The sequence below is a fragment of the Rissa tridactyla genome, chromosome 5 (assembly GCF_028500815.1).
Source record: "Rissa tridactyla isolate bRisTri1 chromosome 5, bRisTri1.patW.cur.20221130, whole genome shotgun sequence".
Lineage (NCBI taxonomy): Eukaryota > Metazoa > Chordata > Aves > Charadriiformes > Laridae > Rissa > Rissa tridactyla.
The window spans coordinates 58,333,074-58,405,162 of NC_071470.1; the positions used below are offsets into that span (position 1 = coordinate 58,333,074).

Below are 72,089 nucleotides of genomic sequence, written 5' to 3' on the forward strand. Positions count from 1 at the left end.
CCATTTCTAGCATTTCGTAACATACTGGTGAATCCCGACTAAACTATTGCCCTGTTTAACTAGAAGACTAATTGCAGCACTATAGTACGGGAATCCCCTGAAAATGAATACCCAGCTTCCATTTAAGCAACATGCTGCTCTTAGAGCCAACAGCTGTGGCTACCTATACTCAAAATACTGCAAATCTATCAGCACAAGTCTAAAACAGGACAGTACCTTGACATCATTTGTGTAATCAAGCATACTGATTTGGGTTCCCTCACTGCCACCTTCATACAGCTGAAAAAAGTCATCTGTTTTGTACTTCTGGGCATTGAAGATAACAAGAGTGTTAAATCCAGATGTTCTCAGGGCAGCATGCAAGGGAGGGAGCACAGCTCAGCTCTTCCACTCTAGCCTGAGCAGCTGGTCAACAGGGAAGTGGATTATCTTCACAGAGAAGTTAATGTGAAGAAAGGGAAACAATACTAAATCAGGAGGAAATAATTTTACTCTCCACACCTGTTCCTCATTGGTATGTGAGTGAAACATCTGTTCCTATTTATAAATGAGCAATGAAGTTGCCACAGAGTAAGACAATAGAAGCCTGTCCTCATGAGAATAGCAAAAGTGCCTTTTCAAGATAGGCAGCTCAGGAAAGCAGCATGGGTTTCCGCTTGCAAGAACTGGAAAGTAAATCATAATCTGATACGAAAATCCCTCAGAGACGCATTTCCATTGCTGCCAGGTCACTTAGCTCACAACTTTTGGAATTTGATTATCTAAAGCATAGAAATAATCACACAGCTTTGGGGACAGGCATAAACACAGGCCTGGTCCTGGCTGCTCTTTTGTTGATGGGAGATGGATGCGAGAGGCTGCACATTAGCACAAGGGAATTAAATCTGAAGTATTATACATCTGTCATTGAGTCACACAGGTGCCAAATATAAACCAACCAAAACCAACCAGGTTACCTCATTAACTGCCTATCCAGGGAAATGTTTTTACATATATCCATCCTCTGTAGCAGATATACAGAAATCTCAGTCATCAGGCCTCACCTTAGAAAGCAAGTTCTTTTAGCCACCACCTTCTTTGACCACTCTCTTCCCAGCCTTTTTATTCAGAGCAGTTGAGGCCATTTCCTCTGCTCCCTGGTCATTGCCTGGCTTCACCCCTTGCTTTCTGTGTGAGGTCGTAAATCCCAGCTGATCAAGGGATTTGGAACTGTATTTAAGAGACTAGTTCATGCTGTTCCTGGTGGGGGGAGGCGGCTTTAGTGATTTGCTGCATAAAAGCACTTTCTTTCCCTTGTTACAATGATTTCTGACACTTCTAAAGCTGTGAACATGTGCTGGAAAACATCCCAGAAACTGAACTTTAGAATTTTCCCCTGGCAAAAAGCATTGATGGTAAGGGACTTTACTGACCTGAAAAGAGGAATGCAAAGGCTTTGAGGAGACACTCTATTTAGCATTGCAGAAATGAATCAGAGACAGTAGAAATGATGGTCTGTCTGAATTGAGCTAGTTCCCAAGGACTTGATTAGCAGTCAGTATGGACTGACAGTATTCCTTGTTGGGACAGGCAGTGTCCCACTTGGCTACTCAGAGGGGCTGTGATACAGGGCTGACTGTGAGATAAGCAGTGCTGAGGAGAATCGCTCTAATCCCTGCTACGCTGGGTGCTCTGGCCTGGGTGAGGCTGTGGGATTAGTGCTGAATTTTATTTCCTGGTGGAATGACACAGCCAGATATCAGAGTCCTCCTCCGAGCCCTGCATTTACAGTCATCAGATAAAAGGTACTAACAGGCCATAGAGAGAATTTGCTTGGACACTGCTGCTGGTCACATGCATGACGCGAAGCAACTTAACTTTCCTCTCTGTGGGACTTATTCATCGTATTGCAGGAGACAGAAAGTCCTGAGTCTCACCGTACTGCGGGGAAGGGCTGGCACGATGTGAGTGCAGGCACCCAGCTCAGTGTGGTGATGGCAATAATCCAGATCATCAGACAAGCATAACCAGAACTCATCTTTTTGTTAAAATGAGGCTGTATTTCTGCCTGCAAGTCTAGATTTAGTCAGTGGTATAACACTGTTTTTCATAGGATTCCAGGAGCGCAGAGCTGCAGCATATAATACATATAAGCTTTCAGGATAACCATGGAAAGCAGGTGCTGAGTTGTCAGATTTTTTTACTACTTCTTTCTTGCCTTTTCTTCACAAAAATATTAAATTAAACCACAATTTTGGTCATTTTTTAACTTAGTTAATTTTTCTGAAGATTCAGAGTTAAATTGGATCCTTAAGTTCAATAGGAAGCACTTGAAAAACCGGGCCACTTGTTTAAACGCTTCACGTGAATTTGGGAGACTCAGCAAAGTGTGTGCCAAAATATTGCCACAGGACGACAAGGAACAGCTTGTGCAGCACGTTAAACTGTGAGTTTGTCTGAAGGCAAGGCTATGGACTCTGCTTTCTCTACAGCACTAAATGTGCAGCTGCATCTTAGAGGAACGTAAGAGTTAAGAAAACTAAACCCCACTTTGGCAAAGCAGAAAAAGTGCTTTCTATTTCTCTGTCTAGAACATTTAGAGGTTTTTACCCGGTATTGTTAAAACAGCACCATTAAAATGGTCCATGTAGTCAGAAGCATTCCTTTGCAATCTAGGCAAATTATCCCCAGAATATCAGCAATTCAGGTATCTGTTGTGGTCTGGGATAATGGACAATAAGAATATTAAGCAGGAAGGGCTGGGAAGTGGAAATAGGTTTCAGTGTCCTTTTACATTAACAACTTTGTAGTTGACTACAAAGTAGTTTTGAGCCTCTCCGTAACTTGTGATTAGCTGTAGCTCCTTTTGCAATTTTTTCCCTCCTACTGGCGATGTCTGAAGATTTAAACATCTCTGTCAATAATACAAATATTACAGACCAGACTAGATGAAAGCAAAAGGGTGGCAGAGCTTCTAAAAGTAAGCTGCTGACCCTCCAACTGGAGTAGACAGACTCAGATCTTGTACAGAGATGCCCTTGTGTCATAGTCAACTTGATGCACAAATTTTTGTATAAACTTAAGAAAATTATTAAAGTTCTGTCTCCAAGAGAGCTTTTTGTTGCTTTGTATCACTGTAGTAGTGTATCTTCCTCAAAAAAATGTTATATCTGTTCTAAAAATCCCCTGTAACCTAAAGGTGTGAGGGGGAGTTAAATAGATTGCACCTTGCTTTAACCCTAAGTACATGATTCAGAAACAACTTTCTTTTCTTAGATAAAAGTAAGGTGTGATTATTGTAAAACTATTGTAAAACTATGCTGAACAGTTTGTCCTTTGACTTTTTAATCTTTAGACTGACTCCATAGAAAAACACTGTTGATTGCACCATAGATATGAGTTCTGATAATTCAGCTGGAGATTGCTTTGTCTAAGTAAGAGTCCAATAAGTGCTGGATAAGTCCAATAAAATTCTCAGCTGAGCAGATATTTTTATGGAATTATTTAATTTAAAAGAACTTCATTTAGAGTCCTATGTCATTATGAGAAGCAAGCCAACAGAATGAGAACCTGTCATGTAATATGAATTAAATGCAATATTAATGACATATGTTGGATTACAAATAATCAAGATGAATAGCACATGCATACCTACCTGCATGCCTATGCCAATGTAATTGTCCTATCACTTCATTTCATTCTCCCTTTCCAGTTTTCAGTGGCCTTATTTTTTCTTGTGTCTAATACAAGCAGATGTACTCTCTGGGCAAGGACCAAGCCTCTACTCCTTCTAAAACCATTAGGCTGCTTTTGAATGTAAGTATATAAATAGAAAAAAGTTCTGTGAGGAAGAAGCATCAAAAATCCTTTATTTAAACATTCCCCTCAGATGTAGTAGTAAATGTTAGGCCTGCACTTCTCTGCTCTACTTCTTTGTCTCTCTGCAGTGAATGGAAATGTTATTACTCGTTTCAGAAGCAACCAGAAATAGCCTGAAAACAGCATATACAAGTAGTAATAATTGTTTCTAAGAGACATTAGGACAGAGGCTGAAAAGTAGTCTTTTTTATTCATTTTCATTTATTAGGTTTGTTGGTATTTTTTGTGGCTTTGTTGACGGAAGTTCTCAGAAGGAAGTTCTTTTTAGTAAAGGAATTTTCCTACTAAAGGTCTATCATTGGGGTTTGAGGAAAAGCAAAAGAAGAAAGTGAACTAAAGCGAGAAGGGAGAGAAGGCTCTGCAGGAAATACCTGGCTGTACAACAACATCCCATCCTGTAGCTTATCCCATAAAACACCAGTGTTCAAACTTCAAACTTGATCACCTGTAAGATCTGAAATTCCTGCTTTTCTCTGATTTTGCTTGTGCTTCTTTTTCTTCAGTGCAATCTTTACCAAGAGCTTAATTTTGCTGATCTGTTCATTTATGCTCTTTGCAACCTGTACTGCTGCATACAAGCTCAAAATAACATATTATATGCCTCAAGAATAAAGATGTCCTCATCCTTGTGTAGAAACACCTACTCTTTCAGTTACTGCTTCTCGTAATGAAAATTTAGATATGAGGACTTACTGTTGACCAATAATATTGTACTCCCAGATCAGCTTAGGTTTGCTAAAATAGAGCAAAATATTTTATAGTATTATTTCCGTGTGAAAATATTTGTCTGGTTGTTGCTCTGAAGAACGTGACTCCCAAATAACATTGAAATAAACATTACTTGTGTCAGAGACCTCCTCCTAACATGACACTCCCTTTCAGGCAAACTTGCTAATGGGTACTCCAGCACATATACCTCACCAACCCTCACATACACACCTGTTTGTGAAAGTGTGCGCTGTGAGTGATTTAGGAACTCGCCTGGGAATCAGTCAACTGATCTCTGTCTATCTCCTGCTCTACCCAACCACAGCAGCTGCTGTTGGCAGGGCTGTGGGAAGGTAAGGACTGATGAAAATAGAGCCAGTCCTTGCCAGAGAGAGATATTCTATGCAGGACAAAACAGACAAAGCAAATGTGGTTGAAGTCCCAAAGATATAGCTTGTTCTATTTCGATTTTTCAGGCGACTAGATTCAACTGGGGGGCAGGGAAGGAAGATAAATCTATAATTGTCCACTTACTTTCATCCCCCAATCTCTTGATTAATTTTCAAATGCCTTAATATAACTACAATCCTGTTTACAAAGAAAGAAAGAAAAGGATTTTTTTTATATAATAGTAAATGAAACAGTTTATGCTACTGCAATTGCTTTCTCTATTATCAGCTTCATCACCCTGGCCAAGAAAATGAAAACAAGGGCAAATGCAGAGGTAACAGACTTGGAAGTAACCTAAATACATGTTGACAGACAATTCCCCTGAGATTACATGTGCAACTGAGCAAATATGTTTAACTGTTGTCTCCTCTTCCATTAACTTGATTTCATTTATGGGACTTTTATAGTGCTGGAAGTCATGCGAGCAATTATTTTTCGTGACTTGGCATGATTTCTGATGCACCTTCAGCAGCAAAGGACCACATGAATTTATATAGCAGAGCAGATCAGAAATCTCCTCGGTCCACTGTTCTGCTTCTCAATGGCTTGCATTAGGTGCTTCGTAAGCAGCATCTATGGCCTCTCATTATGAATGCCACAGGTGAGATATATGTGAGATTAACATGAAAGGTTTTCTTCTAATCTGTGTCAAATTTATTGCCTTTGAAAGCTCTATGAGTTTCCTTGCTATTACATTAAGGAACAGGTAAACTATCTTAATTAAAGCTACCCAGTATTTTACACTCTTATATCTTATTGCTCTTTTTTCAGATTCTCAAGCACTTTGCTATTGACTGTTACAGAATTGCTCCCAGTGCACACGGTTTTAAGAGAGCAAGATTCAGTGTCTTAATCTCTTTTAGTGATTAAAAGGATGATTGATCCTTCCATTCTGTCTGTCTTGCCAGTTAGTTCAATGCTTTCTTTTATTTCCACTGTATCTTTTTCAGTAAGATGAGAAACTCACAATTTACTGTAAGTGAAAACATGCCTTCAACTGAAAATACTGTTTTCCACAGTAATCTCCATTACCTGCTCAATGAAGTTAGTATCATACTTGAATTTAGTACTATCACTGCATGCTGAGCAGACATCATTACTGGGCTGACTAATGCTTCGTTTTCATTTATTCAGCCTCTGAACTTTCCCCTGCTTCTAAAGGAGAAAGCAGTATAAATAAGCCTGCCCTGAAGGTTAAGAGTTTCAGGCTGGGACCAGTCAAGGTAGGAAGGAAATTTTACACCTCTCCTCCATCAAAATGCTTTTCTTCTCATGCCCTGCTATCTAGACATGGAAATGGATCAATATAACTGCATACCGAATGATACAGCAGTGCTCAAGGGCAGAGGTAGCACCTCAAGGAACTGCAACTCATATCAGATAGATTAAAAATAGTGCCCTGAATTGCAGGTGGAGAGAGGAGGTTTTCTAAGGTATCACCCTCACTCCCAAAAAAAAAAAGTGAAGAGAGTTGAAAGCAAGTTTTTCATTCTAAGAGGATAAAATACCTCCAGAAGCTCATAAAGGAATTTCCCACTGAATTTCTAAACTGCACTATTTGATTTTTCCTGTGGGCCTGCTGGTGTCCCAACGTATCCTAAAGGCTACACTGGAAAAGCTTGTTGCTTTTCTCACTTTTGCTTGGGAAGTTGTTAAACAAGATGTATGTTGAGTGAGCTTGAAAAAATGTCTGTATAAGTTAAATTGTATTGTGTTCTTACAGTAGAACTCTCCTCAGGCATGCTTTTAAAGACAAAAAGGAAACTTCCTATTGGAAACTAGACTTTGAAGTGCAGAGACAAAAACTGTAACTATTTTAATGACCACTTTTGACGAGAAATAGAGTACTAAAATGTAAAAATAATAAAACATGTTAGAATTGGAAAGTTGGAACTGTATTCACCAGGACCCAGGCTATTCTGGTTTTGTAGTAAAAGTTAATGATTAGAATGAAAGAACGCAAGCAAGCTCACCTTGGTAGCAATGCAGTGGAAGATTAAATGGTATAATGTGATATATGATATAGTGAAGCAAATGAATACCGTTTGACTAGCTTTGTTTACACAAATAGTGTAAGAGATGACATTCACATTTTGAGGCACAGAATCTTCATTCAGGAATTTGAAACAGAAAAAAAGAAAGAAAGGAAATAAAGTCTCTACTAAAGGTAACTTTCAGTACTTTCTTGTGAAAAGGCTTTGAGGTAACTCCCTTCAGCCTTGACCCTAGTGATAAATAAAACATCCAGCACTGACCTGCTGGGGAAACACAGCAGAACCCAGAATAGGTGGTGGGACTGCATTGTGCTTTAACCGCTGCATTATATACAGAGCTTGACAGTCTGCAGCAGGAAATAGTGCAGTCCTCCCGAGGCACTGCAGCTGGCAGTACCCCACAGATGGGGTATTTCAAAGACCTAAATGGAGAAACAATTATGACTGAAGAAATCCTGACTGTCTTTCTCAAATCAGTTCAAACCATTTGCATTTCCAAACAACACAAACCCAAAAGGACTTATTTTGTTGTTAAAAACTGTCATAGAAAAGATTGTGAGTGGAACAAGGACTACTCCAAGCCGGTAATTACTAAGACTTGTGAACTCTAGGGGATTCATGATTGCTAGAGGGCGTTCAAAGCCAAAGATGGAGACAAAATCAGTCATGACAGATGCAAGAAAACACTGGACATGGGAATAATATCTAACACAGTTCATTTGTGACCTGATAGAACACCACAACCAGTTTCCTATTTCTCAAATTAAGTCTGCAAGTGCAGCTCTGCCAGAAATCAGTCACTACAGCAGATTGCTTCATGCCTTCTTTTTTTTTGCAATGACGAATCTAACGAGGAGTGTTAGTTTGACATAAAGAGAGCCAAATTCCTCCTGATGGAGGCAGAGAGGCTCCATTTATTATGGTATCCCTAAATCTTGCAGGGGCAGCTCAGAACTCAGAGGTCCTTAGACCCTGCTGCCCTCATGTTACTTTAATTACCCTAGACACAGGAGCCAAAGACCTCCTTAGCGTAGGCCCAGTAAGTGTTTCATGTTATTCCAAGGATGGACTTGTCTCAGAGGAGTTTCATTTGTTGTGAGTTGCAATGGAGGGGTTTCTTTTTTTTTTTTTTTAATATACTTCGCTTATTTCCATGTCTTTCATGCTTTCCAGAGCAGCTGTTTTCTCATTGTTAGCTTCAATTAAGGATTTCCTGGTACTATGTGACTTCTCCCTGAATGCCTACTGCAGGCCTGTGCTAGTGCTGATCCTGGCTGTCACTTGTGGAAATTTTATTCCATTTTCCAAATTTAAAACTGGAAATTATATTGGAAATGAATGGTATACAATTTGGGGATAAAAAAAAGGATTCATTTTTATGCCTGTAGTCGTCTGAAAAGATATCTGGATATTGCTCCTACAGGCACGTACATGTCCCCACCAGCAATGTTATGACAGAGCATGGTGATTTCAAACCCCCCTCCACTTTAGGTGGCCAACGGTCAGGGTTAAGCTAGTGAGGTAACTCTGGTGCAGATTTAGAACTAAATTCTAACTTAAGGTGAAATTGCTTCAATGAAAAATCAACACCAAACAAATGCTATCAGACATTAGCATTGTCCAGGTGATTGATAAGATTGTTTTAACCTCTTTTCAGTTTTCTAGAAATTAAGCTAAAGCAATTTAAACCCCTCCGAGCCTGGACAGCACATGCATGCAGTCATGCTTGTGGTTTATGCCAGAGCAGCTTGGGGTGATCTTTCTTCCACTTTCCATATAGGGATTCATCATCTAATGCCCGTTGGGAGAGGGTAGACAAAGTATCTATACCTTGTTGATGGAGGCCATGGTGCTTTTCTGTCTGGGGAGGCAGATCCTGTTCCTTGCCCCCTTCTACCTAGAGACAGCCAAGCAGGGAGAGCACTGCCGTTGCACTTGAGAGCTCTGCCCTCCTTTATTGCTCCTGTGTAGAGGAATTAATAGTTTGAGTCCTGTCTTATTGTTGGACATGTATATTAGGTCATTGGTTCCTAGCTCTCTTGGTAGCTAGGCAGCTTCTTAGCACTACTAGCTGACCCCAGTGGTGTCAGCTAGGAAGAAAGCATACTTCTGATATGGGAGGGATAAGTCTGTTCATAAGTACCGCTATCAGAAATATATTATACCTATTTTTGGCTGCAACTAGGCTTGAACCCTAGTTTTCATAAAGGAAAGATCAATGCTAGAGCTTTCGTGTAAGTACACTACTGCTCTTGACTGTCAGAAGACACCAATAATCTCTGCTACTTGTTGAGCTAATTCGTTTGTCACTCCTCCTTAGCTTGTAATGGCTTTTACAGCTAGAATTTTTTTTTAAGGCTTAGGATAAGAAATACATATATTTTTGCTGTTTGGGACCAGCTCATCCAGATTTGTTTTCTGTCTCTTCCTGAAGGAGGTAATTGTTATCAGTGAAGAAATCTACAAGTCTCTTAATAATTACAGTAAATAATCTGCTCTGTGGTCTATAAACTCAAACAACATTTTTCATCTCAGATTAAAAATGTAACAGAAAACCTCATGGTTAAGGAGAATGAAAATGGGAGTGACGTAAAAAGCATGCCTGAAATCAAGACACATTTACTATCTCATCATTTATGGCTGCTCTGGCTTAAGATGTTTTATTTAAAATCTATTCTCTCTCTTTTTCCTTGTCCTGTCCAACCTCAGAACAAAAGAAAAGCTGAAATGGTTTTAAATGTTAAGACCATGATCTTCAATGCTGGCTCTGTTGCTAGAAGTTAAATTCTTACCCAATCCATTAAAGGGCACTGGTTTCCCATGTCATATCTAGTTTTGATCACAGTAGAGAAATGGGAAACAATAAAAAACAGACATAATGTGAAACAGATTTTTAACTTTCTGCTTGATTTTTTTTTGCATTGTTTTTTCACTTTTGAAAATATCTGAGTAAGAGTTAATTTGATGCCCTGCAACGAAGACCTTTTCTTTTCTCAATTCCTGTTGGAAAACATTGCCTTTTAAACAAGACGCTGTATAAATAGTAGTGTGCTGTAAGAGTGCTGATGCAGATTGGGTAGCTAAAGTTCCCCGTGGTGGCTGGCGATATTTCAAAGGGAGACTTATAAAGCTTGTGAGGAGATCCATTTCCAAAAGACTGGATGAAGTCTGTCCTGTAAAAGCTCTTCCCCTGATTCAGTGCATCTCACTTGGAACATGTGTTGACTGATTCTAGGGCCTAAGTCAACCCTTCCAGGTGAAACTTCATCCATCTCAAAAAAAAAAAAAAAAAAGGCTTAGTAGTCAGAGTTGTAACTGATATGAAGAGTGATGTTAATCTGTCTCCTAATAAACTAAAACAGAAGGCATAACAGGAGGCATGAAGCCAAACTGATGTCCCTGATTAAAAATCTACTCAAGTGGGCTCCATAGATGGAGAAAAAGGGTTAAGAGATCCAGGGACTAAGGTTTCTTTTCTACGCTGTTTTCCTTTAGTTCAGCATCAAACAAGGTCAAGATTACTGCTGTACTCAGTTTCATACTGCATTAGCAACATTTTGGTTGGAGGCTTAGCGAGGCCTTACTTACAATAAGTTCCCCCAAGCAGAATCAGGCTCTGTTCGATGAATTTGTTTTGATGAAGCCCCACATTGTGTTGACATGCACTAAATGCTAAATTAGAACTTTAGTACGTAAATCATATAACTGCATGTTTAGAAGGGTCCCTTGCAGTAAGGGTTCACCAGCAGCACTGTAATTACTTTGACCAATAAGGCAATGCTATCCCAGGCTACCAGCTTGCATGCATGGTTACGAGCAATCTCCTGGAAAATTGGCCCTATGAGAGGGGGAGAGGAATTAGACGTGTTTTAAAGTTTGAAGTCAGTGATCAAAATTTATCGTTCCACTGTGCATTTTTCTGCCTGTGACTGCCTCGAATTACTCGGCAAAGGTAAATGAGCTTAGAAAAGAGGGGAAACAGTTGAAAAGGCCTTGAAAGACGTATGTGATTTTTGATGGATTTTTGAGACTTTGGAGATGTCATTTCACAAACTATAGGGTGGAAGTTCAAGGAAATCTTTGCTAGCAAGAGGAAAAAGTGAAAAAAAGCCAAACCTCAAAAACCCAAAAAAGATATAGCAGGGGGGAAAAAAGGGAAAAGGTAGTGGCAAAGGTTGAGGATTTGGAGCGGTTACACCTCTATCTGCAAACTCTTTCTGAAAGCTGCTGACATAGCTTTGGCATCTGATCATCTTCTAACTGCTGATTAACATAGCACTGTTTTATATTTAACTCAGGCCAGAGCAGGAGTGGCTGGGGGTGGGGTTGCGCTGCTTATAAGGAGAGCACGGCAGGAACAATGTTCTTCTGTGTCGGTTCCCTCCGTCTCCCAGCCCAGCTGCACTCCTTTTGATCATTCACATTTCCTCCAAATGCATCTTGTCTTTAATTAATTGAGTGTCTCGTGGAAAGCGAGGTGGGGGAGACGGGCAGAGAACAGCTATAGCTGCACATTAAAATACAAACCGAGTCTGCTGAGTTTACTGAATGCAAGTGCTGAAGTGACTAATAAGCTTTTTTTTACGGTTAATGTTTTGCTCTGAAAACGGACCCGGGAGCAGAGATGGAGGGCATGGATTTTGAGGATGAGAAGTCCAAGAGATACTGCATGAAGACAAAGCATGTGGCTGTCATCTGTGGCGTCGTGGTCGTTGTAGGTCTTGCTGTGGGGCTTGGCGTGGGATTAAGCAGACCTAACTGTTACCCTCCAGAGGTAACAACAGATCAGCCAACAGTTCAGACAACAAAGCCTCCCTCAGTGGATTCGAATCCCTGTGCTCCTAAAGAGGATGAGGCCGGAGAGTGGAGACATTTCAGGCTACCCACTTATGTCAAGCCTGTCCACTATGATCTGGAAATGAAGCCTGAAATGGAGAAAGACACTTATACTGGGTCAGTCAATATTTCTATTGCTTTGGAAAAATCTACCAGCTACTTGTGGCTCCACCTGCGAGAGACCAAGATTACAGAAATGCCCACACTCTGGAAATCTTCAGGACAGCAGATTGCTCTGGTCAACTGCTTTGAGTACAAGCCGCACGAGTACATAGTGATGAAGGCAGAAGCAGAGCTCTCTGTCACTAATGAAAGTGATCCCTATATACTCACCCTGAAGTTTGAAGGCTGGCTGAATGGTTCCCTGGTTGGGTTTTACAAGACCACCTACACTGAAGGAGGAGAGATCAAGTAAAGCAGTTTTTCTTTTATTTATTAAACTTTCTTCTCTATTTTTACTTGCTCAGGCCTGCTCTATTCCTGTTTCGGCTTCTCAGTCTGGTCTCTCATCGACTTGCTGACATTTCTGGGCTGTTCTTTAATTTTCTCATTCCCCTAAGGAAGATGCTATATTCAAAACCTTTTGGCTGTTGACAAGTGAATGTGGGCTGGAGAGATGAGGGGTTTGTTATTATTATTCTGAAAAACTTTTTCAAACTCTACTGGTCCCAGGTTACCCTTGAGTTTTACGAATGGCTCCCTCAGACAGCTGGAGGGATCGAGGCTTGTTTTTATCTCTGTAGTACAATAAATGACATACAGCTGTCAACACTCTCTCCTGGCCCTCCCCAAGGTAACAGTTTCAGTGTAAAATCTTCTCATGATAGTTTTCCTAACATCGTACCTCATTGATGTTGTAACCCTGAGGAATATCCAAACCAGAACTTCCCTGTCCCTTGTGCAGCTGGTTTAAATTATGCGTAGGAAAGTCCAAATGATGAAGGTTATCTTTGACTTGTTTTGGTTTGTTGTTTGGTTTTTTTTGTGTGTGTTCCAGCTCTTCCTTTTTAATATATCAGTAGTTATTGAAAGATTACACAGCCTCCGCCAGTTCAGTTAACCCATTCCACTTCCCAGGTTTGCACTACTTCAAGGTGGAAGCTTGAAAAAGCCATTGCCTATTTGCTCATTGCTCAGAGACATTTCTTCACAATTAACATATGAAGAGGACACTAATCCATTTTCCAGTATTTATGTTTCTGAAGTGACTCGTTTCAGCCTTTACAGCTAGAAGATAAACTTGGCTAGACTTTTCCAAGGCCCTGTAGCAGGAACACGGAGACAAGCACTGATGTGTTTTCACAGCCCTTGTTTGCCCTTCTGGGACAATGTTGTCATGAGTGAGTCTTGCATCAGCTCCATTCAGCCGCTGACAGGCAATGCCAGGAGTAGCACCAGTGACAGGCATCAGCAGCAGCAAATCAAAGAGGCAGAGGAAAAAGCAAGCATTGATTTTTCATACTTAAAAATAGTTATCTGATCTGGGAAGAAGCTATGTAGGGAACAGCTCAAACCCCAGCCAGCTCCTTCCCTCTTGTTTTTCTCCATCTACCACCTCAGTATAGCTCTGACTCATAAGGTGCTTTGTTTTTATACTTTGAGCATCTGACATCCCCACAGCAGTTTTAAAGTGTAACCTCTTGACATCATTCTAAGTTGAGGTGTGTTACTTCCTTCTTATTAGTGAAGGATACCTAGACATTAAATTAATTGCCCCAGGTGCACCACAACAGCAGAACAGCAGGACCAGAACACAGGTCTCCTGTGTCACAGAGCAGGAGAGGTGAGTGCCCATCCCTCAGATCCGGACAGTGTAGGAAGACAAGGACCAAGCATCTGATGTCAGGAAGAAAGGACAACTTCATAAGCTAAAGAAAGCATAACATGAGAGCTCAGTTCAAGAGGGTTCCTACTTCTTGATTTGGTTGCTGGAGGCTACAATTGCAAGGATGATCCTAGCCAGCAGTCTGAAAACACTCAATACAGAAAGGAACTTGAGCGTGTGAGTTTGTTTATTAGGCTTGAGAAGGGCTTTAATAAGAATGAATGAATGGTGATTTCTGAAATGCTTTTCATGTGGTTAAGTTTAGGCAGATTGTTTGTAGGGGTGGAAGAGGCAATGTGTACATGTACATGATAAGCACAACTTTGAAATGAAAGCAACCACCAGCCAAGCGGTGCTGCAACCACCAGCCAGGTTGCTGCTGTGCAGCTTGAGGGTAGGTGATAGGTGGGGTCAGGAGAGATGGCGAGAGAAGGGTTTTATTACTTATTAAAACTGCATTTTCCCCTGGCTTTCTACTCAAAACCAATGCTGACCAGAATTACCTTTTTTTATTTCGGCTTTGCCTGCAGCAGACATCACCGTTCCTTTTTTGTCATGTTGTAACTAAATACAAATCAGGTAATAGCAAAAGTCAGGTGAGTCTATTAATATCAGATATTAGAGAGAAGGGGGCTGAGGTGAAAATGAGAGCCAACGTGTAATTAAGCCTACTCCCCCATCCCTTCTGGGCAGTGTTAGAAGCAGCAGGACCTCTTGAAAGAATTAATAATACTGGAAAGTTAGCTCCGAGGGCTGAGCTGCTCCCCATCTGTCTATTTGTGAGGGCAAAGGTTTGCCAAAGCATTGCTATAATGCATCTTGTTTACCAACTGGGAACAAGTCCAGGCTCTGCTGTTGCTTGGATTCAAATATCCCACAACATTTTGTGGAAAACAGGTAGACATGTGCTGAACATGCCTGCAAGTCTGGGATCTTCGGGAGGCTTAGGTAGAAGAACACCTCATTTGGGAATCCTGTTCAGACAGATCACACAATCCCTGTCGGGGCAAGGGTGCTTTTGGACATGCCTAGAAGAGGATCTTGAGATATCTTGGGGACACAACTATTTAAAGGGATGTGCATGTGTGGGTAGCGAGCAGGAAAGCAGAAACTTTAAGAATGCAGATTTTAGACATAGACCTGCCTAGATCCTCCTGTGGGTGCCTGAATCCAGCTCTAAACATGGAAATCCTTTGGTAAAGCTATTCCTGCGCACATTTAATTTCCCATTGATGAAAGAGGAATAACAGTCCTTCCCTACTTTGCATAATGCAGTAAGCATAAATACATTACAATTGTGTTATTTTCAGATATTAGGGAAAGGAGCACAAGAGTCCTTGTCTGGTGTAATGGGTTCCTTTAAGTCACTAGTTTCTCTCAAGGAATGTGCTAAAACCCCCCCTTTTTTTTTCCTTAGTATTACAGATAATACAAACATGTCACAGTGGCTGGTTTTGATTTTGTGTTACTATTAGTGACAAGGTATGACTTCCATTTTAGAAGAATTCTCTCGGTTCTCAGTAAGAGGAGAACAAGAGGCTTATAAAAGATATCCAGCTAGGCACATCTCTAACAGGGAGACTTGCATTTAGAATTTTATTGATTAGAGGAAGATGAAATATTCTTTAGTGTACAGAAGTACACAAGTAGCACTCCTGCATTTCTTCCTCAAGGAGAAAATTTTCTCAGAAGAAGGAAGGAATCTGAATTTAGGGAAAGACTAGGAGAAAAATGCTTTTATTAGCTCAAGGGGAGGTGGTTTTGCACTAACCTCCTGTGCCTTCAAAAAAAAAGGGGGGGGAAATTCATCATGGTTCTAAATGCAGCACTGTTTTATTTTGGGAACAGCTGGATGCAGTCTCAGACAGATCTTCACTTCTTATTACTATGATATTTACAACTCTAGTTCACATTTAAAGGTCTGGACATCAAAAGCCAAGCAGAAGGGCAGAAGCCACCAAGTAGTGAAGAAAATCTTATCTAAAAACTACTTTATACAGTTTGAAAGGAAATTAAAAGGAAATTACAGCGTTTCATGTTTCTAGTGCCACTTCTACGCATGCCATATCCTGGAGTTATCATCATCTACCCCGTAGCTAAGGTTTTGCACTGCTGTCTGTCTGCCTTCACAAATACATGAGGATATAAGGAGTATCACCTTATAAATCAACAGAGATACCATAGTGTTATCAGCCTGTAGGAACAAGATATAAATGTGTCAAAATACGTAGCCAATTTTTAAAGCAATAACTATGAAGCATTGCCCCGGGGACTTGATTGTGAAACTGTGAAATATCTTTCAAATCCTACAAAAAGTAGAGAGTGACATCAAACAATTTACCAAGCAAAAGAAACTCTGTTGAGCCTGGAGTTATGTTACGGTGAATGTTCATTATGCTTTCTGCCCATGAACTTTTGAGTTACTATTCCGATGAACATGAATGGTAAGAAGCCAGACATATTACCTCCATCAGGCTTGAAAATCACCCTTGCTGCTACAAGTTCCTAATGACCAGGTTAGTATTTGACCGTCACAGGGAAATGCCAAGGGCAAAAGAAACATTGAAAAATTCGTTGTCAAGTGAGCTTGTAGGATTGCTGCAGATCTGTAATTTATGATGTACACTTTTAATTAGTTTTTGGAAAGAAAAACTACCTTAATATAGTTGGAGCAGCTGTAGAAGTGCTGTCAGAAAATGCCCAACATTCCAGATTAATTGAAGAAGCATCTGTGATCCCTTCCACCATCAATCACTGGAGACTATGCTCTGCCATTGTATGGTTCATTAATGGGGGACCCTGATGTCACTGTGAGAAGCAAGCACACCGTACGAACGTTCATAACCTTCACCTTATTTTTTTACGTGACTCTTATTGTCTAGCTCCTCCAGTTGTTTTTGCATAACTGAGATGACTTTTTAAACCCCTCAACACAACTAGCATAGCATCAGTTATGTACTAGGATGTTTACATGCTTTCTCCAGCAGTTTCACTAATGGAGTCAGGAAAGCATAACAGCACCAGCAGAAAATTGTACTGGGTAACTGCAGAAAAAGAAAAACACAGGCAGGATGAGATTGCAGGGGCACTTACACAATTCCAAGATGTCTTGTCAGGAGATATTCAAGACTGCAATCCTAAAATGTGCTCCAGTGGGTAAATAACACAGGGAGTGACTTAATTAAACATCCCTATACCAGGGCCTTAATTTCCTTTCAGATGATACCATCAGTAGTTTATTTTAGGCACAAAAATCAATGGGAAACCTCATCAGGAAGGTGAGATAAATTTTTACCTTCCACAAGGGGTTATTTGTATTTCATTGCCTGACTCCTAAAAATATTTGATGAGAAGCAATTGGCTTTAGCTTTTGCCCTGAAACCCAGAGGATGTTACTGACAGACTATTATGTGTGTTACACGTGCCCATACGATGTCAGCTTGTGCATTTCTGATGTCACCTACTTTTATGAATGGACAAGAACACACAAATATTTGTAGCTGACTTTAGTTTGTGAAATTGCTGAAACATGATGCTTAGAAATTGCAGATAAGATTTAAAAGGTATATAATGAAGGCTTGCCAATGTGTTGTTTGTTTAAGGAGCATTGCAGCTACTGATCACGAGCCAACAGATGCACGGAAATCTTTTCCTTGCTTTGATGAGCCCAACAAAAAGGCAACTTACACCATATCTATCATCCATCAAGAAACGTACCAAGCACTTTCAAACATGCCCGTACAGGTATGTATTTCTCAAGTCTGCTGCCTAAGTGGAATGGTTCTGTAAAGCCACTGGGAAGGTAACATGGATTGCAAGGTCCTTGCACATTCACGAACTCCACTGCCCAGACACTGTAAAGCTAATGGTTCATAAATATTCCATAAAATAGGACTGGTTGGTTGGTTAGGACTTCCAGTGGTCCACCAGTATACAATATGGCAATACAGAGACAAATCCAAAGTAGAAATGAAATGTCCCCTCTGTCTTTAGCTAGCTGGCCCTCTATTCACACATTCTAGATGAACATCCCCTACTAACTATAAATTGGTAATGGCATGTTCTTCAGTCAAACCAAGTGGACTCTGAGTAGGAATACTCTGGAAGACAGCTGCTTCCCAGATGGGAAGTCTAAAATAATCACTGAAACTACATAATGCACCAAAGCAAGGGTCTGCTTGATCCTGACAAAGGATCCTGCTAGCAAGAAAGTCTAGGATTATTATTTTTAATAATACAAGATCTGAAATCCCATCTGTCATGGGTGTGGACACTTGTCAGTCCGCTATGACTGTAATTTCCTACATAATCTATTTCTGGACCTGGTGGGTCAAATTCCACGTTTCATACAAAATTCAATGGCATCAGTTATCTACCTCTGGGCCCTCTGGAAGAAGATTGGATGTCTTTCAGCTGAGAGTTTCTAATGAATAGTTTAACTGAATGTGTAGTCCAATGTATAATTTCTAATGAATATGTTCTGAAGTGGGAGATAAAGTGCCAAGTTTAAAAAATAAAAAAAGGGAAAAAATTAAAAAGAGCTTCCAGCCTCAAGGCTATTGACATTTGCATCTTCCCAATCACTCCCCCAGCCAGAAAACAGTCTGCTTTACTGTGTACAGTTTTATTTAGAGTTCCCCGAATCTTAACTATTCCCTAGCAATGCAACTGAGAAAATTATTACCAGTCTGATACAGCTGCCTCCCAGGCCCTTTGCATATTTAAAGCTCTGACCTATTGTTATTAAAAATATTTCTGTGATACCTAAAAGAGCACCAGGCACTTTGACGAACAACATATGAAAGGAGTGTGTTTGCTGTACCTTTGCTCACAGACCTCAGATAAGTGAGGGTACCAGCAAGGAAGGTGAGGGAATGAGACTAGATGTTATCAAGATTTTGAGATTTACTTTACACCTTTAAACATGGACCTTGCCTCTAGTATAGACATACAAAAACAAATTTTCAAAGGGCTAGCTATCGCTTGTTAATTAATTTGCTAAAATCCAAGTACAGGCATGGAAATGTAGATTGTGCTGAGTTCATACTCCGGTTTAACTAACAAATGACAGCAGGGCCCTTTTCATCTGGTGTGCTCACAAGGTCAGTAGCTCTGTTCTTACTAGTGAAAGATCTTTGGGAAATCTTTTCAATGAATGGAAATGTAATCGTTTGTAAAGACAAGGCACGTCGTGTGTTATACGTCCTGTAGTAGTTTTGCTGGTGTGGAGTTTCATAATCAACACGTCAAAATCAGCTCGTCAAAATCAGAAACTTCTACAATTCATTTGCAGTTTTCACTGAAATAATTTTTTTTTTACTTTTTTTTCACTGAAGTTCTGACTTTATTGAAAGAACAAAATATATCAAAATAGAGTCAAAATGAGTCAGATAACGGAGTAGATTGCAAATACCTCTGTGAAAAGAGGTTTGTGAATATATCTGTGAAAAGGGTTTTTTTGCTCATTGAATCATATCACCTGTAACATTCACTATCTGTGCTTAATTTTATATTCTATTTATAGCAAACAAATCTCATGCAGTGTTGTATCTCTAGTAGAAGGTTAGTGTCCTTTATACACTGTTTGCTTTTGTCCTATTTAAGTTAGTCTACCAGTCAGACGCACAAAAAATTATCAGACAGGCAATAGCAGATAATAAATAGCGGAAATAAATATATAGAGGATGAATCACAAACAACAGGTTGCAGGTTTGGTCATATAATTCAGTTGAGAGTTAAGGACATTTGGGAATACCAGGAATGGTTTTTATTAGATTTACAAAATAAAAACTATGATCAGCACTAAACCTTATGTACATTTAATCAACTCACCAATTAGCAGTGCTAATTTGTATCTGAATGAGTTCAGGATAGATTAGTTAGACTGGTCTTTATCCTAAGTAGCATCTCTGCAGCCCCTGACTCCTGCATGATGCATGTATTTAAGAGAGGAGAGAATCCAGTCTCGTCTCTGATCTGTCCAAAGCGATGTTGTTTTATGCAACTATTTCAAGAACAAAACACACTAGCATACACTGGAAAACTCCTGTTGGCAAAATTCCTGCGCATGTGAATAATTTCAAATCCTTGATGCAAAATTAGAACCAGATAAACCTATTTAGTGCAGAAAAACAAAGTCCCGCTTCGTGTGTTGCAGCACTGCAGAAAAAACATTTTGTCTGTTTTCATGCCGTCAGCACTGGTATGCCAGAAGAGGTGAATCTGGAGAGGTGATTTATTGTTCCTATGTAGTTGCAGCCTTCATAGACTTATTGTATCGTCTTCTGCGTGTGTTTGCAATTCCAAAAATCAAATTAATTATATTTCTATTTCTGCAGCAAACTGTACAGCTGGGCAATGGCTGGAATCGGACAACTTTTGAGAAGTCAGTTCCCATGAGCACTTACTTGGTATGCTTTGCAGTGCACCAGTTTCAGTGGATAGAGAGAGTATCCGCTCGTGGAAAACCTGTAAGTCCTGTTGCAGCCTGAACATGGTTCAAACGACAGATGTAATGTGATTTGCATTTTTTAAAAAAATGAAACATCTCTTTTTGTATTACAAACAGGAACATATTTTTCCCTTTCTTATAGCCTATTTTATGCAACCTATTTTATCAGATTAGGTGTTCACAGTGGTCCCTCTGACCTTTACATACAGTGTCCTGTAGTCCTTCCCTGTCTCCCATCTTGGTGAGTTGGGCACCCATATGGGCACACGGGTGAGGCACACTGTTTCTCCAACTTCGTCCCTGACTTGAAGCCCAGAGTCTAAGAGAATGTACAAGTCCAGGGGTACATGACATTTACAGGCCATGGATACAAATACTTTACAATTTTCTGTGCGTTAAAAGGTGTGAATCTATGCACTTGATGTCTTCCTGTTTACAGTCATGGAGACATATGACTACAATGCTATGTGCCGTTATGTATTGGCTCTAATATTTATTTTACAACAGTGGCCAAAGACAACTTCCCAGTGTAAGTTCTTTACAAAAAAAAGTATAGAAATGATAGCGCTTGACTAAACAGCTGGATATTTGGTAGGTGCCCTAATGAAGTGAGTATGTTTGAATCTAAATCCATAAAATTAAAATAGCTTCTTTATTTATCTGCAACAGGCAGTCCAATCCAGTTCTCGCTTAGGTTCAAACCTCCTGAAGGTGCAGCTGATCAGGCATAAGAAGATCACAAGACACTATGTTGAATCACAACCTGAAAGCCTAAATAAAATTTTCCCCTCAACATAAACTCCTCATTTAGCTGAAACCTAGTCTAGGATGCTCATCTCATTGTTAATTATTTATTGGTTTACATCTTTTTTTCATCTAAGACAGAGGATGATCCCAGGGCTGTATGTTCTTGCTGCTTCCCCTTTGTTATGGTTTGAGAAAACCCATAACAATTTATTGTCGTTTGGGCAAATATTCTATCACTCAATGACCCCTCCCTACCCAGAAAGGGGAATCACAGAAAGCAAGGAAACACAGGGTTGAAATATAAATAGATTTATAGGATAAGACTAAATAATTAACAATAATATTAAAGAACCAGTATTAATCCCGATACTAATATTAATATACAAGAATTATACTCAGCCAATTCTATCAGCAGGAAGCTGTGCTCTCCCAGCAGTGGACAGCAAATGTCAGACACTGCGAGCGCTACAGCTTGAGGAGGAAGGGGTCCGGCTCAGGGGTCCGGCACGGGGGCAAGGAGTTCTCTGGACCGTTGCCATCAAGGGAAAGAGAGAAAGACCACGCAGCAAACTTTCTAATTTATACAGAATGTGATGTTCATGGTATGAAATAATCCTGTTGGCCAGCCTGGGTCAAATGCCCAGGCCTTGCTCCTCCTCATCCCTGTGCCTGGCAAGGCTCGAAAACACTGAGACCTTGAATCCCACATAGCCTAGCTGGCTATAAAGTAAATATTTTCACAAATTCAGACACTAGAGTCTTCCAAAAGTGGAGTTTTCCCCAGCATTAGGATAGAAATTAGTCCTGTGTCGCTCAACCCAGGACACCCTTCCTTTCCCCTTAGGGGTGTAACATATGGTCTTGCAGTTCAGCTGAAATGGCAGTGCTCTCCTCTCTTCTGGAGGCTGTGATGCCAATGGACAGGGAATCTAGAGCAAAGCCCCAGCTAGACCACCATTCCCCTCGCAAGTGTGCTCTTCCTGAGTTTCTCTGTCCAAAAAAGCTCTTCCCTGCTTAAGGCTGTCCACTGATGTGAAAATCTGCCTTGTACAAATCTCCAAAGTGCTGATCCAGTTCTTAGCAAAGACTTCCTGGCATAGCACTGTGCTGAGGCCTCCCTCCTCTACGCCATCACCAGCGTCATGCTGTACACTTATATTACTTCCTGACGAATAACTAAGGCTAAATTACACTTAGCCAAGCAAGTGGAGTCTGGTTTGAGATAGCAATGCAATATTCTTAGATCCCCGCTGTTTGGCCGAGTAATTTGCAAAACAGGAGAATGTTTTAGGCCACTTGGACACATGATTTTGTTAACCAGATGCTCTTCAGCACGGCTGCTCTATTCACGATCAGGGACAGGACTTTGGTTATTTGGCCTCAATAGATATTCTCTAGAGTTTAGTTATTTGAAGAATCAGAATTTGTGCAGCTTTTGTAGAACATGGTGCAGTAGGAAAGAAAAAACGTGGTGAAAATGTATGTTTAACTCTTTATTTTCTAGATGCAAAAGTTAACATTCTCTGCTTGTCCATGCCATGCTCCAGAATATGGCTCTGAGGACAATATTTGGGTTTTTTTCCCCAAGCAAAACAGTAAATCCCACAATGTTCCTGACTGTAGCTTTTGTAAATAGAAGGGAGTGTTCACTGAAATGTGGTAATTAAAGTGTGTGTGTGTGTAGAAGCAGGGGTATTCATGTCAGTACAGAGGTTGCCTGAAGAAACGTCTTCTAATTCAGGCCTTGGTTACTACATATTTTATCAATGCTATTCACTAAACAATGTCTGAGGACTTGCCTGCACTAGAAAACTTGGGTTTTAAGTGAGGTTAAAATCATAACCATTTCCTTTCTCTTAGCATGGGCATAGTTTTACCAATATAAAGTATATGTGTAAGATTGTTTTTAATTAAGGGAGCCACATAAACTCCATCACTAAAAATTACCTTTCTCCCAGGAGAACCAGGCTATCTTTGGAGTTTTTAATCAGATATTTAGAAAGTCCTTCTGCTAGCCAAACAGTTCCTTTCCAAAAACTTTGAAGCCCAGCCGAGCAATGAGGTATTTCCATTCACCGACTGATGAAAAGAACATTCCATAGTTTGGTGTTTAAATTGCTAGTAATAAATCCCTCATCCAACAGAAAGTATCCACGTGATCCATATATTGCTTTAATAAACAACAGCAACAGCATACAGCTCATATGACACGGTAAATTACTTAAAAACTGCCGTTCATTCTGAAAGCCTTTGCCCTAACAAAGACATTAATGGAGTCACTGGTGGGAAATGTACCTACAGCTGGAAATGATGATCCTGAGCTGATTACCTGTCAGGTACCAAATGTCTGTTTTGGAAAATCACAGAGGAGATTATAAGAATGAAACCCAAAGTCAGTTCTAGTGCATGCTGAAGGTTTTGGAAACCATTAATATGGATCAGCTAGGGGACCAAAGACTGCTAAATTGGGTAAAGAGCTTACTGAAGTGGAAATTGCAGATTGTAATTGCAAACTGACCCAGAGGGAAATCCCCTGGCTGGAATGGATTCCCGATTGAATTTCATAAGCTTTTTTTGGTTTTGTTTTTTCATTCCAGCTTTATTTCTAACCACTTTCCCATCCTCCCCTCTCGCTGGAGGAAGTGCAATTTCATGGTATTGAAATCAATGTGTGGTCAGACTCCAAGAGGGCTCCTAGAGTAGGCTGCCTCCTTTGCTCAGTTTAGATCCTAAACTCCTGGCTGTAAGACAGCATTGAGGAGTAAACAAGCCACACCAACACAGTCAGAAGAATGTGGCCCATTCATAAGAGACACAGAGCCTGCAAAATGAGATGGATCAGTTTTCCTAAAGCCAGAAACTTCACTCCATATAAAGATCTCTTCTTTCCACACTGGAGATTTTGGTGGACAGTGAAGAGAACAGTCTACAGCTCCTGCCAGTGGACACTCCAGTGCTATGGCTCTGCTCTCGGGCAGACATCTGTGTGAGCTTTGGGACAAAGAGACTGAGGTAAAAACCTCCAAAAGACTCCATGAATTCTGAAGTCAAACTTTGTCTTCATAATGTGGAGATAACATCCTAAAAGGCTTTTTCAAGCTGTAGGTCTCCTCATCACGGTTATGGGTGGCATAAGAACTCTAGTCCTCCAGGGCTTGAGGTTTCATATTGCTTAACAGTAATAGCCAAAGCAGTCCTAGGCACCAAGCCTCAGGGATGGAAAGGTCAGCACTCAAGACACCATCTTTTGCATTCAGGAAAAAAAAAGAAAAAATTGAAGAAAAAAAAGGTGTTATGGGCTTCAGACACATTTCAGGACTGATGTGCCCCTAAAGATTGGTCTGATGGGATCAGTGCAGATCAATGAACTGCTCAGAACAAGTGGATTCCCTTCAATTGTGCTTGCTCAGGCTTCCTTCTTGAGCAAACCAGGCCTTGGGGAAAAAGTGGCTGGTATGCACCCAGGCCCTGCTCCAGGCTTGGCCATTGCGGGCTTCTGGACACGGGTCTTGTCATTTTTATAAATTAGGCATATTGTGGAAAGTGTGCACAGATTATGTTGACTTGGTCTCTCTTACGCACAGCTTTTGAAAAACGTTGTTGAATAAATGTGTTAGGGAACAGAATTCAGTGTTTAGGCCAGTCTCCTAGAGAAAACCTGAAGTGCTATAGATATGTATGTTAAATGACTTTTCAATGCTTGCCACGTTCTAATTTCTTTTAACTGAAGACTGCTGTAATTGTCTCTCTGTATTTTACAGCTGAGAGTTTATGCCCAGCCACAGCAAATACACACAGCAGAATATGCAGCAAATGTAACAAAAATTGTATTCGACTTCTTTGAACAGTACTTTGATTTGAACTACTCTCTTCCAAAACTAGGTGATTATTATTACTTATATTTTTAATTTTGTTATTTCACTGTCATGGTTATGTTTCTGCTACAGGTCTCTGTGCTTTGGTGGAAAACAGCATAAAAGCATTTGCTTGATAACTGCTGATATAATTTCAGGATATTTTAAAACTGTACCCATGTAGTTCAAGATGTTCTTAAATGTCATGATAGGAAGGTTGGTCTACAGAACAGCTTAGTTACTAGTTCTCACAGTTCAGTTTGCTGAACTGAAGCACTGGTTGCAACACGGTTATTTTAAAGTGAGCCAAAATAGAGCCAGAAGTAGTTTGTGAAAAATACGTACCACTGCCATGGGAACTTCTGGACAAAAGTCAGCAGTGAGAGAAGTGGAGAAGTAAACTGCCAGAGAGTATGTCATACTATTTATTAACCTTAGTGCAAAGTGGGTGTGTATCCACTTCTTAGAAAGATGAACGTGATCCAGCATATAATTTGGAGTTTCTACTGCCAGGCTAAATAAAGACCCAGAGCTAAACAAGAGTAGGCACACTATCAAATTTTGCCCATGGTTACAAAACAAGCAAAGAAAAAGTAATGCAGTTGAGCATCCTTTAGCTTGGACTGTCTGGACTCTGGATTAGATTTGTGCAGTTTGAGCTAATAGAGTTGGGAATGTAATCAGAATTTTGGAAATCCCCCTCCTAAGGCCTCCAAAGAGGTAATTCAGTTAGATTCATGAACTTAAATGGATGGAAAAAATATTAACTACAAGCAAGTCAAAGCAATGTAATGAGAGGGAAAAAGAAACAAACAACCCAAAACTTTGAAGACAATGAACAATGCTATGCAAACTTTTTATTGTCTATTCAAACATGTACCTATCAGGCTAACCTGTATTACTTTAACAACAGATTTTTACTTCCCTTTCAAAACATCATCTGAGTTTATTGTAAATATCTCTTTGCATTTCGATAACTGAATTAGGGCAACCAGTACAATACCGTGTTCTTTTGCACACTGGTCCCCAGTAATAATTGGGACTATATCTCACCTATGCTGTATATTCAAACTTTCATTTCCATAAAAGCCAGATGACTTTGCTGCATCAGCGTATGGATGGGGGCCTGTCTGTGCTACAAGGTGGACTGGTAACCCCAGGTCAGCAGTATCAGAGGACAGATGCTCTTTGATACTGGTTTTCTTAGAATGTTTATTTGTTGGATCACAAATCTTGACTTACTATGTTGTTCCCTCAGTATTAGAAGTCATCTAGATCAAACCCGATGAAACAAATATGTTTCTACATACTGGTTTATTTAAATATTGTATTTCACATTGATTTATGGCTTCTGGCATTACCGTTCTCCTTGTGATCCTCATTTTGACTGTCAATGAAGTCCTTGCCAGACTATCAGCTTTGATTCTGTAATCAAGTTGTTTAAATTAAAATAAGTAATTCCTATCTTCTGTTAGAGTAGAGCGAGGGTTGTTTGTTCTATTCAGTTTTAAATTCATCTGTTTGTCTGGTTTTTTTTTTCCACTAACCCACATAAAAGGCTGTGGTCGTTATTTGCAGAGGAAAGTGACAGTCCAATTGAGTCTGCAATTCTCATTTAAACCTGTATTGATTACTGACCATAAATGAGTGACCCCCACAAATTGTCAGGAGTAGAAGCAGATGTTGTCACTGCATGGGGGATTTATTTCAGTTAACATGTCAATAAATATTTTTAATAAAACCGTGTGACAAACAATGACATGCCTCATTATGCTACAGATAGTTTCAGGAGGTTTACTGCCTACAGCATATCCCCAGACAATATTATTAATTTCTGGAGCCAAAATTAAGTAATGTATGACATGCACGCTCCCAGGAGGTGGCATACCATCACCTCGCAGGACAGATCCTCAGCTAGTGCAACCGATCCTAGCCTTCACAGAGCCAGGGCACTTGCTATCAGTTGCTGTAGACCAGTCCTCTGCTTCTCAAACACAGGTTATACGCTGCAGTCCACAGCAGTAAGCCAGAACCACCAATGGTAAACAAAACAGGCTAAATGGCTTAAAGAATACAGTGGTAATCACGTTCTCTTTCTTTTAATGTAGATAAAATAGCTATTCCAGATTTTGGGACAGGTGCTATGGAGAACTGGGGGCTGATCACATACAGAGAAACAAACCTGCTGTATGATCCCAACGAGTCGGCCACTTCCAACAAACAGCGAGTAGCTGCTGTGATAGCCCATGAGCTCGTTCATCAGGTACATTTAGGACATGATTCATTTTTACAGTGCTTCAAATGTGTAGTCACAACATTTTAATCGTGAAAATACTGTCATTAACTCTGTTTCGGGATCTTCTGTGTGTGCTGAGAATTTGATTGCAAAATACCGTGTTAAAACTGTTCCTTGTTAGAGCTTTAAAGTACCAGAAATACTGCCTTTGAATTTTTCTCAGGAAAATTCAAAATGCTTGGGTCCAGACTGTGAGCCAGCTTACGAAAATCTGTCTGAAATGTCTTATAGGAGGTAATTTGCATATGCAGATGTCTCTTTTGGGCAAGCAAATAGGGACAACTATACACTGTGGAGGCTGTATGAAAACATATCCTTACAAGCACAAATCATCAAATCAAGAGGAAGACACTAAAAATATTTTCAGTAGCACATGAATCATTAGCAATCTCCCCAGTAATATGTAATTTCATAATAGAAGTGGTGTTTTAACACAAGGCGAGGCCTGAATTCCTATTTAAACCCCAGAATTATGATAATTTTAATCTGGTAACAGGAAGGAATGTGAACATATGAATATTCTGTCTGGAGATGTGAGATACTGAAATGTACATTTACCATTTAGCTAACACTACATCTTTCAATGTTTGTTATTGTAGTGGTTTGGAAATATTGTGACCATGGACTGGTGGGATGACTTGTGGTTAAATGAAGGATTTGCCAGTTATTTTGAGTTCCTGGGAGTAAATGCTGCAGAACCAGATTGGCAAATGGTAAATATTTCTGTCTTGTGGAGGGTTGGTGGGGCTGGGGGGAGCGTTTTGGAAGGGAGTAAAAATTACAATAAAAATTACAATAAAAACTACACAAGGACGATGAAAACTTAAAGTATATTTATAGAAAACTAACATAGTGCAGTGCAACATAAAGAAAAAGTTGGTTTAAGCTTTTCCTCCTAGCTATGTTATGGTCTGAAACTAGTAAAAATAAACTTTGTAAAGGTTCAGTCTGGAGGGAAGAGTCATTCTTTTTTAACATGTGAGTCAAGTGTTTGGTTATTATTATGTCAAATAATACCTAGGTGGATTCTGGACAGAACTTTAGCAATTTTGCAAGGTTGTTTAAAGGTCTAACCTTGGAAGATGGAGATTCCTCTTTATTTAGTTAGTTGGGCTGTAGTGTCTCTTCATGGGACTTGTCTTAGGATCCTTATTTGACCTAGTGAGGGTTGGGAACCTGGGCCTGTCTACACAGCTTGGGCTATTTGTCAAGAAAAATATCAGATCCCCCATTCAGCTGCTGCCAGCATTTTAAGTGTCATTTCAAATGCTCCAACTCAGACTATCTCTACTCTGCACAGTGCAAAAATAGGTAGTGATAGTGGATGGCCCACAGCACTAACTATGCAGCAAAACCAACTCCAGTCACTTTAAGGGGGTTGCAGACAAAGAGGGTAGCCTTAAATACGCATTATATTCTGAGGAATGATAACAGTGTGTAAATAAAGGGACGTTTCCTGCTCTCTCCTTTCTCCCTTTCCAAACAGATGTGATGGTGCATAGCATGCATATTTCCCCCAACTGTCCAGCAATAATGAGATTCTGGCTACTAGAAAATATATAACATATGTCGGTGGAAGGAAACAGGGTAGGTTTTGCATAGGTTGAGCCCGTTGTCAAAATCTACTAGCCGCTGAGCCTAGTGACTTTAGAAGCAGACAGTGCCTACTTGGTGCTTCCCCTGCCTCTCTCCCTGTTCCCCAAAAATATCTCTTCTCATCCATGTTATGTGAGGCAGAGAACAAAATCATTCCTGGATCACTTCCTTTACATTTTGAAGTAGGAGATCGGTTGCGCTGCCAACATAAGCAAAATTTTAATCACCGAGCCTAAAATTTAAAAGACCTTTTTGTATCTAGACACCATGTTCAGTTAAGATCTAGAGCCATTTCAGTGTTATCATCCTAGTGAGTATTAGAAGAGCAAAACTAAATAGAAATTTAGTCTTTTTTCATCGATATTGATAAGGAAGTAAGGGAATTTTGACTGCAGATCACTTCACCTTTTTAAAAAAATTATAATCACTTTTTAGAAGTTATAAACCTCAGGATGGGGAACTCTGCCTCCTTCCTCCCTCCTTCCCTTCCTCCCCAGCTTCACTTTTGCAAGAGGAGTCCATAATGCTTTGCAGATCTTGTCACACTTCTGAAATTGGTAATACAAGCTCCTTTTTTGCCTACTGAGGGTTTTTTTTGTGTTATGATACACACGGGAAAACAGGATTTGCAAAAGGTAATTTATCTTAGTTAAGGAAAAAATGTATCCCTCCCCTCTCAGATGTAAAGTAAGAGTTTTCAAGTCCTTCTTTAGAGGAAGTGAAATTTCATTCCTTTTCCAGCTGCCTCCCTCTGGAGAAGCTGCAGTTCAAGCTACTTATTTTGTGAAGTTAGGCATATAGTCCTGCCTTTGTTTCTATTCTAACATCTTCTGTTTCTCAGGTTGAACAGGTTTTAATCGATGATGTGCTTCCTGTAATGAAGGATGACTCTTTGCTGTCTTCCCACCCAATTGTGGTCAACGTGTCATCTCCAGCTGAAATCACCTCTGCGTTTGATGGGATATCCTACAGTAAGGTAGGATATCCTTCTCTTGTGACTTTGGATGCAAAGAAAGTGGAGGCTTGGGAGACAATATAAAAGTCAGGGGAGCTCGTAATCATAACTCCTAACCTCCTTGGGCTGTGTCTGTGCTGATCTTTTTTCCAGGACAACCCCAACTGTTGTCAGTGATGATTCAGTCAAAAGTGACTGTGAGAAGAGCAGTGCAGCGAGGGCCCCAGTCAGCTGCTGTGTGCCAGGCAAACCTGACCACAGCATGCAGAAGAGCAGGGAAATCACAGTGTCAGCAGATTCTGCCACTAGAATTGCCAGTTTTTACATTATTCTAAATCAGCCACTAAGCACAACCCTCTCCCATCACCTTGTGCTGATGCAGCCCAGTTATATCAAGCCTCATAATCTAATGCAAGGACAGATGATGCAAGGACAGATATCCCAGTGTCCTCTCTCTCACTTCCCCATCACACCTTCTGGGCAGTATAACTTCTGTTTTGAGGAAGCAAGGCAGAGAACCAAGCAGTGAAAACAGGAAAGTAACTTTTTGATCATGTCTCTGACAGTATCCCAGCCACCCAAGAAGCCTTAGCAAAGGTGGGCTACCACCAGCCTCTGCTGGCATTGTCCCTAAATTGGGAGATAAATTAGCTCCACATTTCACTGAGAGTTGTGGAGCACAGGACTGACCTAGAATACAGTAGCCCAGGAGGTGGTAGAGGACATCCCATTTGGTATTTGACAAGTTTTTTGCTCATCCTTGGGCTGTCCCTGTCAGTGGTGGTGGAGACCTGTGCTATAAAGTCTCTCTCAGGAGCCAGCTGGAACCAACTGGAAGAATCCCTTGGGTCTTGGGTCAGCCATCTCCCAGACTGCACTGCTTCCGACCCTGATACACCATGTTTGTGTCGACAGCTTCTTGTATGACGCTGTCAGTGTTTCCTATCTGATGCCACAACAAGTTTCCACTGAACACACAAAATCCACCATTATTAAAACCTACATGTTGCTTTCCCTGCAGGCTCCCATTATCAACTAAAGATAAACTATGTATTGCATTGCCTTTAGCTTTAGCTGTGCTGGAGTCTGTAGCCATAGATATTACTTTTATTAGCTAGTCTTGATCCATCCATTTCCATCAAGTTTTCTGTTTTCAATTGTTAAGTCCTCTATCGAACAATAGAACCAGTATTTATTGCATCATAAATGCCTCACAGTCAAATCATAAACTATGTGAAAACCTGCATTTTGTAACACTGTTCTTAAATCAAACTAACAAAAGTCAAGAAACTTACAGAGCTAAATCAAATACTCTGGACAAAAATGTATTTTAGTGGTGAGCTAAGCAAGAGACACACTTTTCTATGGTCTGAAAAAACAATGGAGAAAAAAAATCCTAGCTTTTCCTCATCTCTTTGTGCCTAGATAATTGCTACATGAACTCATTTTTTTTAAGCAAAAACATTTGAGGACTCATGCATTGTTTGGGAACAGTTTGCTTGGGATATAATTTGGCTTGGGATATAATTTGGCTTGGGATATAATTTGGCTTGAATGAGAAAGTCTTTGCGTAGATATAGCTCAAATTACTATTTGGTATTTATATATAAATGCGTGACAAAATTAACTTGTTTCTTTTTGGCTTTATTTTGGCTTCTCTTTCGCATGTTTCTTATAAAAACAATCTCCTCATGATATTATTCATCACTAAACAAATAAAGCATAATTTGGAATGCTTTCTGTTAATTTTACCAGAGCAATTACAGGGTTTATACAATCTGAAAACTCTAATGAATTGCCTAAGGGTCTCTGGAGTCATTGCAGTGTATTCTGTAAGGGAATCTCTCACTTGCGGTATGATTGGTAGAGCATTATGCGTCTCGAAAAGATGTACTGGAGTAAAGCTGTTGACTACACAATTAGTGTATGTATTGGTTTTAATCCACTCTTAAAAAGCAATTGTATTCAATTCTTTTCCAGTTTAATCCTCTCTCAGTGTGAAACCTTCCATTAAAGTAACAACGAGATTTTTTTGTCTTTGGAGTTCAAACATTAATTACCTTTTCAGAAAACAGATACTTAAATAAGTTCTGCTAGAAATTTACTCGTGGACCCCCACATTTTTGGAACCTCCCAGATAAAGAAATTTAGGATTAAACGTTCCACATTTCTGCCACATACAATCTTGTCATATACTTGGCAATTACTGCAACTCTCTAGGAGAAGTTATGTGGGTGTTGATAAAAGACTCCCCCCATATGCCCATCAGACAAGGTCAGCTATTCAAATCAAGGTCACTCTCTTGAACCTCCCCAAATAGTTAAGGGAAGTTATGAAAACACTGGGGTTCCTATAACTGGTGATTTTGTTAGCATGAGTTTTTCTCAAACACACTCCATCATGGACTACAGAGGAGGGACAGGAGTAGGGGGAAAGCAGCAGTAGACTGCTTTCTGAAAAGCAGTAGTAGAAGATGCAAGGGCTGAATATACATTGCAATTTAAAGCAAAAGAAACTTCCACTGCCCCCAAACACATACAAGAGTGCATATTTCTACCCTGACTTTTAATATAAATGGGAGACGATGGTCTATGAGAGGTGATATCAGATTAGAAGTGCCTGATAGACAAAACTGAGGAACTGAGATACCCTAGCGCATACACATGGCCTTATGATCACCATAAGGCTGCTGAATCAAGCAGCCTTGTGATTACCATTAATGGATAGCTGTTCTAAATTTCACTGAATCATTTTTGAACATATTTCATGGCAAACACATTAAATTACTGTATCAGAAAAGAGTCATCTGCTGACCATCTTGACTCTGCGCCAAAAGTCTAGAGAGAAGTCTGAGGCATTATCAGTTCAAACAGTTCCTCTGCCATGACTCGCGCAGCCAAGTTGTTATTCTCAGACACGTAAATAGGGGAGACAGGCTTTACAGAGAACTGAGATAACATTCTTTTTTTTTTATGAGACAACTGGGTTTTTAAACCACTTGTAGCATTGGGCTTTCAGCTGCTCTTTGATTTAGTTCAGAAAATTAAAACATGCTAATCCTAAAACTATATGCCATTTTTTAGATTGACTTTGCATTGCTTTTGTTTTTCATCACTTTTTGCCCGTACTGTTCTTTATTCCACATGATTCTCCTACTTCTCTCTTCTGTCTTCCTTTTGTTTCTTTCTTCTTTCAAGGCCCTAATTGTGGTTTTTTTTCTGTGGCACCCAAGTAAGTAACTTCTCTGATCCCGGTTCTACCCTGCTTCAGAGACCAAAGGTCTTACACCAGTCCTCAGCAAAACTTATTCTGAATCTTGAGATGGCATCCTCAACATGCAAAGCCCCAGGCTTGCAGCATTTTTGGAGTTCCCTACCTGTTGGGCGTTCAGCCAAAGTCACTTCCTCTGTCGGGCTGTGCTGCTGGACAGGGCTAGTTCCCCGGCTGCCCTCCCCCCTGTCCTGTTCCAAGTGAAACAGGGAACCCCACTCACACAAACTGGCAGAGTGGCAGGACAGTAACTCCCAGCAGCAGGGCTCAGAAGCCCTTCCACTGGCATAGCTGAAGTCAGAAGTGAGCGTCTGATGACAGATAAAGACCGACTCTCACATCCAGAATTAAGTTCCATCAGGCCGGCATGCCGTGCTATGAAGGAATTAGAAAACCCACTTCCTTAGCCTGGATGGTTTCTATTTTTGCCATATAAAATATTCATTCACATGTTGCTTTTAGGTGAACAGAAATCCAGTGTTAGAGCAGCACGGAATGAACCTTCTTCCCTTTCCCTTTGTCCTCAGGGTGCATCAATCCTCAGAATGCTTCAAGACTGGATTACACCAGACCTCTTCCAGAAAGGCTGTCAGGTAAGGGTGGCACCAAGACATGCCAGAAATGCAAACATGCAAAATGACAGTAGCAAAGCCATTATTCAACAAGTTAATATCAGAGACCCTGGTATTAGTAGCAAAAGCATTTACTGCATTTCAGTACTCGGTGGACAATGTCAAGGGGAAGAAGTTCCATGCTCCCACAGAAGTAGGAATATGAACTGTATTAAGATTTCATAGCCTGCCAGTGAGGACCTAAATTCATGACAGCTTTTAGTGGAGCAACCTCCTCTACCCACTGTTATCTTGTTGTCCCCTTGTTCAGCTGTAAATTGTGTCTGCAGCTTCATACGGCCATGATCCTCCGACCCACCCAAGCCTGCTATGCAGGGACACTCTTACAGGCATAAGCTCATCCATGCCCTGATGCAGGGGCACCCAGCCCTAGAGAGCCAAGGTAAAAGGGAGTAGAAGAGGGAGATATTGCACAGTTCATAGTCATTTCTTGTGGAGGAAAAAACACAATGCTACTAGATTATGGAAACAAAAAAAAATGGGAGGAAGGAGCCCTCCCACAAAAAGGAAGGTTGTCTGCCCTTGCCTCTGAAATGACATCTGTTGCCTCTGAAGAGTTATGGTGCAGATTTACCACATTTGTTCTTACCTTTCTCCCTCCTGGAGAGCACATTCATGGGTTGCTACAAGACAGTTGTATTTTCCTTTATTTTTCATGATATATATTCAATCAGGACAGTTCCACAAGATGGGAAACTACAGCCACCTTGTCCACAAGAGTCTAATATTTCACCTCTACTCAGAGGCTTCAAGAACATCAACGTAGGTATCTGTAGCTAACAGTGAAACAAACAGCACCATCTACTGACTAAACATCACCAGGATCCAAATAACAGGGTAGGAAAGCACTCGTTAAGCAGCCAGGTAAGACACAGGGTAGGAATAGTATTTAGGAGGTGTAAGCACTTAGGCAAATACCATTATTCCTTGTAATAGTCATTTTGATCACAACTTAGAGGTGACTAGACTTTCCTATTTCCACTCTGAGTCCACAGCTAGTGAAATCTCCTGAAATAGCTTCCTCCTTCTAAACAACCTCTTACATTAGACAGAAATTTGCAACAGGGTATGCTGGTGTCCATTCAAACAAAATATAAAGAACTCTTCAAGTACAAATTTATTTCACACTAACAAGTCATACTGTAAAACGCTGCCTTTAGCATTGGGATGCATTGGAAAGCAAAGGAACTTCATCAGCTGAATATTGATCCATTTAACCTCCTACTCACAATACTACCGCCCATGGATAGATACTCTGTACGACTGATCTGTACTCTCTGTATCTTTGTACAAATGAATATGTGTATTGTTTTCATAGGCAAAGACCTGGTAGTATTTTCACAGTCTTCTACCTCTCTCTAGGCATATTTGAAGAAATACCATTTCCAGAATGCCAAGACACAACAATTTTGGGAAGCTCTGGAAGAGGTATGTTTTGCAGCAGCACAAACCCTTGCTAATAAATGTTTCATATCTCACCCACTGATTTAAATTTACCAAACTTTTCACATTCTGTAGCTCTTCTGTCAATGAGATATCACAAGCTAGGCAGCCTCCCAGTATATTCCAACACATCTTATTTCTAGCAAATACAAATTGTTTCCTCATTTTTTTTGGCACAAGACTGTGGAAGCGGAATAAGAAACAAGAAAGGAGGCCTTGCTAACAAATAGCCTGCTACTGAAACATTACCCCCACAACTCAAACTCATTTCATGGATGAAAATACCCTTCATCCACCACACACACGCACACCATACTCTCCCTTCTCTCTAGTCAGATTCAGCTGTTTGAAAGCTCTTAACGGTATCCATTCCCAAGTAATTTTGGTGCTTATCTCCATCTCTTGTTTCTGAGTCCCAGTTGAGTCATTCTCTGTGCCATCATTTTCTGATCTTTCCTTTTCCTTGAGGCTGGGCTGTTTCTTTCCATCTATCTCATTACCCCCCAAACCCCACCTGCATGCTACCGGGTTCTTCCACTCATGATATTTCCTTTCCTTCCATCACTGTGGACACTCACACAGCCCAGGTTGTGCTTTTGTGTCTTCTTTCAAGTTCCCATCTTCTCCTTGGTCCCATACTTCTTGCTCAGCAGGACTTCTTCTTGCTCTCTCTCTGGTACTGTGCATCTTCACGTCTTCGACCTTGACTGAAGAAGAAAACAATTATCTTAGCTCCCTTTCCTCACAGGTGTCAGCCTGGGGCGGCAGTGGCAGCTTTCTCAAGCTCCAGTCTCTAGGACAGAAGTTCATGTTCCACAGAATGGATGAAATTTTACATTAGTGCTGCTGCTGGTGGTTAATACTGACTCCTCCTTCACACTCAAAACACGGCATCCTCCTAGGAGACTTCTGGCTTTGAAAAGTCTCTTTATGTCCTTTCTGTCCTGTTTAGTTATTTCCTCAGAAAAAATGGAGACACCTTAGAGCGTGTAAGGGGCCTCAAAGATTCATCAGTATTTCTTGTCCATGTTATTGGCCAGTCTCCTGCCCATATATTTCTCTTTTCCTCTGTCCGTGTTCAAGTTTCCCTCTTATTACTTCTTTCAATGACAGGCACCACAAAAGGATTTAATGGAGTATTTTTTGTACTGAACCTGCTTTTTCCTCTGCCCCTTTCTGCTCTTCTTCCTCTCAATACCAGAGGTTTGGAGTTTTTTTCCTGTTTGGGCCTAATTTGTATTTTCACTGGAACCTTCTCCCATTGTTCATAGGCAAGTAATAAGCCTGTGAAGGAAGTCATGGACACATGGACTAGGCAGATGGGCTACCCTGTTTTGGAGATGGGAAATAACTCAGTATTCACACAGAAACGTTTTCTCTTGGATCCCAACGCAAATGCTTCTCATCCTCCTTCTGATCTTGGGTAAGTTCCTGCTGTAACTGTCTATCCAAAACAGGTAGAAATACTGTACAAATACTTTCTCCATCTGACATACATGAAGGCAGTGTTACACCTTTTCTTGCTAAACTTACTCTCAGCATTTGTTTTTAAAAAGAAACAAGTAGGAAGTTAGATACAAATATTTCAAATTTAGGACGGCATCAGCCCTTTGGCTCAGGATTTCTTTCTCAAACACAGCAGAGTAAAATTGGACAGGGTGTCTCAGAAGATCTTATTCCCATGCACAGGCAGCTCAGATGGTTGCAAATCATCTACTGAACCACTGCAAATCACAGTCTGCCAGACTAAGGAAAACTGACACAAAATTATCTCCATCCAGATCCAGGTATTTTAGACCACAATAGTTTTTTTTTTTTCCTATATGGTAAGGATCTATAATACATCACGGTGATCTGCACATACAGTACAGGGTCTTCTTTACATGTCTCAAAAACATGAATTTCTGTGAAATAGATGGTCATGTATAGATGTTATTAATCCTCATCAAGAGCTCTTTTTTTTCTTATTTAACTCAGGATGGTATTGCTTCATTTTAGTGATCTAAAAGATAGTTATCCAGTTGAAGTTAGCCATCTTGGGCTCTTATGCGTCCAGACAACCAGCTGCAGACATTCATCTACCCTAGTCAAGACAGGTGGGATACTGTGTAGGACCATATTTGTTAATTAACAGATGACTGATGTGAGGGGAGATGAACCCTACCTGTGGGTTGGTGGACCTGCACAGAAAAACGACTCTGTTGCACCATTACATTAACCAGCTGAATAACTGTTCTGAGCTGGAATTGTATATATTCTTAGCCAGACACAATTTTGAGGCAATACCACTTTGCTAACATTCCAGCGAAAGAGATTCAAATTAACCTATTTCAGGAAGGTTTTGCTCCTTGAACTAGTCCAATACAACTAAATCAGTAAAATTTGCCTGTAGGGATCAGAACTAAATCTAGTCAAATGGAATTTTCCATTAGCTTCTACTAGTTATTTTAATACAAAGAGGAAGAACAAGGAGAAAATTGACAGTTGTGGCCACTTTATTTCATTCTGATTAAAGAGAAAAAAACTTGAGCAATGAGAAGGCAGTTCTCTGAGAAGGTATCAGCAGTTTTGGATAGGTATCAAAAGCGTTGGGATGACATTATTACCTGTGTATTTGCAATGTTGTATTTCTTCCAACATAAGCAGAAAAATTTGCAGGCTTTTGAAGCAACTCTACCTGCAAAGTACAGCACTGTGCCATCTGAAGGCTGGTGTTACAGACTATTTAGGCAAAAACACTTCTTTCTCTTAAAATTTTTGACTTATTGGACTATGCTCAGAGGTAGCAGATTCAGGAATCCTACTTTTGCTTGATTTCAAGACTTACAGTACATTGCCATTTGTCATTTCTTGAGTTGAAATCCCAGCACTGTTCCTACCTTAACCTGTCAAGAAGCTGTGCACTGCCCCTGGTATTCCCTAAGTGAGAGGGGAAATTGCTTCTGCATGTATAGTTTTTATAAATGACTTAGAAATAAAATGCAGTAATATATAATATAATGCTGATATTATCTATTCTGGGATAGACTTACTCCCTTGACTAAAAGTCAAGCCACTGAAAATCAGTACCTCCTCCTTCCACCCTCACAGATGGGGATGAGGAAGCTCCTGAAGAGATCCTACCCCAGATGAGACTAGCCCATTTTATGTCGGGGTGCAGGGTTTTGATTTAAGCAGTGAAAACTCCAGGCCTTGTGTATGCTTTATTCTCTGAACCCTGCAGGGATAGTCACCTGAGCTGCCTGCTTGTTTCTGTCTTATTTGTCTTGAAAGAGTCCTCTCCTGCATGGTGGCACTCAAAAGAAAAGGAAGTTCACTAACTTGTGCTCTTAAAATAATGCTGCTGGGCAAATATGTAGCTACAGCATAGCATTTAAGGAACACATCCTCAACATGCACGGTTAACAGCACACAGCTATTGCATCTTGTGCTCAAGAAAAGTAATCTCAGGAACATATAAACAAAACCAAATAAAATCCCCCTCATTAAATGCATTTACAAAACCAGTGTGGTGGTTTAGTTTGGTTTGTTGGGGTTTTTTTTAATCATTTATGGGCTTTCTCTTGGAGAAATGCAATACTGGGGCTTCTGACCAAACAATAACCTCTCTAAAGTCCATGGCAGAAAGCTCCATAAGAGAACTAGTGAAAACGAGAAGTGTATAAATCTGTTAAGATATTTTTGTTTAGAAAATACAAAATAATATCTGATCTTTCTTCCTGGAGGCAGCAGGAGACACCATAGCCTTCATTTTGGTATTTCCTGGAAGTTAATGACCTTTTACTTAGTTCAGGGTTGTAAAGATGACTCAGGTTTTCCTGTAGTGCTGGTCACCAGGGGATTTAAGATGATGGAAGAAAAATCTCTCTGGGATGGACTGTAATATGCTAATATGTAACAGCAGTTGACTGCTTAGAAGGGCTTAATAATTTTAGCAGCCCTATGCAGGTGGCTGTGAAGGTACACTCATGGCATGCTCTGCCATCCTACTTGCCTGACTAGCTGGTCATGGCCTCGGTCGGGCTGTGCTGTGGTTCCCTTCCAGCCCAAATGTCTCCTTTTCATCCTGGGCATATCCCAGGCTGAGGAGCCTGCATCTACCCACTGAAGGTATTCAAGGAATTGAAGAGCAAGAAGTAAGGTCACATTTGGCTCGCAGTGCTTTATAATGCAGGAATTAGGGTTGTCTTGGAGAAGGAAAATAGACTGGAAAAGGCAAGAGGTTCTATTGACTGTATGGCAGTGGTTGCTTAAGCTCTTTCAGTTTTCCCATCTGTAAAAAAGGTTTCATGATACTTAACCAAGTCAGTGTTGCAAAGATTAACTGGTGTCTGCACAAAGCCCTAGACGCATCAACATTAACTCTGACACCAACCGTCCACATATAATCATCTTTTACTAAATTTATTGCTTTATACCCTGCTAGATTATTACCTGACATGACATAAAGATACTTCCTAGTGGGACTGCATGTTCCAGAGCTGTGGTAATAAGCTACACAGTATAGCACAATGGAAATTCATTCACGCGATCTCTCTCTGATTATGGGTAATTATTACCCTCTCCAGCATACAGAGTCACCAAGAGGTGAAGATTGCATTCAGAAGGACATGGCCCTAGCATTACCATTGATTTAAAAAAAGAAAAAAGAAAAAAAAAAAAGAAGAAATTGTGCAGCTTTCAGACTTAACTTCAGGCATATCATTAACAGTACCATATTAGCTTGACTAATACCTCAACATCGGATGCTGGACAAAATCTTACTCCACTCCCTTGCTCAGTCCAGCGGATGCATTTTGAGAACTACTGATAAATACAAAGTATTAAGACAAGCTACTGCTGTTCCCCATCTCTAGAGCATGAACATGCTCAGACGCTTCATGCTTTTTATTTTGCTTTTGAGGGAATATAACTGCCCCAATCATAACACACCAATATCTGACATTTTGTTGCCTGAATAGACTATCATAGCACAGAAATATCTTTACAACATAAACAACAGCTATTGGTAAAATGCTATGTGTTATTAGAAGGGATATTTGGTAAATGTATATGTACATAAGCACACAGTTGCCTTCAGAAAACAAGAGGTAAGCATTGAATCAAATAAAAAGATACATTGGGGTTTTATTTTTAGCATTTGGTTTCAAATGTCATTTGATTCTCTTTCCCTTTAAATAATTTCAGTTACAAATGGAATATACCAGTGAAATGGAGAGCTGGGAATTCAACAAATTATACTTTCTACAACACATCAGACTCTGCAGGTAAAGTTCTCTTTTAAGAGTAATGAATGGATAAAGCTTTTCAGTGTCCTTAACAAGAAATAAAATGCAGAATTAACACTCATGCTTTTCAGTTTTCAGTTCCACGAACCAGCACACAGCTTGGTTGTGCTGATGTTGGTAGTCATTTCTGCAGTAAGATGAGACCAGTGGGAGGTGTCCCTGCCCATGGCAGGCGGGTTGGAACTAGATGATCTTTAAGGTCCCTTCCAACTCAAACCATTCTATGATTCTATGGTTATTTCCCCTATATATACATTATGCCAATCTAGACCAAATACAGTAAGGTGCTTAAGAATGTGTTTAAATCCAGTCCTATTCAAGGAAGCATCTAAGCATGCTCTTAATTATGATGTACTAAAATCCATGGGCTTTTGTCGAGTCTAAGAAAAGAGGTGAAGTGGGAGGCTGATGAAAGCATCAGTGGCATGGTAAACTGGCAAACTGAGTTCAGTTAAAGAAAAAGAGCTACAAATGATTAAACACATTTTCTAATGCTAATTTCAGGAATGAGGAAATACCTACATGGGTATTTTTGATGATTGTTCTATTATGCAGTCAAATCTGAATTTCTCATTCTACAACTCTAGTGGCCAAAGATGGGGGGGAATAAAAAAAAATTACCGACTTTTTAAATTTCATTACATGTTGGAATTTCAGAAATTTCACAATCAGCTCTTCTCTTCCTGTACCTGTTTGAATGTTATCTATTTAAAATGTAATTTGTCTTTTGTTCTGCCTTTTTTTTTTCCCCTGGTTGCTTTTAGCATCCAGGCAAAAGCAAACAAAAAATGTCATGATACAAGTCAGAGATTAACACAAAGAAATTTTCCATCTCTAACTTCCACGTGACATTATGGTGGGCTGCAAGGGGGCATTAACTTGATAAAGCCTGCAAAGGCATGATTAGGTGCTTATTTCTGCATCCGTAAAAATCTTGGATAGCAGGGCAAACTGCAACTGTAGGGAAAAAATGCCTTTTGAAATACCTTGTATGGGTCACCCAAACAGAAAAGTGCTTTTAACTCCAGACACCTGCAAACCACAGACTGAAAACCACTGCTTTCAATGGGCAATATAAAAACTTCAATAACTAGCAGCACCAACTGGACCAGGCCAAGCTTCTGAGAAAGGAACATTTTTCAAGTATTCATTTTAAATGGAAAATTCCTTAAACATGAGTACTTGAGTAAAGTGTCAGCCAATTTTATAATTCCTTTATCCCTAGCTACAGAAATCGAATCAAAGAATACAGGAAAGAAAACGCTTAAAACATTAGTTGAAATAAACTGAAAAAATGAAACGGGTGGAGGATAAAATATGAGAACTTTAAAAATAATACTAATCATGAGGGTGAAAAACCTTTTAAAAGAGATATTTGCAAGAATTCTTTCTTTACAATTTTTTAGTTTTTACCATAAGTCTAATTTTCACCATCCTCACCCTAATCACGATGATCTCCATTTTAAATTTAACAAAGTAGCTGGCCCAAGTAATTGCCACAATTCACTATTCTAAGAGAAGTGCTGGCATTCATTAAAGTCTATAATAATGCATCTTCACTCACAGCCATTTAAAAAATAAAAAAATAAAATTAAGGTTTGGATCTTATTTTGGTATTCATGAAAACTAAATATTACTTTCGGAGTTGAAGAATCTCCAGTGAGTTCTGTGTCATATAAGATGCACAAAGAGATCGCCATTTATTTTGCAGGAATTGTAATACCATCGTCTCCTTTTGCGAACATTAACCCAGACCACATTGGATTCTATCGGGTGAATTATGATAGTCAAAACTGGGCCACGTTAAGCGATCTTCTGGTCAGCAACCACAAAGTGAGTGTCATAACATTAACCTGTCTGGTGGGTCTCTTCTAGAGACATCTGTAGAGGCTGTTATTTCTGCAAAATAACATAATAAAATATCCTGATCACTCTTTTCCTCTTTTCATACAGAATTTTTCAGATGCTGACCGTGCAGGGATTTTGGATGATGCCTTTTCTTTAGCAAGGTAGACTAATTCCCTGCAGAGATTTCAACACAACTTTTTCACTTTCCATTGCCTATTAATTAGAATTAACTTAGGTGGTTGAAAGAAAATTTCTGCATTTGTTATAAATCTTAACTATTTATTGGCTTATGTTGTCCTCCAAAAGGGGCAAATTCAAGTATGCATTGGCAACTTGCAGTATCAATGCAGTCAAGAGAAATGCTCCCCTTCAGTTCAGTGGCAGAAAAAAAGAGGGCTTTAATTGCACAGGTCTTAGAAAGGGGGTTTTTTTGCCATGTGAGTAACAATATTAGAAGCACTCCAGAAGTTAGGTGTCTAGAAAGTCAGAGGCATGTCTACAATGCACAGCATGGCATTAGGAAGTTACCACCTCAGCTATCTTGTTTAGAAACTTACTTGGAAACTTCTAGCTCTTGTACCCAGCCATGCTGACACAGATAAACTTTAGGTGACCTTCTGTGACAGCCTGTAAGTCTGAATCTCCCCAGCCTTGCAGGCTGTCTCCAGGGCTAGCAATTCCTTTTTACGTGACAGGAGTTAATGTAGTTAGCTGTGGGCTACCCACTTCTGGGCACACGGGGCTGCTGCACAGTGTGAGCAACCTCCTCGCAGCAGGGAGAGCTCCTGCGGTTAGGCATTAACCGATGGTGATCCTCAGAGGTCTCTTTGGAAAACACCTCCCAAGTTACATTCTATGCTATTTCCCCCCCCCAAAATTTATTATTTCTGACCTTCTAAAAAGTAAATCGTGTTCTAATGTCTTTAAAGAAGCAATTTCTTCAAATTAATTAAAATAACAGAAGTTATGTTTTCTACTTCCACAGACCTGGACTCGTGAATTACTCTGTTCCTCTGGAGCTCACAAAATACCTAATAAATGAAACAGACTATTTACCTTGGCATAGAGCTATCTCATCTGTAACTTACCTCGCAAACATGCTGGAGGATGATACAAATCTCTATCCCCGGTTTCAGGTGATGAAGTAAAAAAAAACATTCCTGCATAGGACCACTGCATCTGACAGTTCAGGATCTGTAAAAGCAATAATATTGAAGTTCAAGTGATTTTCAATGTTGCTGAGCTATCAATATTTATTTTTTGTTACTATAGTCTTAAAAAAAAGTGCTGAAAACTGCTTAGTACTGATCTCTGAATTACGTGGATTCTCAGTTCAGGACTATGCACTTGGAGGAAAGAACTTATGCCTAATTATTCTTATAATTCATCACCATAGGTCACAGTGCAGACATTTATTATTCAAGGCTGTCCTGCATCCACTAAAGAAGTATGTACAGGGCAGCAAAGTCTCTGACATCTGTCCTCAGCACGAAGGATGGCTGTATCTCAGTGTGGCAGTGAGCAGGCTTGTTAGTTGACCTAACATGCTGAACATGATTTAATGGTCACTAAAATAAGTATGTCCTGAACTCAGCATTATCTCTGGAAAACAGTTGTAGCAGTGTGTCCTTGCTGTACCCCAGCCTTCATTTGGGCACCCAGACAAGGCTGGAGAGAAGCAGGTTGCCTTTGTTCTAGTTGCACATCAGTATTGCAAGCATTCAGACCTGGCATGCTGTGGTGATCCGGAAAGATTGTGCATGTTTGTGTTACTTTTTGTTTAAAAGGTGCTAGTTCTGGGAAAAATGAAGGCGGATGAACTATGAACACAAATGTATTGTTATTTAAAGAAATCTACACAAGTAACCAACACCCTATTTCCACCTCAGGAATATTTTCTCAAGCTGGTAAAACCCATTGTGGATCAACTGCACTGGAATGATTCTGGAGGCCATTTGGAGAGGTTGAACAATCTTTTTTTTTTTCTTTCTCATATTATTGATGGATTCAAAGAATGCTAAGCAGTAGGAAAGTATCTCTCTCTCTCTCTTTTAAAGGCTCCTTCGTGCAACTGTTCTAGACTTTGCCTGCAGTATGGATGACACAGAATCTTTGAACAACGCTTCTCAACTATTTGAGAGATGGCTACAAGGAGAAAAGTGAGTGCTCATGGCTTTTGTGGCTCGTGAAGAACACAGCATGTGACTTGGTCAAAGATCTTAAGCAGGAAAGGGGGAAGAATATTCAAGTACTCTTTCTTTATTTTAGTATTTCTGCAAATCTCCGACTCCTGGTATATCGCTATGGGATGCAGAACTCAGGCAATGAGACATCATGGAATTATATGTTTGAGAAATACCAAGAAACTTCATTAGCGCAAGAAAAAGAAAAGCTGCTCTATGGCCTGGCATCAGTGAAGAACATCACCCTTTTGGACAGGTGATTTAAACACACAAGGATTTTTTTTTCAGTACAGGAGCAACTGGTCACAGTTTGTTCATTCCCCTCTCCTCTCTCCCATGTTGTCATTTGTGTCAGAGTACAGCATGAGGAATGCAACACGTTTTCAAGACCAGTTATCAAACACCCCCCTTTGAGATCGTACTATAGTAGAAAAGAGTCTTGCTCCTTTAGTGGAAAGATATTAAACACATGGTAGTTTCTGCACAGTGCCTTCACCCTGTGTAATTTTAGCTGCCTAATAGTTAAGCTTCAGGAGAAAATTAGTCATCTATGTTTCCTCTATAATCAGTGAAGGGAGGCAGGACCTCCAGAGCACTGTTTATCCCAGACCAGGAAAGGGACTTAAAATCAATGGGAAGAGTTGCTTTTGGGTGTTGCCAGTCACCCTCCATTGGCTACAGAGCGAGTTTGCTTAGACTAGATGTCTACCTTCTAAGTAGCCAAAATTAGGCAACCACCCTTGAGCAACTGTTGCTAACAGTCCTATGAAGGCATCCGTGTGAAGTTGCAATGCTCCCTGAAATGCTGTGCAGAGGTATTTGAGCTAGAACCGGAAATGATGTATTCATGCTGCCATGGCAGTGATGGGGAGTCTGGATACTGCCCCAGGCCGGTCCAGCTGTCAGACTGGGCAGCATCTCCCCAGGCTTCCACTCTGCACAGACACACCAGCTCCTTTAAGCTTATCTGATAACTTTGCATGTAGTTGTATCATGTAGTGGAGATGTAGGCAAACATCTTCACCAGGGGCTTTCACCACTTTGTGAAATATGATGGAGCAGTCTCTGCCTGGAAGACTTCCAAGTTTAAACAAGAGGAAACAAGGAAGTATAGGAGGTTCGGGAAGAGTAAATATAAGAGTTAGAGTAATTAAAATAGTGGTAGGAGGCATCTGTATTCCTAAATTCTTGTGACCACAATAGCCATAATCTAAAGCAATTCAATAACTAATCGCTGACATGATTAAGACATGGATTAATTAGATAGATCAGCCTATATTTGCAGAAAATAAAAAATCCCCCCTACAGCAGGGAGAACTTGTCTCTTAGTTTACTATTAAAATAACATGGAAGGGGAAAAGAGCAAACAGATTGAGAAATTGTCCCTTACATATAGGAAAAAAGAAGATACTCCTTAATCCCAGCACACAACATCTTAAGGGTGTTCTTCCGCAGCTGCGGCTGTGAAGCCATGACCATGCTACTCATCTCCCTGCAAACGCGCGTGCTGAGGAATCCCTCCACTCTGTCAGTCAAAACCACTTGTGCTGTAACTGGAAGTATAACTGCATCACTTGCAGGCATGCCATGCCCAAATGAATTTTAATTTTGTATGGACGAGAGTTTCAGAACAAACAGCACAGATTTCAGTGTAAGCAAGCCACCTGCATGTGTACTCATGGTCCATGCTACTTTTTTGGCACGTGGCTACCCAAACAGGTTAGATTACTGACTGATCCAATCTTGTTTTCACTACTTGATTGAAATATAAGAACAATAATGGGTTTTGGCTATTTTCAAGTAATTTAAGAGACATAAACCCTACTTATTTTCTAAAGAGATGCCTAACTGCTTAGATTTCTTTCAATACAATTATCCCTTGATGCAGTTATCAATAGATACTTATGTTTTAGATCAGTGTACTTTGCCTTTAAAATGCTGTAGACAAAAATAATACTTCTGCTTGGAAATGAGCTGTAGACTGTGGTGGAAAATTCTTGAGAAATATAAACATTAGCATTGCGTTATTTCTCATCATCATCATGTAAGTCTCCACTGAAAGTGTTAACTTATTATTTGCTTTTCATGGTCTTTCATGAAAGGCGCTCATTGACTCTTACGGCATTTCCCTTAGGTATCTGAAATATATTTACAACACCAGCCTCATCAAAACCCAAGATGTGTTCACAGTCCTGAGATACATCTCATATAACACCTATGGGAAAACAATGGCCTGGGACTGGATACGACTTAACTGGGAGTACTTAGTGAACAGGTATGCTAATGAACTAGTTGGAAACTTTAGGTCTACATCCATCTGTATAACTTTTTATATACCATGCTCTTCTATGTTTTCACTATACAGCTATAATCACTGTCTTTTGCATAATGAAAACCGGAAGCATATTTAACACAATTGTATCCATCTGCTGTGAGAAAGTACTTTGCCGCTAACTTGAAACCCATTCTTTCCATAAATGATCACTACCAATAAATGGTGATTAAAAAGTATAGAAAGCTATACCAAGGCCATAGAAATCTGGTTATTGCATGGAAATTAGTCAGTCATGTCTCCACCCTTTCCACTGATTTCACAACAAAAAGGTAGCGTACAGAATTTTTTTTAATTCCTTCTAGTGGTAACAGCAAGCAGCAGATGTACAGGTGAGCAGTGGAAGTAATAGCAAACCTTTTAGCTTTGCTCCTCCCTATTTGAGTGACTTCTCTCTCCTTCCTTCTCCTTTCTAAGTGCTTGGTGCGGGCACAGAAGCAAAACACACCTGCAAGACTAGACCTGTGAACTGGACAGCATTTGTATTGCTGAGCAGCAATACGCCTAATTTCCAGCATGAGACAATAATTCATTAATTTTAAAAAACAATCCCCTGGGAAAGATCACTCCATTAGTAAATGTATTTGAGAACAGCACAGATATTGTATAGGAGTACTGTTTTTCCAGTATTTCCAAAAATGCTGGAAGCTGAGTACATCTGTTTTATTGTAGCACAGTTGGAAGTTTCAGCTTCAGGTAACTACTGGTGCCTTTTTCTGTTTTATCAGTTTTGAATCAAACACCATTTATTAAATTGTTTTCTAGATTCACTATCAATGACAGAAACCTTGGTCGAATAGTAACTATTACCCAAACCTTCAACACTGAGCTCCAGCTTTGGCAGGTATGGTGACAACACTTCTCTTGGTTTTAAGTCAATATATTTAACAATCTACTGGCCAGGAAACTTGACTTTTTAATCTTCTAAATGTGTAAAGCAGTGTAAGTTATTGTAAAACTACTAGCTACTAGCCTGAGTTTAAATATCTCTCCCAGCCAAAACTGCCCTTGACGAGGTCCCTGTAAAAAGCCACTTGCCCAATAGCAGCACTATTTACTTCATGTCAATTCTTTTTCTCTCTCTTTTCCAGATGGAAAATTTCTTTGAGAAATATCCTAATGCTGGGGCGGGAGAAATGCCCAGGAGTCAGTCAATTGAGCAGGTGAAGAACAACATTGAATGGCTAAAAGTGAACAAGGAGGAAATACAAATGTGGCTAGATGCAAACCTAACACCTTAAAGTCTTACTTTGTTAAAAATACCAAGCACTCATTTTGGATGCTTAGATCCTCAGAGATATTTAGCAATGCGGATTTCTCACCTAGGTACCTTAGAGGACCAAGGCCTGATATTTTTTCCAGAAACGCTCAGGAGACCACTATCAGAGCAATGTTTGTCTAGTTGCTGATCCCAGATCCTGCCAGCACTTGTGTCCAGGAATAGGTTTATATTTTGAGAGATGAATCTGCCTGAACAAAAAGGATAAATGTTTAAAGTTGCCCAAGGCAGAAGTGAGGGCAGAACTGGGGTCCTCGCTGATTAAGCTAGTCTCACTCCTTCTGCATACCACTCTGAAAAGCACTTCTTGGTTCGCACAGAAGTATATCTAGTACACTCAGGGATTCCTTTCCAAGTGCACCTCACAGGAGCTTTCTCCTGAAGGAAAGGGAATTAAGCAGTAATTTTATCATTGTCTGAAAATTGTCGTCTATATTTATAGCTGTAAAAATTCTACATTTGAGATTTAGCTTTGCATTCTGATACCACAGAAAGGCCAGTTAAGATTCTCTCTCCATTGATTTTTGACATTTAAGTACCAGTACACAAGGGATCAATATTATCAGATTCTTTTTATTGTTATTAGTCGGGATTCTGTAGCTTGGGGTAGGGATTTTCTTGGTTATTTTTGTCTTATTTCTAAATATTCTCAAAATAAGCACTTGTGGTAGCCATTACTGCAAACAAGGTATATGGTACTTACGTCTCTTTTCTTAGGGAAAAATAAAATTTAAAAAATCAACTTGGAAATCTCAGTCTCTTTCTAATAAAGTGATAAAACTCCCTGGCATATGGAAAAGCAGCTGTTACATAGCCCAGCTATGCTGCCCCCTTCAGTGACTTCTGAGCAGGAAAAAACTATTATCTCCTCTGAGAACATACAAAAAAAATGGCAAATTCAGGCAGAAGGGGCAGATGAGTCCCACCTCTGCAATTCAGCCTACTGCAGAAGTACAGGCAGCAAAGAAACGACTCTCGGTCCCAAGTCCCACTGACACTCTGATGCTGGAGAAGGCAGCAAGGCTGCTCTGCCTGCCCCTCCCAAGCTGTGAGTTGGGGTGCCTTGAATCTCCCAGGTTTCCATGCGCTGTGTCCTGACACCCTACAGGCAGCAGACGTGAGCATCAGCCCCATCCTCCTTGCCTTCTCCCTGGTCTCCTGAGAGGAAAGGCGCAACAGAAGGGAAACAGCTAGAGACACTCCCTGCCTGGACTCCTGGGAGCAGGACCACAGAGTACCTCACAGTAGGTAGTCCTGGGAGAGATTAGGCACAGATGTCGGGAAACTCTGCAGCAGGATGGGAGGACAGAAGCATGGAAAAGCACTTCCCTTCATCCTGCAGTGCTATTCAAAGGGAAAGCTGGAGATGTTGAGGAGATAGCTCTAATGTACAGAAATCCTGGGGTACAAGCTCTGCCTGCCTCTGGGCCTTGGTACGGCACAGAGGGCTCCAGTGAAGCTTATATAGTCACAGATGGAAACACTTTACCCTGCTCCCCCCGGGAGATTCTGGACTGGTACTGTTTTGGGCCTCTCCCTAGATACCCAAATAGCTGTGACAAGCCCAGACAAATCTGGTGACCAAGTCAGTTGTCCTGTCAAAGGAAAATGTCAGTCATTTGCCTCCTGCAAAAAAAACATGACAGGATTTTGACTAACAGTAGTTACGACTTGCTACAGATACCAGCTGCTCTTTAAGGTAAAGAGGTGGCAAAGGGCCAGGCAGTTTCTTCCTTCCAGTTTTTCTTCTTGCTCAGATTCACACACAGAGGACAGTGAAAGTGAAGCAGCTGCCCACACCCAAACCAGCGGCAGCTCAGCACACAGGGACCAAGCTGTCCTTCGGCAGCTGCCTGCTCAGTAGGACACGTGCCAATTCGCCTTCATGATTTTACAGTTCCGATGAGTGAATTGAAGGAGCAGAAGCCAAACAACTCTCTTGGTTTCAAGGTCATGAACCGGTTTGGTAGCAACACACTGTAATACTGTCAACATGTTGTATCACTGTGACTATACAACAGTATGATCAGCTCAGAAACATTTTCTGTGCACTGCTGGTACAGTTATGTTTTAATTGAAAGTTTTTAACTCCAGCTGGCCACAGTGTGCAACAATGCAAAACCAATATGAAGATGTTCAAGCACATAGCTCAGTTGTTTTCCCTTACAGAGAAGATTTAATGAAATTTGGCAAAAAGGACTGATTCTCTAACTATTCATAGGCTTCTGCCACAATTTTCTGTAGAAAGAAGAGTATGAGTACTGTGGGAATGATACAAGATTAAGTAGTTACTTGAAGAGATTTCTATCCTTTGTTACATGTAGCCCCACTGAGTGGAATGAGGCTGGCCAACATTGCCGGCTACAGCAGTAGGCTTTCATCAAGGAAAACGTAAGAAATAATGAAGATTTTCTGTGGTGATGGAAAGCTATAGCAAAAGCAGCCTTCATCCAAATCACACAGACATATCACCGTTCAAGACAAGGCACATATTGGTAGCATCGTGTATCGCTGTAGTAGAAAAAATTAAAAAAGGTCAATCAGAGAGAGACAACAGAAAAATACCACTAAGGCAAAGAGAGAGCAAAAAGCCAAGGACAAGCCTGAACAACTGCTGGGCTCATGACCCTGAGTGAATGGAGGAGAGAAGGGGATTTAAGTAGTGAACCAAGCAATTGCCGTCTGTCATTTGATTCTCTCTCTGTTCAGGAATATGGGACCATGTACAGCTTTTGTACCTGAGCCACACTGGATCAGAGAGACATCTGACTAGTGCTTGGATACTTTTGATGATACAGAAAGGTTAGCTGGATTTCTACGCTGATCTTAATTGAGTAGGTGAACATGGAAGTAAATCCAAAAGCCCTAGAAGGCGGCTGCTTTTATGGCAGGGTAAAGGTTCTGTCAATTTTAAATAATGTTCCATAGATTATGCAGCGCTCTTGCTACCTTTAAATGGCTCATGGAGAATGTACTGTATGGCATGTGCCTCTTTCAGACTGTTTGTCCTAGACGGATAACAAATCTGGTACATGCTAAATCTTTCGGTCAGGAACTAGTGCATTTACAAATGGTCTGTGATAAGCTTAAGAATGCCAATTTGAAACTGAATCCAAAGAAATGTGAACTGTTTTAAAAAGAGATAATTTTCCCTCGGTCATTCGATCAGCAAGGAAGGAATTTCCACTGATAAAGCCAAGTGAGGGAGTGCAGAACCGGCTGGCCCCTTAGATCCACACAGCTTTTTGAGGCTCTGCTGTTCCTATTGTACCACAGCAAAAGCTGTTGCACGCAGTGAGGTAGAGAAACGCTTTGAGTAATCGAAGTGCAATGTGGTGGCGTTAAAGAGGTGCCACTTGTGACTGCTGCAGTGTTGCCTTACACTAGCTCTGCAAAGCCTTCTCATATCAGCCACAGCTGTATGTCCTGTAGTGCCTGAGCCCATGGGCCCCAGGAGGCTGTAACCCTGATAGGCACGTGAAAATGCTTTATCTTGATGATTCAGGTAAAGAAACAATTGAAAACATCTTATTACTGGACAGAACAAAAAAATGAATAGCACCACTGCAAATACCAAGGCAACTACAACTCTCCGACTCGGTTTCTAAAACAGCCATTAAGATCACTACAAAGCATGCAGACATTAAATAAGTACTGCATATGTACGATATGTCTCACTGTTGAAATAGGACATGATTAGGAAGTATCCCTCCGGTCTTCACACAATGACCAGTGCCATTTCTTGGCTATCATCACTTTGGGTGATGGCATCTTCCAGCAGCTTTTGGGACTCAAGATGAAAGGGAAAAAGCTAGCTTGTGATGGGTGCAGGAGAGACTAACTAAGCCGGGTCAGAAGGACAGGGCCTCATCCCATTGCTATCAGCAGCAATACCATACTGACAGATTAAATCTTCATCTTGTGTTATTATGTGTCCAATTATGAAAGTTAGTCAAACAAGGTTGTGTTTGCTTTCCCAAGTGTTTAGGCAGAAGCCAGTTGACCTGGAGGTATTCCAATTTCATATACACACCTATGGCAGCTGAATATATGCCTGTATGTGGAAAACTGGTACAGAAAGGTATAGCTACATGAAACTAAGGAAATGCTCTACAGCTCACAGGGTACTATGGTGGCTCATATGGCTGTCCAGAAATCTGAACTTTTCCAAGATGTGTTTCAGAAAAAAACCCACAAATTTATTTATAAAAGCATTTGAAATATATTTGGTTCAGGTAAGTCTGAGAGCTTTTGGCTTCCCAGCATATATGCTAAAGAACTGTGAGAGAAGAGAAAATCCTGAAAAACATGACCATGACATAGTATCTGAGAGATGCTGTTCTTAAGTAGTACTCACTAGTTGTTTCAGTAATCCCTCATCTGCAGAAAACCTTTCCATATCAACTGTCTCTTCTTCACAAATTGATGTCCAGACACAGCTATCAAGCTGATATTTGCTTGCTAGTAGTTTAATGATGCTGAACCAGGCAGTCAGGGAAAGGAAGAGATCCAAGCATGAGAGAGGACTGGAGCCTAACTCTTCAAAAGGAAGGCTGGGAATACAGGGTCATTATTCTTAGTAAGAATCAAAAGTATATTTGAAATAGATGTTGCAGTTATATATGTGATATCCACCATACAACCGTCGCCCTAGCTTAGAACGTCAATGCTAGTTTTCTTTTGGAGATGGATGAAATGGCCAGGTGTCCTCTAAATATCCTTTCCAGCACTTTTGAATTTTTTTAATTGTTTGCAGTGAACAAGAAACTGGTCACTGATATGGTTTCTTCCAAGGAGTGCAAGCCCAAACACAGCTCATGAAATTCTGCCGTTCCAGATTTCCCATGCTGTATTGCCTGCTGTCAAATGCATTCATGCACCACAGGTTGAGGAAGAAGCCTCTCCAACCAGGAACTGCATACCACAGGGCTACAGAGCTCATACTTGTAGCAGGTCTGCAACCCGGGGGTATTTTTTATGTCTTTCTCAAAGAGCCTAAATGGAGGGTAGTCAACATAGCTATTAGCCAGAGCAAAAGTTGTGCAACATTATGGCAAAAAAGGTGTTAAGCCATAGGTCAAGTTCTTATGACACAGAAGAGTTGCTATGGCAGTCTAAGAAGCAGGTTTTCCAGGTGTCTGGTGGGCAGCCAAAACCTGATTTGATTCATTTATTTTAGCAAATATTCACTTTCAGCAAACTGAAATTACAGCCCACCCAGGTTCATTAAGCAACTTCAGCTGGAGAAAACACTATGGACCTGAAGTTACAAAATCACTGATGAAAAGTCATCGCCCCCTCCTTTTTCTTGGGCTGAAAGACTTGCACAGAAAGCAAACAGATCAAGGCTTAGTTCTGCCCTCTCCACAGAAATGCACGTGAACTCTTCCACATTACTATATATGGGGCCTGGTCTTCTAAATTCTCCTGTGGTACTTAAATAATGGCCAGGATTAAAAGCAAATTAGTAACTTTCTAGTTTGATGCCTCACATTAGCATCTAAGAACACAGGATTGCTAGGCCCTTATGTTTTGTTATTACTTCAAGTAAAAATGGACGTCTTCAACAGAGGCTGGTAATAATCTGCGATCTGCATTAAAAGGCCCTAAGTAATTAGAAATGTAGCGGAGCACCATTTCATAGTACAGTGGTTTGAGTGCTAGTTTGAAAGGGCAGACATGTGGTTTAAAATTTGCTCCAGCAGAAACAATCACCAACTCCTCCACCTCCTGCACAAGGTCTCCAACCGCTGCACATAAGGGGCATTCCTCTCCAGTGCTCTTGTAAATGCAGCCCTTCTTTTACTTTACCACCTCAAGGACTCCAAACCAAAAGTTTCAGTGCTGTGAAAGGGAACCTTTCTGTGTCAGGCGAGACAAGATTTCAGCTTTTCATTTCCTCAGCAGAAAACAAAGCTTCATTCAAGCTGCACAGACTCACTCCCCTCCTCCCTAGTTCAGGAGAAAAACAAACAAACAAAAATGTGCTCCCCCAGCAAATGCCCCGAAATAACATGACTGTTGGCTTCACATAGGGGCTGCTGAGCTCCATGGCCAGACTGCAACAGAGGAAAGACAAGCTCCAGGCACGAAAGCGAACCAGCACAAACTAGGAGGTGAACTGGAGCAAACTACACCCTCAGGTATCGCCCTAGCCACAAAACAGAAGCACACAATTGCACAATTTGAGAAAGGCTGATGCAAGCAGGGACTGGTTCTAATGAACATTGAGTCAGTCACCACTTATTACAAAAACGGAACAGCCAGCAGAGCCAATAATGCCTAATTAGCATTGAAACAACACAACCGAAGGGAAAGTCAGACACCACTAAGATCAGAGTGCAGGAGGAGGAAATCAGGTAAGATGCCAAACAGCATGTCTTAGCTGGCACTAGAGTGGCCCAGTCAGAAAAGTCAGGGCCAGGACAAAGGATGTCGTTCATGCAGGCATGATGCTAAGCTAACATGCCGATACAGTGCCCTCTGCTCTGCACCCCAGCCAGACCAGACCGCTCCCCACGCCCCCTACTCATGTCTGCAGATGCACGTCGTGAAGACAACAGAGCAAGGCAAGAAATATTTGGCCATCTTTGCATTTTGAAAGAATGGAGAACACCTCATCTGGCCGAAACAAACTGCTCATTCTGATCTAATGGATGGGTGGGTCTACTCAGGAAAAAGACGTTTTTGGTGTACCTTCTGGGCTGTCCAAATGAAGATGGAAACAGAGAGGCAGTTAAGTTGCCAAAGCAGGTTGACGCACATGTCCTAGTGACACAAACAGCCTGTGCTTTGTTTATTTAAACACAGCTGTTTTAGATGTTAACTGTTCTGCACAAAATATTTAAGAGCTTTTTGCAATTTATTGAAGGGATTTTTGTTATTTTAGCTAGGACTCCTTACATATGAGATGAATGCAACCTGTCAAAGACAAATCAGATGGGGACGATTAAGGACAGAAAACAGCAAGCAGTATAATACTCCAAAAACATATCTTAAAGTAAAACATAAACTTCCTACTATAATTAGGAGCTATTGCTCAAATACTTCTTAAAATGCAACTCAAAATTTTTGATCTATTTTCTGTGTGCACCAGAAAAAAATGAATATTGATGTCCTGGGAAATGTGGTTTGTCCATGCATTGCCTAATCTCACAGGGTTGTAATAGCTAGAATAATTTTATTGCTAAACTAATGGTTTAGTAATGGAAATAAATAGGATAACAACGCAGATGCATCATTGTGACGAGCTTTTCCTCTTGTAAAAGAAAGAAAAAAAATCTTTATGAGAGGTGGAGGACGCGCAGTGCAGTTTTTCCCTATTTTTATTTCTCCACAGTGTATTAAGAGCAGCCTCTAGCGACAGTTGATAGCCATTACATTTAATTACATCGGCTTTAGCACAGCGTGCGTGCTTACGGAAACACTTCCTTAACTGGTTGTAATACACCTTAAAAAGAAAAACAAAGTTGCCTTAGACATCTTTGAAGACTTTTGAAGATTGCATTTAACCATTTGAGTCACCAGAAATTGCTGAAAATACAAGCTAGGTTTCAAAAAGCAGTGGGCAGTGCTCCAAAGGAGCAAGAAGCCAAACCCTGAGAACTCAGGACAGTCATGACAAGCTTGCATGCACACCTGTACGCAGCAGGCGCGCTGGACTCTGGCACGATGACTATTTTACTGCAAGCAGTTGTTTGCAACTTTAAAAAAAAAAAAGCTTCCTAGCAAAAATAGGCATGTGTAGTTTGCAGAAACTATAAACGCCCATAAACTCCCTTACACCACCCTGAGCCAGGTATTTGTTAGCTTTCTTAACCTATAGCAACTGAGGCATTAGAAAGATACTACCTCTCCTTGCAAACTTGACTTCCTTTATGAACACACATGCTTGTGCTTTGAGGGGTTGTGGAAACGAGCGTTTGCCCATGATCACACCAGGTAACTCGCTGCGTTCAGCAAAATGCTGCGGGGCCATGGCAGGAGCCAGGCTGCAGTCAGGAAGGAGCTCTGGCTGCCGGAGGTGGGGCAGGGAACGGCAGGGCCAGTGCTGCCGAGCCGCTTCTCCTCAGAGGCAGGTCTTCCCCTCAGGCCTGCCGGTAGCCCACAACAAAGCCCTCAACATTTCCAAAATGGGCTTGTGTTTGCTTTCTTTAATCCATTGCTTTGGGGAGTCATATGTTCTTTTATTCCTCACTGAAAAGAAGTTAGGAAATATTTGTTTAAGAAACCTTAGCACCTGCCTTTAAGTCATTACTTCATTTTCAGAAGAACGAGTCATCCACTGCTTCCTGTGGTGGCTGCTTTCCTGCAGACACGGGTCTGCTCAGACCTCCGGAGAAGCGTTCTGGCCAGTCAAGCTTTGCTTACAGAAAACGGACACAGCCTCACGGTCATGGCTGTGTCTGTAGCCTCAGTGGTTCAGTGACACTTTTCACAGCATTAAAAAGGGAGGCTGGAGAGCAAGAGCCAGGCCAGGGAATGGTGTCCCCAGGCAGGGCACCTGTCCCCTCAGCACCTGGAAGATGGCGGCTGGCACAGGCTGCCTCTTTCCCTCGGGCAGCCGGGCAGGCAGGCCGGGAGGAGAAGCCACCAGAGGGATGGGCCTCCCTTGCACAGCTGACTTTCCATGGGCTATGGTGACCAAAGCCTTGTGCCCAGTGGCGGGGCAGAGTTGGCCCTGACAGAAACAAGGGTTTGGAGCACAAGGTCCCTGTATTTGGGCATGTTTCCCGCTTCCCCTCACACCAACGTCCTCCAGTGGGGTGGCCTTGCTCTTACGCAGTCTGAGGGGGCCGAGGCCTCTTCCAGATATTTATCTCACACCAGTCAAGCTGCCGTTTTTCTCTTTTAAAGTAAAAAGCTTCTCCTTGAGAGCACGGACGGGGGCTCGGCCCTGCCGCTGGGCTCTGGGCCACAGCTGAGTTGGGCCCTCGTGCAGCATGGCGGCCTGCTGGCTTCATCTCACGCCAGCCGCTGGGTAGCAAGGTCCCTTCACAATCCCCAGAGGTGCAGCCACCTCAGCTCCTCTTGTGGGCTCTCCCTGGCAGGGTCACCGACAGTGCGCTCTGCCTCCTCACCACGGTGTTGGATGGCGGCGGTGCTTGGGGATGAAAGGGGGTGGCCCCTCCCGGCACAACATGTCCTGAGGCCGCCATCGTGAGGGAGACCACTCTCAAGGGGCCGGGAGCCTACCAAGCGTTTATGTCTACTCCAAGTGGCAGGCAGGGTGTTGGGAGGGAGAAAGAAAGGCCCTGGCGCCATACTGCCTGGTCTGCAGTGCCCCTTTCCCCCTGCGTGAGGCTGGGCAGCACCCAAACCCCAGCAGGTCGCGTCCCTCACGCTGCTGGCGCACGAGGGAGGGCCGGGGCCCTTCTCGTTACAGCCACTCATCGGATGGTAATCCAATCATCCCACTAATGAAATCAGGCTGCGCCGCTAATGAAATCACCCTGCGGCAGCCAGCATGGCTTCACAGCGCTGCGGGGCTCGGCATGGGGTCGGCTGTGCTAGCGGGTCACCTCTGCCGAGAGCCCCCCAGACCCACTCCCGGAGGTGGGGACAGGTGGCAGGTCCCCTGCCAGCCACGCCGGCAGCCTGGCCTCAAGCCCTCCACCAGCAGCGGCCCCTGCCCTGCCCGGCAGACTGTGGGGAGCAGAGAGCGGGATGGCTGATAACGAGACGCCACTTATGGGTTTTCCACCTCACCGCTGGCATGGTTTTGCTTGGAGAGCTGCCGCCCACCTGTGCTGGGAGGGGAGGACAGCCAGGCAATGGCCTCCTCTGGCTATGGCCTCCGCCTGGCCTGGATGCTCGGGGAGGGAGGAGGTGTCTGCAGCACTTGCAGTGACTGCATAGCCAGCTTCAGGGTAACACTGCTGATGAGTAGCTCACACGAATTAGCAGAGATGCATCCCAGCACCCTGTTCCTTGCCTCCCTAGGAATTATTCCCAAGTGTTCCCAGAGTAGGTCTATTAACTAAAAAGAGAAAGGGCACCCATTTCCTTATGAAATGGGTGCTTTATTTCTGATACTACCATGCCAAAATGGTAGAAGGTGCTGAAAAGAACGCTAATGCTGTTCCTTTTTAATGTCTTTTTGCTCAGGAGCCTTTTGAAGACACCACAAAATATACAATATTAATATTTTTTTACTTTAAAGGCTGCTAGATGTAGGGGGACATCCTGAAGCACCCAGCTCATGTTTGGAGTGAAGTCTACCTTTAATTGGATTTTTTTTAAATTTTTTTTTCAAACATCTTGAGCTGAAAGAAATGAAGGAGACGGTGATAACAGTATTGTTTGTATGAAACCTATTCAGAGCAAAGGCTTTAGCATTCTTCTAGCTAGCATGCTTCTCCAAAGGTCTGCTAGTTAATTGGCGCGTTGTTTAAGGGAAGGTTTTAATGGTGTAGGAGGCATAAGCCTTTGTAAATAATATTATCTTAAATGTAGAAGGCCTTATCATGCACTCCTTGCTCAGGCAAGTCTCCTCTTGAGATCATCTGGAGTTTTGTCTGAGTAAAGAGCGCAGAATCAAATCCATGATGAGCCAACTGCTTAATCGAGTGGTACGGAAAAACACACACACGCAGTTTTCAGTCACATCTGCTAGACATCAGTACTGCTGCGATCTCACTAGAGGGAGCAATTTATTTTAAAATATTAGTCAATATTAGCTCAGCGCTTAGCCGGGCCACCAGTGGGTCAAAATTAAGAAGGCTTTTCTGAAGCAAATACACATTTTAAGATAAAAAGACAAACAAGGGGAACAGAAAAATGAAAAGACAGCACTAGATAAAAATCATGATTTCTGAAACAATGAGATGTAAACAGAAAAAGGCATCTATGTGACATATGGAGATGATTTTTTATGTTGTTTTTGCTGCTGAAACATCTATAGTAGAGGTTTTGTCCCTGTTTTCAGGGATTCTTTTTTTTCAGGGATTACAGATCATTTTGGTTGGCCCTTGATGGGAAGTTTTGCTTGTATTTTAAAACACAGGTAGAGCTATTCTCTTTTTTATCATAGGCTGTAAAAGGAAATAAATTCCCAGATGCATCGAGATTCTTAGAAGCATTGCTAGCACTCAGGCTCTGTCAACATTTCCATCTTAAACCATTATTTAATGTTGAGTCATAAACACCTTTCTGTAAACATTTATGTAGTACCTGACAAGGTCTCCCCTCTAAAGGGGAAAGGGAAGGGGGGTTTCTCAAAAAAATCAGGGTATAAAATATTTTTAATGATATCTTTAAAGGCTGTGTTCTAAATCTGTCTTGATTCAATACTGTCCTTATTCAAAGTCTATATCGGGGTAAGTTTGTTCTGGACTTGCACAGTGCCTGGCACAGTAAGGTTCTCAGAGACCCGAGGCACTGCAGCGAAAGCAAATAATACAGATTTAATACTGACTGTGTTTATGCAGTCTGACCCTGAGTAGCGCTTAGCTCCTGGGTCCTGCTGTCTGCCTCAGCTATATCTTGACTCTGCGTTGGGATGAAATGTGGGAATGCAATCGCTCTGCTTTGCCCCCTGCCTGGTCTGGAGGTGGGAAAGGGGGTCTGTGAGCTTGGAGGGAACCATAGCGACCTCCATGAGGTGCAGTAATAAGGAGTACCCCTGTCCCCGAGGCGAGACACAGCCACCAGGAATTAATCCCTCCTCACAAAGCTGAAATGATCAGCTTTGTGCATCTATGTGAGCGCAGAAGCTAGCTCTTTGTTTCATGCACTCAGCAAAGAGTCGCCGGATGCAAAATGACCGAGTCTGTTTGCTCTGGTGGGTTTTGGATACAGCCTTTAAAAGCCCTAAACCTGCCATCTGGTCCGCTAAAGAGGAGCCGTCTCTCTATGGAGCACCAACTGTGTGATATAATTTGCAGGACAGGAGCTGAAAAGGTCTACATGTTAGTAAGCAAGATAACATCACTACCCCCCACGATACGTATTAGCCCGAAGTTATTGTTATTAGCAGAAATTATCAGCATGGTTATGTTTGGTGACCATGTTGGCTCTATGCTTTATACAAACAAAAATCAGCTTTTACTTTCCAGATCTGACGTACACAGAGGACAGCTTACGCCCATACCCTCGCTGCATTTCGGGAGGCTGGATGGAGGTATGCACTCTGCACCACCCCAGGCTCCGGCTGCACGCTGGTACAGAGAGCACCATGTTATGCTTAAAGAAGCCATGCTTGCGATACAGCAGGATCCGCCTGGATCTAAGTGCCATTTATCACAGGGTAAGAAAATAAAACAGAGCCCGAGGAAGGGAAGAGGAAAAGAAAGGCCGTGCAATCTTCGTCTCCATCATGGCCTGGAAGAACAGCCTCTCTTATACTGCTGCTGACATTTTACTGTCAAGAAAATCAAATCTCAGTTTTCACTGGAAGATTTTAAAAGAATGGTAAGCGCAAGCGAGTGCAGATTTAAGGCTACCCTCAAATTTGACTGAATAGTGGGAGAAAATAACTTTTTGTAGTTTTAATCTCTACTAATCCACCAGCTTTTTTATTTTTGTTTCCAGACTGAGATCTTGTGGTAATACTTTATACAAGAAAAATCAGGCCCTGATTTATTCTATTTGCCTTACTCTACAGGTGAATGGAGATTCAGATGTGGCGTCAGGCAAGGAGGAAGTGAAATCTGACAGACCGACAGAATGTGACTAATAAGCAGTTCATACAGAAAGCCTTTTTTTTAACACCAATGTGATTTCTTTGCTGAGCAAGCAAGGAAAAAATCTTTTTGGTTCTTTCAGCAAAGAACTGAAGCACAAGCCGAACTTTAACTACGTGAATAATGTCACTGACTAGTTCATATACTTATGCCCAGTGTTAGGATTTTTTAAATATTTGCATCTTCATTTAATTGCTGAGGGATCTCCCACTGCTTTGAGAAAATTTCCAGAAATAAAATTCTGAATACTAAAGGAGATTTTAAAAATTTAAATGAACATGAGTAAAAATTGCCTTCATGTGCCTCCCCTCCAGTTTATGATCATTTCTGGTGACACCTGCCACTGTGTGTGTATATATATGTATATATAGTTCTCTTCTCTTAGAATTATTACAGCACCTATCTTTATTGCATTAGGTCAAATAGTACTGATGTAACCAAATGCTAGGTGGCACATCAGAGACCATGTCGAATCTAAAAATTGCTTTAGCAGCTTAGGTCAACTGGGGCAGCAGCAATAGCCTGGATTCTGAACTGCTAGATTTCTATTAGTGAAAGTCCTTGAGTGGCCAAAAAACCCAATCCAAACAAGTTATATACGTAAAGGGCACGTAATCCTTTAATATTTAATAAATCCACAATATTTAGTTGTCCATCTCACAAGAAACTGCTTTACTGACCAAGGCTCCTTTGGACTAGCAGCAATGTTAACAGCACAAGGTTAGCCCTTAACAAAACAAACTTATGACTATATTTGTTTCACATTGAAATGTGTTACCAGTTTACTGGAGATTGAGGTTGTTAGCACGACCGACATTTTTTGAAAACTTCAGAGAGCTCTGTGTTTCTGTTATTTTAAAATGCTTGGTATTACATGTAAAACCAAAAATGTTATGTATAAAAAAAAAATAAATACACAGCTGTTGTATTTTTTACAATCTTAAATACAAATTCTTTCCTTCCACACATATGGTTGGAGGAAGGGGGGTTAAGCTTTCACATTCACCAAACTACACCTAGTTCACATGACCAGAGTGCTGTACAAAACCCACAAAGGCATCCAGTAATCAATTCTTTGGAGGAAAGTGGGTTTCATCTATTTTTGCTACAAGAAAAAGTTGTGCCTTGCAAAAACCCCTTTGCCCTTTGCCATGTGAATTAGCAGTGCACTGCTGTTAATCTAAATGGATTAAAAAAGGGTAAAGACTCCTGGTCCATGAAAGCCTGCTGTATGGTAGATTTTGTACAAGTCTAACTGTGTCGGTTGTGTGGGAGACTTGGCGGGGGGGGGGGAGGGGGAAGCACAAGGGGGGTCTTTTAACTGCCTCTACAGCTCCTGGTATCAATTCACTTACAGTGGCAGGAAGGTGCTTGCAATTCATTTCTTTTCCTGGCAAGGAATAATAATATCGGTATGGGGTCTTTATGTTGGTATAATAGCAGTCACGACACGGGGGAGAGGGGAAAGGTTGTGCTGGTGCTCTTATGCCCAAGTGGTTGAAGCGACACAGCTTCTCTGTGCAAACCCGGCCGAAATAATGCGTTTCCCAAGAAAGACGACAGCGCCATTCTGCAGTTATAAAGCACTGGGCTTAAGAATTTTGCTTATGAGCATATCTAGGAGCTTGGCATGCTGACTAGATAAATGTTTAAAAATAAGTCTAGTGCCCAAGCTGACAAGCTTGTGCCTTTTTGAATATATTCATCTGAAGAAGAAAATGGATTTATCTGAAAGTCTGTTTCATTTGACTGAGGTTCTCATCAGGGATGTAATGCTTACTTGCCATTTTCTTTACTCACCTGAATATTTTTGGTATCTGGAGACAAAGAAGATAAAGAGGGTTGTACTCTATTAATCACCCTTCTCTTTGTTCTCAAGCTACCTCGCTTCTTTCTATCCCTCCTCCAAACACACGTCCCTTGCCAAATCTTTAGAAAAAAAATAATCGCTGCTATATTCTTTCAGGGACTCCAGCACTTACTGGTACAACATGTAATACTTGTGCCTGATTTGTTTTGTTGGTATCTGAATGGGAGCCAGTAAAAAAAAAATTTAAAATCACATAAAAATGGAATTGTATAAATAACAGATGTGAGTGCTTTTTTTGTGAAAAATGTTTGGTTTTTAAAATGTTCAAAGATTTTAAGAAAAAAAAATCTAATTCTTTTTGCTTATTTTATTTTCCTTTTTTTTTTTTCTTTTGTTCCTGTCTCTATTTTCGTGTGGCTAGAAGGCAAATGAAACTTTTCTGGGGAGGAAAAATATAAAAAGTATTGCCTTCATTTTTAACATGGTGAAACGAGCACAGAGAGACTAAAGTCAAGAAGTTTCCAGAAAACTACTATACCTTAGAGGTGACACTCTTATTCTTCAGTTACTCACCGTTACATGATACAAATCCCACTGGCATTATTTACCTGTAACATGGCTAGCAATTATTTCCATTGGACTAAATGGGTTTGAATAAAGGATTTTGCAGAAAAAATGTACGGTTCAGTGTTCCCTTAGAGCCAACATTTGTGATAGCCGCCTCCTCTCTCGCATCAGGATCTGGGTGGCACTGGTTAAAAGCCTCCTCAAACTCCAGCTTCCCACACCTGACAAGAAGTCACGATCTCCATGCATAGGTGTAAAACCGCTCATCTATAGATACAAGCTACTAACTGTCGATGTTGACTTGCGGCAGAGCCACTGTGTGCCCCCAGGTCTCCATCCCAGGGCCTACTGCAGCTCCATGCTAGGTGTGGGGAATTTTACACAGCAAGGTCCTGACCCAACCGTGGGCTGGGGACATCACCGTGACATGTACGTGCCCTGTGGAAGTCTAAAGTGCTGCCAGTCCTGATCATGTAGGCACTGTCCCGGGAGCTGAAGGCTGCACACCAGTACTGCTCTTTGGCCCCCTGGCCCCACACATGAAGCTTGAGGCTTCTCAGCTGTGTAGCAAACCACCGTTTTCCTCTCCTGGGATAAGAAGACAAAGATACAACCCATTTCGCCAGATGGAGGGCAGAGAAAATGGGATGGGCCAGAACTGAGTTCCTCTGTGCAAAATCCTGGGGACAGAGGCATGTCACTCCCAGTCTGTCTGAGGGTGACAGCCCCACTTCCTTGCCAGCTGCTGACACCTCAGCCCTGAGCCCTTCCTGGGTGGAAGCAGTAGCCACCTGGCTTTGCACGGCCATGGTAGAGGTGATGCCGGCAGCAGGGCCCAGCCACTCAGGCTGTGCTGCTTCCCCCTGGCATGCTCTTCCCCATGCCAATGAAGAACTCCAACCACAACTGCTGTTGTTGCCTTCCTTGTCCATGCCGATTGCCCTCTGCTTATGCTTACAAACTCTAGAAGGGATAGAACCCATTGCAGCTCTTTCTAATGCCCTTGTCTGTGCTGTCTTTCATGGTCTTCAGCTAGGCATGCCCTTCTGACTCAAGCAATGCTTAGCTCTCTATCATGTCTATGGAGAAAGCGCTCAGCCCTCCCTAAATTTCAGTCTGGCCTGGCTGACTTAATTCTTTTGGCAAGTTCTGCTTTACAGAAAGAGGTGATTTCAGCCACCACTTGGCCACAAACCCCCCTCAAGGTCTTCCAAGCTGGCCGAGGACAAGCCTGCCCGGCCCAGTGGAGCCTGGGCTGGGTAGCTGGGGTTCAAAAGCGCAGCCTGCAGGTCTGTTTGACAGACCCTGGTGGTTACAGAAAGTGGTTTCTGGGTGGTTCCAGAAAGTGACGCAAGCAGCAGCCCCCACCTTGCCATCATCATGGGGAACCAGCTGGGATGTACTGCACTGTTTTGGCTCTGTAACGCATGGATGCGTGCTTCCTACAGCAGCCGTGGTCTGATGAGAGCTACAGCACGTGTAATCTGCAGAGCATTTAGCTGCCCAGCTCTGACAAGTCTCTCCAGAGTGTGTCCAAACTAGAGTTTCACAAATTTGGCTGACATTAGGTAACAAAGCAAAGGGCATATTCCTGACATCAGAGTAACCCTGTCAGCAAATTCACATCCCTGCTCCTAAGCACATACAAGCCAATTCTCTGCATCAAGATGGAGGTGTTTTTCTCCCTTTAGAAAATGAGCCAAATAACAGATTAATTTAATTATCCTTGGAAATACTGGCTGAGACATTTCTGCTGAATCTTTAACCAAAAGATAAATAAATCATCGACCAAGGATAGACATCCTTCATGGATGTTTTTGGTATGATGGAAAGTATTGAAAAATTTTAAGGGCCTAAAATAGTCTTTTACAAAAGGAAACTTTACATTCTTATGGATGCAATGTAGTGCCATGTTTCCCAGTAACAGCGTTTACTATTACAGGCATCTGTGCCACACCTTTTGCCAAAGTACTTCTTCAAGGAAAAGGAAGAATGTTTCACAAGTAGTGTGTTAAAAATAAACTCGGTCTTCTTAACCCATTAGCAGTGAAGTTAAATATGTTTCAGCGTGGGATCTTCCCCCAGCTGCTCAGATCCCATTATCCAAAGGACCTCCTGTGCACTGTTTTCCCCTCCCCTACAGAGACAAATTAAGCTGTCCCTATCCTGTTCCCATCTTCCCCTTCTTACAGCTACGGTGAGGGAGTTTTACAGCCCAGAAACCAACTGAGCTGCAGGCAAAATTATCAGTGTCTCCTCTGCTTGCTTGGAGGCATCTAAGATGTGGTCTGGGGCAGTATCATCTTCCCTTCAAGGGTCTTCAAAGCAGCTATGACCAGCAGCATCCCACAAACATAGTTCCCACACAACTCTTATATTTGGCAGCAACATTTAAAATACTGAATAATATGATCCTGTAGGTTTCACAACTCATTAGGGATTACCTGGATTCATTGAGATAAAAAACTTCTTCCAAAATTTTCACAAGGAGATCGCAGGGAGGATTAAGGACCTGGGTCTATGGAGAAGGAGAAACATCTTTCTGTGAATTAGAAGTCATCATTGCCTTTTGAATACAGATGCGATGAGGTGGGGAGGTTAAGTGATATACCCAGGGTTACAAAGCGACCAAGTGCTGGAGCAGAAAAAGAAATCTGGCATCCAGACTCCTATTTGTCTCTAGTGTCTATTCTTTCATTCGCTGATGCTTTCAAATCTATATTATTTATAATACATTTCAATACATTACAAATGCAAAACATTAACAAACTAGTTAATGTTGCTATAATGCATTTAGAAATGAATGACAAATAAATATTCTTTCTTGTAGGCAATAAAGATGAGTTGATTTTGCACAGTTGTAAAATTCTGTTATGTATAAAGGATTCTTTATTTTATAATAGCTATTAGAGTGTTTGTTTGTAGGATTTTCTTGGGGTGGAAACTTCAGAAGAATCATTGCTTTGAGCTAATCATTTAGCAAAGGACAAAGATGCCTTAGATTGCTGACTCGTCCTATAGTTAATGGTTCTCTCAGGCTTTTCTCTGTCAAATGTGGCAACTATGACATCAAATGTTATCTCTGTAAACACATGCCAACTCAAAATAGCACATGGGGGGGAAGGACGAAGAGTTCCTTATCCTATATTTTAGCCAAGATTATGGTCACCAGCATGTTCCTCTGACCATGGAAGAAAAATAGACTTCAGTATAACTATGCGTTCCAAAAGTTAAATTTTAAAAATAAATGACCGATCCAACAAACCATTCCGCTTTCACATTAGCCACCTTAGGGGATCATACGCCGAGTGCATAAAATATGGAATTCTCATTTCTGGGATGCCAGAATTTGAGTTCTGAGATATTATTTGCACAGGGTCACTATGGGCACAAGGATAGCTACAGCTTTTAAAGACTTTTTTCCAAAGATTTCACAGGACGGCAGACTGGCAGTTCAGACAACCAGACTGTTTTGCTGATCTGGCACTGATCTGCCATGTGACCTTGAGCAAGTCTTTTCACTTTTCTCTAGCTCTGTTTCTCCTCCTACAATTTGCCTTATCTATTTAAATGGCAGCCTTTCTGAGCAGGGAATTTCTCACCTTGTGCTAGCTTGCAGTGCTTAGCTGAATGCGAACCCGTCTTCCTTGGGATTATTGTATTGCAAAGCTAGCAAGTAACACTACCAATTAAAAGCACTATAAAATACTAATAAGCTGTTTTCCCAGAGGGGGTCTCGGTGCAGTCAGAGGAGCAATAATGCCCCTTTCTCCAGTACTTCACTTCTGCGGCTCTTCCTATCCAGGAGCTGAAGCTGTGACTTAGCATCCCCAGCACTGCCACTTTACAGTCAGGTTTTTGGAGGCAAACCTCAAAACCATGAAGATGTGGGGTGCAGCAGTGTGAAGCAGAGCTGGCCAGGCTTTGGCTGCTGAGCCACACTTGGCTTAGGAGCAGGTCAAACCCGCTCCCATGCTGGGCTTTATCAAGGAGGACGAGACGTACTCCTAATCCTGGCCGTAAGTGAAAGTGAGCCCGCGGAGCTGCCAAGGTTTTCCTCTGCCTACGGTGCTGGACCTCAGCCACCCGAACTCACAGCCCCGGCTTGGCAGTGTGTGTCGTCCCAGGGGTTGGGGACCGCCAGGGGCCAGGTGGCCAGCTCCAAGGAAGGTCAGGCTCACAAGCAACACAGCCCTGCTGAGCCTCCCAAAACAAAGCCACAGGCATGACTGCATGCCAAGCTCTCTCCCTCTAACCTGCACATCCAGCCTGAAGTGGCAGAGGACAGATAACCCAGGTGGTTCACAGCCCGCCAAGACCTCTGTGCCTGAGGACGGTAATTTAGATGCAGCTGAATGACATGTCTGCTCGGCAGCGAAGAGCCACAGCCTGCCCTAGTCTTCCCAGTGTGGATAATTGGCACTGGCTGTGTCTCACAATGAAATACACTGTGAATAAGAACGGGTACAGAGTACAGAGGCTTGCCATGCACACCTTCAGAGTCCTGAGAAACGGGCACACCTCTCCAGAATTTATATGCGAGACCCTCAGATGTCCATTTAGCATGGCGTTTACGTGTGTGGCACCTGTTCCTGAACGTTGGGAAAGTATAAAACAAAAACAACCCTAAAGATGGGCTTTTCTTCCTTCTTCATGGCATGTTATTGGGTGACATCTCCGAGCAAGCAATCCGTACAGCCCGTAGAGCCGCATCCTGCCAGACCCTCAGTTGGGGGCTGCAACCTACGGACCAATGGTGCAGGGAAACTCTGTCTTCCCCCAGAATGAATGGCATTAAACACAGGTTGGAGTGGGGAGGTTTTTCTGAGGCTGAACCATGATTTTTGGATAGAAGGTATGGTTTGGTCGGGGATATAATGTGTGCTGCAGCTTATGTTGACTTTGGCCAAGTGGCTTATTATCCTAACTAGGAGATGTTTGTAAATATGCCCAGAAATATCCAATATATTTTAAAAGCCAGGCGCAAGCTGTCAGCCTACAGCACATCCATAACAGAGCCATTTCCTCGGCATTCTTCCTATAAATTATACAAATGCCCAGACTATTTAAGGCAGCAGTTCACTTCACAGAGCAGGATTTCTTAATATAGGTCCCAGGAGAAATGCGCCTACCTACCTCATTGGCATGATTTTGGGAGCTGAGGCTTTCTCCGGAAAGGGTTGTTCAGCACACACTCGCCATCCTCGCAGCATCCTTTTCCCAGCCAAGCACACGCCTCCCCCCTCCATCTGCAAGCTGGGAAGAGTCAGCGCAGGGGAGTGCAGGCTGTGCCTTTCTCTCGCACACACACGGCAAATCCCAGAGCTTTCTGCCTGGAATGCCCCTGAGTCAGCGAACAGCTGGGTTTCTATCCCAGTCAGGAGGCAGCTCTTGGAGGAACATCTGGCTCCGGTCTCTATCTTGTCTGCTGCTCTTTCACACATCTACTTCCTTAAAAAGAGCTTACTGGGGGGGGGGGCAGGGGGAGCAGGAGGGGAAACTGGCTCCAGGTTCTTTCGACTACTTAAAGAGGACCACCCTGTTGCACTGTCAAACAAAAGTTACATATTTCCTGCAAAAAATATAACACTTAAATAAGGGAGACGATTAGATGTAGTTGCAATTGCCTATTGCAATGCAGCTCCAACATCTTTGGGATGACTGGGAGGTTTACGCGGAAGAGTGCTGCGTGCTGCTCATTTTCTCTTCAGTTTGAGCTCCCAGGGTGTTAAAGAGGGGGGGTCTGCACCGAAAGGGCTGAGCGAAACCTTTGGGTATTTGGGGGAGTTGTATTAAACATTAAGCAGGGCTGTCAGTCCACCCAGCCCCCAGAATAAGCTAGTGGCAATCTTTTTAGAGGCGCATATTGCTTGGTGTGAATAACAGTGGTCGAGTGTCTTCTCCGACAATTTCCAAGTAAGTGCACGCCAAATGAGAGAGGAGAAGAACAAAGGACGCTGCTGTGGGGCAATAGATTTGAGGGAAAAAATTGTGATTTTGTGGTCAGTCAAATATGGAATGTGCTGATGGTTCCTTAAGATTTTCTAATGGAAAAATCATAAGCTGCAAATAGTTAAATTGGAGTCTCTATTTCTCAGCAAACATCTTAAATTACACATAAAAATCTCTTAAACGCCTCAGCTTAAGGGAGGCCCTGGCTAGCTCTAGATCCTTCGCCTTTTGGGGATTTCACACCAGACCACCCACTGGGAAAACGAAAAGCTGGCATCTCTACCACCGTGGCACTTTCTTTCTGGAGACGAGTCCCTAAAATGCTATGCTCTTTTCCCTGGGGAGACGAAACGAAAAGGTCTAACCTGGTCAACATGATTTGACAAAGCAGGGAGGTATAAATCACCCATGACATGACTTTCTCTAAACTATTATGTACTCTATTTACGTGTATTTGGACCAAATGTCCTGCTTCACCCCGCTACTTACATGTAATGTAATCAGCCCACACTTGTGCAAATAAGTCTACAATTTCACGCAGAGACATGCTATATGCTGTAGATGCCTTGTCTCAGATAATAAGCAAGTTGTATTAATTATTACAAATCTGTCCCAGCCTATTAAAGTCTTTCCTTAACGATGTTGCAGTGAGGTGGCTGCTTCATTCTGAGTCAGCTTCTCCTGTAGCTGCGCTTGCCTTTTTGATTGAAACCTTTTGTGGCGCTTAATGGAGGCAGGCTATTTCCAGTTTATATGCCAACAAGCCACTTTGTCTCTAGAGACTTTTATGAAGATTATGCTCTTCACCTGATTAAAAGGCCTGGAGTTGGAACCGCTAATCTTATGTATGCCAAAAAAAAATAATTTACAAAAATAAATGGGTGCATTATGCCCAATAAGTGCCCATTGCTAGGTAGACAGAGTTTAAGGATTTAGTTTGCTGTCCGTCTACCGAAATTATCTTCCTCACCAAGTTAGCTGAGCATTTCACAACCAGCAACATGCTTTTATCTTCATACCACATGTGAAACAATTGTTGCTCTATTTCAGGTAAGAGCAGGTGAAAGTGGTACCCGACAAAGTACCTCTGAACCAAGCCTGCATGGCACATGAACTATGCGGTGCTTTCCAGGTGCTCGTCTCTTCTGGAACACACCAAGGACCTGATGATAACACATTGTGGTTCCCTCCTATCTTGCTTGCATGCCTGGTTTCCTTCCCATGACTGAATAGATATGACTATTCAACATGGTTTTGACTGCTTAAGTCATTATACCAAACTATATGGCCGGGATATGCACCTGGATCTGAAGGCCTGGAAGCATCCCAGATCCATCAGGTTAAACACAGTCTCAGTGGCTTGACCTTGTCCATGCGCCTGAAACGTGAACTAGCCCTGGTGTCCTGCGTTTCGCTGAGTTCAGCAGGTTCACTGCCAATTTGATGCCTATTTATCTAGGCTCAGGTTTAGGAGCTGCCACTTTGCAGGATGGGCCAGTAGCACCATGGCTGAGCGCCTTGCATGTAAATGGGTCCAGGAGACATGGCGTGTCTGTCTGACCCTCTGTGATAAAGGCACAGGGTCGTTCTGCACTCACATGCATAGTGTCCAGCAACCATCTCATCCTCTTGGTGCAAGGGACTCAAACCTGACTCAGCCCCCACCTCCCGTGGGGTTTTACTGTTTGCTCACAGAGGGAGTTGGGACAGAAGAATTCACTTTCAGAGGAAAGAGAGGTCCTGTTTGGGAGGGGGACCCAAACAGGAGAGCGGGAAGCAGCTGAAAGACGGGTTAGTACAGTGTCTCCAGTGCACAGCAGCTCTCACAGGAGTCTCTCAGCTACAGTCTGAAACATCAAGAGCCCCTTGGGGCACTGTAAGCATGTTCAGCACCAGTTACTAAACTAGATTGCATGACAGCATTTTAATCAGACAGGCCACAGAGACAGGATTACATATCTAATGTCATGCCCTTAAGAATTAAGTAGTGTTGGACTATAGCATTATGCATAGATGAGTGTCAGATGCAGTCTTGAATTTCTTGCCAGGATATCAATAACCGCTTTTTGTGATTTTATTCTTTTCTCTCATTTGGCTAAAGTCCATGTTTGCAGCCTCAAATCAGGCACCTCCTAACGTCCAGAGCGAGGCTTTTCTTTGCCCCGCTGGGGGACCCCCCTGCGCTGAGGACAACTCCTCGAGCAGGTATCTTCTCAAAGGAAAGCACCCCACAGTTCCCTCCGATGGAAAGAGCGGCAGGAGAGGACCAGCGGGTTTCTTCTTACGGCTCTGCAGTTCTCTTCGTAACAGCCTGGCATTCATAATCCTCTGGGGTAGCCAGGGTGGGCATTCTGCCCACAACGCTCCACGTGCTCTGCTTACTGCTATGTGTAAACTGAATTTTGCGGTGGAATTAATCAGATGCCATGAAGAATAACAAAGAATAAATTATGAGAATCAGCATTGCCATTAGAGAAACTACATTAATATTACCAATTTAGCTGTCCCGTTTTCCCTCTGCAAACTTATTTCAACTAGATTTTTTTAAGAAAGGGAAAGCCTGCCATTAAAATAAATCAGTAAAACATAATTGTTTGGATATCATCACCACAGAATGAGATTCAGAATTATCACCCCTATAACGTACCACCCCTGAGTTGATCTAGACAGCACATAGGCCTTTCTTAATGTGACCACATGTTGGCTTCAGTGGCATTGTATTCAACAACGGTTTCTTCTTGTGACAACCTCTGCAGAAGGAATCTCACAAGAAGCAGGAATAAGATCTCTTTTCTTCTTCTCAAGCTCCTTCATCTTTTCTTCTCCAGCCAGAAGAGAAAAGTAAGGGAACCGCCTCTGTGATTTCTAATACAACGTGTTTCTAATGTGTGGCTGCGTTGGTGTCAGCTCATGCCCACAGCCTCCAGACAGGGTCAACATGGTCTTCATAGCCTGGGCTGCAGGTTCTCTTCCTTACCCCATGAAAAGCCTTCACTGAGCTCCTTTGGAGAGTCTACTCCAATTTTAATTCATCCATTTCCCTAAACATCAGACACACCCTGGTCCCAAACAGCTGATCGATTTTGGTGGCAGGAGATTAAGTATTTTCTGGTTGGGAATTTTTTTTTTCCGGGCACAGTGCAACCTGCCCAGTTATTCTCCTCGCCCAGCCGTGTGAGATGAAATGAGCTTGTCTAAGGCCATAAGAAGGGAAATTGTTCCCGGTCTTTTC

General features: G+C 41.7%; 1 protein-coding gene across 1 annotated transcript; it reads left to right on the forward strand.

Annotated features, from left to right (window-relative positions):
• Positions 1-11,378: 11,378 nt before the first annotated feature.
• On the forward strand, positions 11,379-48,583 carry ENPEP (glutamyl aminopeptidase). Its single transcript, XM_054203728.1, has 20 exons — positions 11,379-12,257; positions 17,274-17,415; positions 20,010-20,141; positions 24,631-24,751; positions 26,832-26,986; positions 27,619-27,732; positions 29,457-29,591; positions 33,368-33,433; positions 34,835-34,900; positions 36,187-36,338; positions 40,103-40,182; positions 41,915-42,036; positions 42,157-42,212; positions 43,037-43,187; positions 43,941-44,014; positions 44,109-44,210; positions 44,320-44,490; positions 46,369-46,509; positions 47,332-47,410; positions 47,658-48,583. Exons 1-20 carry the CDS (start codon positions 11,635-11,637, stop codon positions 47,805-47,807), a joined length of 2,832 nt encoding a protein of 943 aa, XP_054059703.1. The 5' UTR covers positions 11,379-11,634; the 3' UTR covers positions 47,808-48,583.
• The last annotated feature ends 23,506 nt before the right edge of the window (positions 48,584-72,089 follow it).

Coding starts and splice junctions, on each gene's coding strand:
- ENPEP (XM_054203728.1), top strand. CDS start 11,635: ATGGAGGGCATGGATTTTGAGGATGAGAAGTCCAAGAGATACTGCATG. Junction 27,733..29,456: donor CAGAACCAGATTGGCAAATG/GTAAATATTTCT, acceptor TCTGTTTCTCAG/GTTGAACAGGTTTTAATCGA. Junction 29,592..33,367: donor ATGGGATATCCTACAGTAAG/GTAGGATATCCT, acceptor CTTTGTCCTCAG/GGTGCATCAATCCTCAGAAT.